Here is a 64,891-nt window from a genome sequence, read left to right as displayed (position 1 = left end):
CGTAAGGCGAGAAGTTTGCAAAGACGCAGATTAATTTCCTGGTGATAAGTAACGGACCGTGTTTTCCAGAATGCGGAACAATGGCGGCCGGCCCGCCTAGGAGGTCATCTTCTTGTAGCAGTCACGACGACGGCGCGCCATCTTCGGAGAAAGTGGAAAAGGTCAAAGTAATAAGCTGTCGACGGGGATCGGGACTCTGCAGCTGCCATTGTCACTGTCAGCAGTAAATTCAAGAATTAATGGAACGGTTCCCACCTCGACGGCAAGATCGCGACGCGGAACAGGAGACGTAACGTCGCAGCGCCGCGGAAGACCGGAAGCCCTGCGATGTTTATAACGCGGAATAGTTACTTAAGCGGATGCAAAAGGGTGCCAACTATATGCAGCTACATCGCTCTTCCGTCAGGGGTTACGAAGTAACCGCGGTACAGCCATGTACCATTATTTATTAACCGCGGTGCCGCGAAGGTTTGCCTCCTCCATTTCGGCTCCTACATTCAGAAAAACATTTGATTAAGTCGAAACAATTTTTATTGGTTTAAGGTGATTTAAAAGTAGGTACTATTCAAAGAATTCTTTATTTGGTTCAATGAAAAGTGTTTCTCAGCGTGGAGGAGTCTAGAGAATGCTAATCGTATCGGCAGCCATGGACCGTGAAACATCTCGCTCGCTCGAGATGAATATTTCTCCGTGCAGATTGCCAAACGAAGGAAAGAAAGTCGGCAGACGTAATTAAGTAATGATTTGGTGGCTCGTGGCCGGCGATACGGTACGATCGACCGAGTCTTTTTCCTCGGGAAAGAAAGTCACCGGGCTTTGTTGCGGATTTCGAAGCCAGGAATCGGCGTTTAGGACAAAGAGCGTCGATCAGAGGATCGGTGCGATTTATCGGAGTCGGGTGAAGTGCAGGTTTATGCTTTTTCCTGGCCACCTGCAGGTCCCTCTTTCAGGGAGCCTTTTTAAAGGTGGCACAGGTATAATAATAAGAAACTGCGATCGCCGATAGATTCTCACGATGAGAAGCGTTGAAAAGCGTCGTCGATGACGAAATACAGAGGCGGCTGCGACAAGCTCGCCTTGTGCATGAATGGTCATCCGGTGGGCATTTTTCTGTTTTTCTAATTTTCTGTGGTTCTTCGGATGACCATCTTGGACGGCGGACATCCTTGCCCACGCGAAGGACCCTGGGGAAAAGAAAGAGCGAGGGTGGGCGAGGATGCGCGCGTGCAGATGCATATCTTGCTAGCATTCGCGAAGGCCATCGTTTCCAACTCTTGAGTCGCGTCACGACCGAGCGATCCGTGACACGGTTTAGTCTTTCGAAAAATTCACTCCTGGTGCACGAATTCTCCTGAGGCACATCCTTAGGTTAGATCGATATTATTGGAAAGTCCCATCGATATGCCACGGCACCTCTGACCTGGGAGCACGTAACACGGCCCGGAAAAGAAACGAGCGGGACCTCAATGGGAGAATTGATCAATCCCGATTAAAAATGATAACCACTTCCTGCACCTCAGGGATAAAGAGAGATTCGAGGAAATATTCATAAACGTGTGTATACGTAGTCACGAAGAGCTGCCACGCGTCGGAAATTATTTTTTTAGGCATCGGTTACGGTCATCCACTCGATTGAGATTTATCATAGTTACAGCTGTTTACTATTTGAGTTCCAAATCGCTTTTAAGAGGCGGAAGCCTAGGCTAAGTGTTTTCGTCGGGAGCCCCGGGGCAATTCGTCATCCGCTCCTCTCCAGCACCTGGTCTTACATTAGCCCACTCCCAGAAAACAAGAGAAAGCGAGCCAATATCGTTTGCTAACACACGAATAGCATTTTTCAGATTACGCATTGTCCTCCTGTCGTCTGTCAAGTACGGAGAGTCGCCTGTCCCTCCCAAACCAGTCCTCGTGAAATGAGACCATACATGAGCATCAGGTAACACTCTTAACCGCATTCGTGAAATCGTCTACAAATTAAATTCATAACACGGTTCATACGATATGTACAAAAAGTCAGATAATTATTGTACCAAGGCCTGAGTAAGCCTTTCAAAACATTCATATAGAATTTCTATTTTCTCATGATATCTTATTTTAACAGTGCGTGTCCGGGAGATGCGCAGTTAATGGCGAAGAAAAGCGTGCGTGAAGTTCTATGTGAGTTCCACTTGAATTCCACTAAAATTCCACCTCGCTCGTAGGTCCTGTAGTAGATTACTCCCCGGTGATGTGTCCTCTTCCAGGTATGTCGTCGTGTGCGAGACCGGCGAAGACGCTCCTCGCCGACGAGAAGGCCTCGTCGCCACGTGAGAAAGTGAAAGCAAAAGCGAGGCCGGCTGGAAGTCGGGATGCGACTTCGAGAGGTGCCTCGTTGGCTTCTTCGAGAGAGACCAACGGCTGCAGCAAGCGGAGCCCTCGATGCAGCGACCGGTCCTGAAAATCTTCTCGATGGATTATCCTCGCGCGGCTCGTTAACGCGGCCCGATTTCGAGATCCCCTCGTCGACTCGGCACGAGCCGGCGAATCGATTCTCCCCAATGACCGGTAAGAATCATCGATTCTCCCGGCTGAATCCTCCTCGGCGAATCGTGCATACACGGCGCAATCGCTCTGCTACGTCCTGAATCAAAGAAATATCGAGCGACTTGTACTCGTACGTAACTACCGATACCGCGGTGAATCGTTACGTTGTACCGCCATAATTCCTCGAGGCAATTGTGCAAGCGAGATGGATGACACTCCTAAGAGAGACACGGAGAGGCGTCTTCGTTAGCTCGTGCCGGCGATAGCGGTGTCGTATATATAATACATATGTATTTGACGCGGAACTCAGCCGAGACTGGGATTTCTTTACGGGGAAGATACCGTCCGGAGGGGTTATTCACTCAGGAAATCATGTGAAATCGATGCGAGATATTAAGCAAAAATCGATGGAAATCATTGGACATTAAACATTGTCACAATTTTAAGACCGAACGTCCATTGTTATCGAACCGCATTGTTTATCATATAAAATGAAAGGCAATTGACTCTCAAAAAAGGAAATAATTTTCACTGAGTTCCAAGTGAATAGCCCCTCGCCCGTAGAAACCGATCGGGGCGAGTGCAGTAATTGCCGGTAATTAATTTACTAGGGAAAAAGATGGTGAAAGGAAAATTGGCGCATATGAAAGGGTACTTCTTCGACTAGTTTATCGACGTCCTCCCCTTAACATCGCATTAAAAACCGCGAAGTTTCGCCGGGGTCGACGTGGAATGGCTTCTGTCTTGCCGCAAGCTGCACGGGAAGCGAAATAATTCCCGATAGCCGATTAATTTCCGTAAGCGAACCTGGTGCTTTCACTTTCCTCGGCGCGGCACTTCGGATCGCGGACCGAGGAAGATTCCACCTACGCGGCACGACCGGAAGAAGAGCGTCGGCTAATTAACGGCAAGAGCGAACGTAAACTCGTCCGATGGGGACTTTCTCGAGACAAGTCGATCGCCTTTGTCTCCTGTAAGAGCGATCTTCTCGAAAGACGTCCCACCGCCCGAATGGGATCGAAGAAACGTTCGGTATCTATCTGTACTCTCGGGGACAACATCGTGAATAGGTCGCGGTCCGAGTTCCGCATTGTTTTCCTCTAATTTACATTTTACATATTATCCATATTTTTCAGGAATTTCCCCGTGGTCGTGGCTGTCTCTTCTTCAATTTCTGCATTATCAGGAGACCAAGTGGGATCGATCAATGATATTTATCTGCACTTTAAAAGACAACGCCATGGAAAGGTCGCGTTTCAATCTATAGGTCGAGTTCCATAGGTTTCTTTCCTGTAATTTCCCTTTTTCATTGTTTTTTTCAGGAATCTCTCCGTATATTCGACCATCTCGTCCTCAGTTTCAACTTCACGTGGAGACCGCAAGTCACATTATATCGGAAATCCGAGTGAACGTGAAGAGGAATCGAAATCTTAAGTCGAGGCATTCCACCTGGAACCGTAGGTCACCGCGAACGGCACGACGCCGCGTCTGCAAGAAGATGGCATAGCTTTCACTCTCGGTGTCTCTCGAGAAACACACGTGCACACGGATGCACGTAATATATTACGCGTGTGTTTAAAAATGTAAATGTATATATGCGGTGTATGTATTTATACCCACATCCGTGTAACATCCGATTTACGGTAACCACGGGTACGTGCGATGACGTACACGTGAATGTATATCCTTGTAAACGTGCGTACGTCGACGCTGCGGAATCCTCGCACATTGCGCGTACCAGCTCTTATGGGCCTACGTCGGTCTCATATTTGTCCGTAATTTGCGGGACTCGAATGGCGGCATGCGCAACTCTCGTGGGAGATTCTCGCACGAGAGTACCGATGTAAGTGAGAGAGAAAGAGTGGAGGCCAGAGCGTTATGCGTTGTACTAATTAGTCGAGCCCAGGAAATAATACTCAGGAGAGAGAATAATACAACTGACCCGGAGAGAGCTCGTTGGGATCGATCGTCGCCGCTATAAAGACGAGCCTGGTGATGATGGATAGATTTTGTTTCCTCTCGACCTTACTCTAGGCCTCTGTCTTCCTTTCCCACACGTGTTAACGTGTTAATGACTCGCCATTTAGACGAAAAAGGCGCGCATACCTTTTTCTAAGGATGGCTGGGCGATCGTTAAGGCGTTATGTATCGCCCTGGGGTATAAGATAGCTCGTAGAGTCGCTAATATATTTTTAGCACATTGCTCATGGCTATAGAGCTCCGAAAAATGTATTAAGTGCCGCGTCGATTCCGTCGAGAATTTTCATGGCCTAAGGGGAGGCTTGAAGCGATGCTAAGAGAGGAAACGCGAGGATGAAAAGTCCCCTTGCAGAGGATTATGTCAGCGCACCGAGAGTAATCGTTTAACCGAGGGGAATACGTTCATTCGACGGGTCTTGCGTAATCAAATGCGGTACTTTGTTTTGGATATCGTAACGCGAATCACGCCGGCATAGAGCCGGGACGTGACATCGCGGAAGCGAATCGATTCACTTGGAAAGATCCAATGATCTCCAGCTCGGCGCTGATAATACGATCTCTTGTAATCGGGGAGCGTATCTCGCGATCCGAAGTGTCGGCGAAAAACTTAACGTCGAATCGAGGTTGGCTTTTATCGTGGGGAAAATTTTCCACGGTCACGGAGCGGTTTCTCGAGCGGAGAGAACACCGGCCAGGCGCGGACACGGAATCCCTTCTTTAAAGGGATTTTTTAATCTCATCATACACATTTCCGTGTAATGAAAATTTGTTAAAATCATGTACAGCGTTGTAACGAACCTCCCTTCCAAAAATTATTATTACTTACACTAAGGTATTGTGAAGGACTCATTTCTATTCATATTCAAACGTCAAAATATTTATAAAACTTTTCTCTAAACTGGATACATCGAATCATATGCAGCTCCAGCACGTGTTTACGGAAGTCCCAAGAAACAACGCGATACTCATGAGATTTTATTAAAAAAAAAATATATTTTTATTTATCCCAGACTAGGACCAAGGATACATATTTTTTATTTGGAAAAATGAAATTTCATGAGCCTCAGCGTTCTTCCTTAGGACTTCCATAATCACGTGTTAAAGTTTCAAATTATTCAGTGCGTCCCGTTTGGGGAAATGTTTTATAAATATTTGGACGTTCTATATGTGACACAGAATGACCCTTTCATATCACTTTAAGGGAGTCATCTCTGCATCTTGCGTTTCGCAGGATTAGCGAATGTAGACTCATCCGGCTCGACCTGGAAGCTTCGGAATCGACTGTCGCGAAATCGAAGCGAATCGCAGCGGCACGGCGAGTTTGTTAGCGAAAGAGAAGTGGTGCAACTTTGACATTCTATGGCACGAGCCCGTGCACGAGAGCACGTGTCCTCAGTTGCAGCTCAAATGCGCCCGTTGCGAACGAGTGCATCACTCTCGATGCACTAGAGCAACTAGTCGAGAGCTGGAGCATCCGAATGCGGATGAGCCTTGCGAAAACCTTGCAAAATTGGAATCCACCAGGCAACTTGTCTCCGGATTCCGAGAGCTTGTTTGCTCCAAGCGTTTTTCTATGGTGCCCTCGGTGGTCTCGCTTCCATCAATTCCATCGTTCCTAGAAAACCATGCATTAAAATCCCTATGTCAAAATGCGCTTCCATTGGTATACTAACTTGTCCCATAAGTTCGATGCCATCATATTGCATTTGAAGAAATTATTTCAAGAAGTAGGATTTAATAATCTCACTCGATAAGCAATTATCCTTCGCTGAGAATAATTTCTCCCTACGGTTAGGGTAGCTCTTTGAGTCCTTTGGACAGAAATATAATATTAGTATGTAATTAATATTTGAACGGCATAAAAATATGGAAAGACCCGATATTAAAGAGGTCTCTAGCGGCGCGATAACGAGGTAACGATTACGCGATCGTAGATTTCGCGGCGACGAGGCTGGGGCGTAATGAGACAATGAAATAATTCGATTGCGTCTGGTGTGAAATTCCCCAGGGTTTCCCACGGCATCTGGAGAGTTCCCTTCCGTTCTCGGAACTCGTTCTCCAGGTCTCATCGATCGATTTCTTCGGGTTCCGGTGACTTCCGGGGACTTCCGGCCGCGCGCCGAAGAGGCGCCATTGTTTCCCTCTTCCCTCTGCGCTTTCGCACGCATAACTCTCAGTAAAACCGCGACTAATCGCTCTACATTCCCGACTTCCCGGGGAATAATAAAGAGGCTCTCTCGAGGCATCTACGCTCGCATAATGTGGGAGAGATCCTGAAGATCGGTTCTCGAATTATGAGCGCCATTTCACCTGGTTTCCGCCAAGATGGCGCAACACTCATCGGGCTTATCGAAACCTAGGGCGCTCGTTAAACGGAGATTAATCATCGCAACACTCCGGATTCTCCGAAATGTTTCTAGATATAAACTATGAGACCTCTAGAGACCTCTGGGAGCCACGAAGCATTTAATTCCGCCATTTGTATCTCGTCTCATTTTCTTGTATCAATGTATATCATGGCGCTGGGGAACAAAGTGCGTAATTGAGCGATGGAATATTCCTTGCTTTCGCAAACGCGGAGATATGTGACCCGATGTTTTTATGGTTTTATATTGGCCAATTATTTGTAATAAATGACTATAAATCGGACAGCTATTCGGCCCTGTGTTGTTGTATTGTCGTTTGTTCGATTAGACGCAGACACCATTGGAAAGGGAAGTTCCATTGCGCGTCGTTAAATGGGACATGAATTTTACATTACTCGGACCAACGGCCGAGGAATCCTCCTGCAACTCGGGAGAGAAAGTCAAATAACGACGTGTAACCGCCGCGATTGAAATTCTCCCATGTGTGTAGGAAAATTATGAAATCGCGAATAACTCCATTGGAGGAATAACTGCAGTTTATCAGCGCGATGCGCTCTGATTGCGGTTGGAATATTTTCAGCCTCATGAATGAGTTCCATTACGTTTACTATTTCCTGATGTGAAATTTAAATTAGGAGTTTCAATGTACTGAGAATGAAATGTGGAACTTCTACGTGTTTATTATTATGCGGAATTAAGAATAGAAATGTGGATATGTAAAACAGCTCTTGACCTGCTCCTGATTGTCACGAATTTTTGGAACTGGTGTACGCGCCATCTAGCAGTGCCTTTGCGACTTATATCCACTTCTTGAATCCGTTTCAGATCTATTTAGTATTGTGTTATCGACATTGAAATATAATTTCAGTGGAGATTATCGAACATCGCTAAATCTTCCAAGAAGATACAGTGGCGCCCTCGATCGAGTTAACAGAACTACGTTCATAAAGCAGTCGATATGTAGTGCGCCAAAATTATTTTTCATACTTTTCCCCAAAATAAGAAATTCTTTTGATTAACGTCCGTTAGTTCAGCAGTGATATTTATTTCGTCAGTAATCGTACAAATTAATTCCGCGCATTAACCGTAATCTGCAGTTTAGTTTGTCGAACCTATTGACGATAATACTTAACTCTTGATCTCTGCAAGTGCAGGAATTAACGAGTGCACTAACAAATTACGAAGTACGGCGATATGCAAAACGTGTTTTTCTATCACAGTAATACAGATTATATTTAAGCAATAACCAATATACATGCACGATCTCGTATCGATAACGCTATTACGTTCTAATTCCAGCTTAACGACTGCATAAATACAATTCCGATGGAATGGACGAGCCGAGTGCATCTTGACATCCTCGAGACACCGACCTAGTATCGAAAGCTCGACAATATGCATACCAGTGGATGCACTATCCCTAATTCGTTACCGTACTCCTAAACGTAACACTTAGGATACATAAATTAATAAGAAATCAGACATTGTAGCTTTTTGAAAGTGTACATCAATGTAACAATCCCTAGCTTAGACTTAGTCTAGACGCGCAGCCTGGTCACACACTTTTCTGGCCTTGCTGGGAGCAATCGTTTACTGCAAGGCAAGAAAATGTCAGGGCCGATTAATAATTAATAATTAATCATTTGTATCGATGTACAGCGACTGTTACAGGTTGGGCTCCACACATCGAGGGAGTATGTGTATCAGTAGTACCCTTTGCACGAAGGTTCCTTTCAGTCGTTCCCATCTACACGGGAGGTAAGTACTGATTAGTTTCGGAAGGTAATTCGCTCTTCTGGCAGTCACAGGGTTGTTGGACATGGCTATGACTTTCGACATGTTGTTCCACCCTGGGCGGCAAATATGGCTCATGAGAGTGTGGAGTGACTTCATTCGAGGGTGGAGAACTCATCATCTTCTTGATCCAGTCGGTGTCGATCAGGGCAAACGTGGCGACCTTTGACAAAAAGATAAACTCAATTCTCTATAATACGTCCATTTTTTAAATTAAATGGTTAATCCAAGTCTTGGTCTCGAAATAGCTGAAATCTATGGTGGTACCTGATTGGTAGGCAAACATCCCGTGTCTTGGCTGTAGACTCCGGTAAGTTCATAGTTTCCATCCCCACGGTCGCATGCCAAAGGTCCACCGACGTCAACCTGGCACATGTTGTTGCTTTGCAGATGGGGTTTTGCACAAACCAGGGTTTCGTCAAAGTCTATGTGAGATTCGGCATTTTGGACGCGTTGACTGCACTCGTCAGACGGCAACAGATCCACATCGATGCCATGCATCAAAGCTCCAGCGACATTGACTGTAAATTGAAGGTTAGAAATTTGTTTATAAGCGAAAAAAACAATAGATTGATATATATTAAAACTTGTGTTTTAGAGATTCACCTTGCAGGACGGTCTTCCCCCATCCAGTAGCTATGCACTTCTTTCCTGGCTGAGGTTGGGGTTGCTCTCCGATGCACAAAGTGTCGACGTGCTGGTCCAACTTCAGGGGATGTTCCAGGAAAAGCATCGCCAAATCGTAGCTAGGACCACCGGAATAATATCCAGGATGTGGCACAATAGAGGCCACGTTTACAATCTCGAAAGGAAGAGGCTCCTCATATTTCAGCTCGTAGCCCAGCTTCCACTCTCCAGATTTGATGGACACTTCATTGGCTCCGAACCTGACCAAAGAATACTTATAAGTATCCCCGAGACATTTCCAAGGAAAAATTAAATTAAAAAGTGCTTACCCTTCCACACAGTGAGCAGCAGTCACTACGACATTTGGGGCCACAATAGCTCCAGAACATAATAATTTTCGATCCCGGTTCGACAGCACCATTGCTTGCCATGGGATCTCACCAAAAGCAACGTCGACGTCGCTTAAGTCACTTGGGCGTTGTACCTTGATTGAGAAGATGACGTTGACAATAAAAATGGAAACATGGCGAGCGACGATGAAGAGGGAAAAAATAACAGCCACAATGAACACGACTTACTACTCATTTCACCCTGAACATATAACATGAATTATGAACACAATGAAATATGCGACATATAGATTTTAATCACTCGGTCCATACGGTGTGCCAATCGATGTCGGTGTCATGAGTCACAAGAATGTACAATATGAATCTAAACTCGAGGTGTAAACAGAACATGAGGCGATTTCGACAAATGTACACGACCAATGCAAGCAAGAGAACAAAGAGCAATTATGGAGAGAAGGCGAGAAGATCCGCAGTCCTGTTTGCGTTTCAATCCGATTCATTAGTACTTGAATTACCGCGATCACGGGACTGGGTCTTTTTTTTAAAGCAAGGAGTCCTCTCTCCACTCTTTTCGCTTTTATTTCTTGTATTCTTATATACTCATATTAACAGATTTGGCACCGACTACTCGACCAGAGACACCACTCTGGAGGTCTACAAGTTGACCCACCGCAATTGGAGGATCTCGCACCACGTCCTGACCTAGACACTACCTACATCAAGTAGTAAATCGCTGATGGCAGCAGAGTGAACATAACGAACTTACTTTGTTCTTCAGTCCACACTGAGACCCAGGGGTATGGGGTGTGATAAAGACAGGGCTCTGGTTGCTGGAGTCCGGATGATAGCTGGTCTTGACCGGGGATTTGCGTCCCGATGACGAATCCGGCAAACTAGGGAAGGGAGCTACGGGTGGTCTGGTCGGGATCTGAAGAAAAGTTGGTGGAGGAGTGTCCGGAATGGGAGCTGGCGATGAGAATTCAGGTGCAGGGGTCGTGACCTGAGGCTTGTGGCTTGGTCTGAGGAAAGGATTAACTGGCAGTTGGGGTAACTGGGGCAGGTTGAAATGCGGCCTGGAAAACGTCTTGGTCGGCTGCAGGGGCTTCGTTTGCTGCGGCGTCTTAGTAGAGGGCTTCTTCGGTGGCCGGGTCTTGGCGATGTTGAGGAAAGTTGGGAAGCCTTGCTCGTCGAACCCGCCCGAGTAGTTGGCCGGAAGATTGCCCGTGGGCCACGGGTCGACGTAATTGGGATCACGGCAGCACTTTCCAATGATTCCGTTATCCGGATTCTTGCATGTCTGCAAGGTACACCTCATGAATGCATGCACCTACCTGTACGTATCTACATGCACGCATGCATTGTTTGTTTTTCTTTTAGCAGTCAATATCGAGAGCGAGGAGATAAGTGGAGGCCCTGTCGCGCACGTGGAAAAAGAATTGACAGCCGTAACAAGAAATTTTACTTGCTCCTACAAACGTGAGCACTTGAAAATGGACCAGAAAAATGTTTGCTAAATCGACAACAGGAAGGATTACTTCACGGGGGCAACACAAATTCTATTCACCGTTGCAATATCATTTTCTAGCAACAACAAATTGCATATCGCTCATTCGTTCGAGTAGTGGCAATGATTTCTACTTGCGATTTCTAGCTGATTTCTACCTGATTTCCAACATAAAATCCACAATTTCTCGAGTAGAAGGATGGGATCACCCAAAGAGGGCTGGATCCTTCCTGAAGGAAGTGGACTTACGCTCAAAGGGACTCGTCTCAGGATCTGCTCGCTGGTGAGCGTAATCGGCTCCGTGCTGATAACTCCCCCCATGGTGCAGAATTTCTCCTCGACGCAAATCAAGGCGGCAGCACATCCGACCTGTGGCGGGACTTCTGGAGCCGGTGGGAAGGCCGCTGGAGGTAGCACTTTCGAATCCGCATCGCTGGCACCACCTGCTTTTGACACACATCTTGAGAAATCGAGGAAGCGTTTTTGCAGAAACGTGAGAGCGAACCATACCGTCGTTTTCCCGGGGTGGTTGAGAAAAGGAAGGAACGTTGCTGGACGAATCGCTACCCAGGGGTGGCAAGTATGGCATATTCTCAGCTCCTGCATTAGGGTACACGTAACCAGGCTCTCCAGTGTTCAGATCTCCTCCAAACTTATCTGCAGTCTGCACGTGTTGGTCGAACACGCTCGTTGCGGTTTGCTTATGGACACCTGGAAAAACCTCCCCTAAGTTAGACTCTGATATATCGACAAATAGCGTCTGGAAATATTTAATATAAATAGTTTATGTTCACCTTGCTCGTAGGTGCTTCCAGACTTATGGCCGAAGAGGTCACTGGTCCCGGAAGTGGTCACATGGATCAGGCCATTTCCGATCGTGGTGGCGGTGGGATTTTTGGTACCCACCACGTGGATTAAGCCATCTCCACTCTGGCTTCCGGAGATCGCTCCATTTCCGAAACTGGTTTTGATCGTGGACTGACCAGTTGGACCCTGAGTCGTATATTGGACGCCATGGCTCGATATGTCAAACTGTCCCTCCTGAGACTGCTCCTGCCCGTGATGGGTGCTTTGATGACTGCCCTCTTCGTGTCCTGCGTACGAAGACGATTCCGCAGAAGAAGTCGAAGAGAAATCGACCCCGTGGACGATCCCAACTTGGGTTGGAACCCCTGAATAGCCTTGAATGGTGCAGCAAACCTGACGGTTGATGTCGCACTGCTGAATCTGCAAACAAAATTATGCGCTTTCATTAGCGGCCGATTTACTACGCGAGGAGTCATTCGCACGTCGAAGGGGAAAGCTTTAATCGCTGGTAATCCTGGTAATCGATGCAAAGTTTCCAGGCCTACAAAATTACGCAACGACGTTATCAGCATTGCACCGGCTTTATTATCTCCCGTCGATATAGCATGTGGTTCCTGAGCATGTGCGGAGTTTCTTCAATTTCTTCACTCTCCTGGGAACCCCTTTCACCCGGCTGATCGAACTCTTTTATATAACGCCTTGAGGAATAATTTTATTCCTCCCTGACTTTTTTCTCGCCACCAGAGCTAATGCCATTAATTGCCAATCAAATATCTGCTCCGAATTATCGACGTTGGAAGGAACGGTGTACCGCTTCGGTTCTCTACCGTTTTGGTCCTTTTTGGATTTCGATTCCGCGTCCTGGATTTTCTCACATTCTTTTTTATTCGACGTCCGCACGTGGTAGAAAGCTAGGGACCCTGTGCCAATTTGCATGTCCAATATCCAAGCTGATTATTTCGGTCTAAAATCCATTCCCTTGGCAACAATAAATCCAACGCGCCGACATTTTCAACGATCTTCTCCTTTAACCTGATCGCCCGATATTCCTATGCATAATGGATAAACAAATTTTGACTTGGACCGGAATTATGCTAATTACTGCTGCGACCGACATAAGACACGTCCGCCAGATTCGGATACCTCTACTAATTTCTACTGAATTTCACAAGACACTCCAAAACATGTCGAATTGCAAGACAAGTTGCGAAACTCGATGATCGGAATTCAATACAAAAAGGGTCACTAGAAACAACGAATTAAAACTGAACAAGCTAGCTGATCGATGATGAGGCTTAAAAACTGACATTTCACCAGGTGCGCTCACATCTCGGATTCTCATTATTCCTCAAGGTAACTGCATGGAAATGTGTGGAACTTCTCGATTGACCGACTGGACAAAAAATCGTCGGGTAAAATTTCAAGTTTCCAGAAAAAAAATCGACCTTTCCCACACCTGCACGACGCTGCTCATAATCATCCAAGGATTAAAAAATGATATCAACTCCATAATTGAGATAAATTACCGGATTATTCCTCAAGGTAACTTCATCTATATCTGAAACTTCTCTATTGACCGACTAGACAGAAAATCATTTAGTCAAATTCCAGGCTTCAAGCAAAAATCGACCTTTCTCAGCAGTCCTACTTGACGTCACTCGTCATCGATCCAAAAATATATAAAAAAAAAAACTGGCGCCAACTACTCCAATTGAGGTGAACTTTTTGAAAAACATTGCCCAATTCTCGAGGTTTCGTAACGTTCCTCGCGAGGCTCGAGGGGCATGGGCAATAAATATAAATCGTCGAAGGTTGTTGGGCGACCTTAGGTGCGATGAACCTACACAAGGTGAACCAGTGTCGCATCGAGAGAGCGAAATCGTCTTTCCGAGGGAACCCGTCGTCCTTAGAGACGAGATCGCTCAATTCGAGAGCTCCAACTTGACATGGACATTCGACGGATTCTGTGGACCTTCGGGCCTACAAGAGTTGAGAAACTACATTGACAAACGCGTCCACCAGGAGCTACCGGTTCTGCCTCGACTAGGGAGCCTCCCAGATACACGCCTAATGGATCCCCATTAAATAGAGATAAAATGTACATTTCGGCCGTTTTCAGACATCGAGGAGATACCCACGCTCCCGGATTTATCTGTTGCACGTGAATGTACATGGACTTATAGGAAAAATAATTCACCCAGTGGCGCACCTCGTGGAACTTCGTAATACTACATGGCACCTCATGGCACCTGCTAAAATGTCTAATCTGAAGCGGATGTTGGAATTAATAGGTACATTTTAATCAAGAAATTTTGGGTATCGGCATACGTGTACCCGTGTTCGTGGTTTGTGCAATTAGTTTTTCATGTAAGATTCTAGAGACACCGACAGGAAACATGATTAACATCTCGCAAGCCGCAGTTGTGGTTAGCGGCGTCCCATTTATCCAATCACCAGCTGGGGTTGGATGCCATTCGAGTGCGCTTTTAAAACGTCGCTGTAAGCTGGACGAAACTGAGTGATTTTACGGGCGTAATTATTTATGCTCGGCCTAAGGGTCAGTGCTAGAAGACGAGGATAAGCAATCGACCGCCCGGCGCTGTTTTATTCGTAATAAAGTCCTAAGTCTTTGCCAGCGGATCATCTTAAGAGGATCCCCGGTGAGTGCCGCGGGAAGAAAAAAAAAATCGGTAACCTTTCCTGGAGCCAATTATGCTAATGTGATTATCATTTCTTTTCAGAACCGGAGGCGTTCAGGTGCATTATTTTCCCGTGCAGTTGCACGGCTCGTCCTGGACGCGAAAGCGGTCTGGACCAAAAAGTATGAAAAGGGGAGAGAGAAAAATCCCGGACACTCTTGTTCGGGCACCTCCGTTGCGAAATTTAGCTCGCTGGTTAAGAAACCATGTCAAGTTCCCCATTAGATACATCACGAATTCGATGTTCCGCCTCGACTAGTGGGGGGTCCTGATGTTGCCCCGTTGTCGCTTGTCACCCGTGAAAAATGCGTGGCGCTTCGCGAATGCGTGGGCGTTAACTCGAGTCTCTCCTGGAATCTGATACCGCGCTTTCCTTTATTTTTAACCCCCGACCCTCCCGCCTTTCTCTCACCTGAGGTACTTGTGCAACGAGCATATTTATTCTCTTCTAATTGACCGTAAAACCCGCGACAACGCGCCTGCGCGACGATCCTTGCTCCACGCCCAAGGATTCTCCCCACGAGGACGGGAGTGTTAAGGATAACACTCCTTGACACGGTCGAGAGATTACGCACTCCTGTCTCGTTATCGCGGGCACCCATTTTGGAAAGACGATGCGATGTACCGAATTCTTTACGATGATTTTGTCATACTCATTTTTATAAGGACGATGCTATATACCGAATTCATTACGATAATTCTGTCATACTTATTTTTATAAAATCGATGTACCAAATTTAATTCTCGGTTATGAAATAAAGAAAAATTAGGGAATTACTGCGTGTACAAGTGTACGTAGAGGTCATAGAAAGTAGTTTTGTTTAGGGAGGTAACGGACACGAAGGTCGGTCTCTCAAGACGATTTCATAATCCTTTACCACAGGGATTCCCCTCTGGCAATAACGCGCGCTCAAGAAGAATCACGATGATGTACGATTCATAATATGTCCTTTATTACGGTACCCATATGGTCACATACGGGTACAAATCTCCATGAGGATAATAAAAGTGGACTAAACGGCGAGCGCGGCATGTCCCTTAATTTATGGATCTTTCTCGTTTAACGCCTACCGTTTTCTCGAATCGCAATCGAGGATTCCTTCTGAAAACACTAATATTCAATAATATCCCATAATATTCGCTCTCCGAGGAAAAGTAAGACCACTTTTAACGGCGCCCGAAATCCTCAAGCCGAAATTTTCACCGTCTCCGATGTTGTTTATTTTTGTTTTTGCGAATTAAACCGGAGGCGCAATAAACAGATGTGAGTTATATTTAGTGCCGGCAATACCCGGAATTTTTACGTGAAACGAATTATGTAATTCAAGGCCCATAATGTGTTCTTTATTACGAGACCCATATAGTTACATATGGGTGCAAAGCCGGCCGAGGATAATAAAAGCGAGTCGGACGAGAATCCTTCTTTAGGTTTATGGTTCTTCCGTTTTATGCCTACACTAAGAAAAACGATTAGTTGACTGAAATAAATATATATATTGTTACCAGAATCATACATAATCGCAAGAAAGAATTATTTCTTCGCGAATAAAAATTGATACAGTCGATTTATACGAATTTTATTTACCCAATCTGACATTTGGACGTACTTGACCGCAGGATTGTTTTTTTTTTCATTGCATATTTCTTTGCCAATCAACTTTTTTTTTCTCAGTGCATCGTTTCATCGAGTCGTATTTATTTCATCCGGGTTTTTCGAGTAGAGGGCCGGTAATAAAAAAATGTCGAAAATGTCAATAGCAATCGAAGAAGTCGAGGTCCTTGACTGACTTTTATGCCGATAAAACGGAACGTGCTTTCGAAAAATCCGTCGAACGATGATTTGTATGCATATCCTGCTTAGCGTACGACCAAAACAGTTATATAACCGCCCCGTAGGAGCAAACGTTTATTTAAACGCCACGAATTCAGACATATTTCACGTTAACGCCTGACAGATTCTTCATATGTGTGTATCGAAGCCTCTCCGAGTGCTCTCCTGCGAGAAATCGTGGCGATGTATGTTAATGTATGCAAATCTGCCCTTTCTCTCTCCCCCTTATTCCCTCAGATGAATATGCGACCATTAAACGTTTAATTAGTAAAACTGCCGGTCATTTGGCTAGGTCTCTCGGGTTCACCATTAACGGGCCCAAAATCGCCGACTTTCCAAACCGAAGAGCGAGTTTCTCGAATTTCTGAGGTCAAAGTTCGCCCAAAATGTAGAAAGAGAAAAAAAAGTAACATCCGGCGAAATAATATTAATATATCGCAAAGGTATTTGTAAAAGTGCCCATGTGAATTAACACAATCATTCGCTATTTCGTCGCCACGATAGATTACAGTAAAAGACATTTAATTCAAGTAGAAATGCCCTAATCGTTCCAATTAATGCGTAGTAAAAATAATTTTCAACACTTGGCAGCGTGACGTTTGTAACTTTGTCCGTTTTCGATTTATCTGCGTGAAAGTTCGGTTACGAATTGTGAGAAAGAAAAAAATAAATAAAAACGATGTGTGTAAAAATGAATGTAAATTTCCATGGATTTTTGTCAGTGTAGCGGATCTTGGTGGGTGATTTTTTTTTCATGTCTTTTGGAGGGTCCTGACGGTTTTAGGATAAATTTAAGAGACCTCGGCGACCTCGTCGTTAATTATTTATCGCAATAGGAGGCGACAATGACGCACGAGGGAGCGAACCCACGGCTCGGGAAATTATCATTACGGACTTTACGATCGAGGAGAGACTTAACGGGCGATATGGCGAATCGGGTTAATCGCGGAAGCATCGGCCCGCCCATAAATTAACTGCTGGAATTCCGTAACGCTTGTATAACACGACCGAGTCCCTTTTTAGGCCCCGAAGATGAATTAAGGTACGCCGGTAATGCGAGAGGCCGCGGCTACTTATTTCGGGGACCGGACGTGACCCTCTGTGCACTCGCCGTTCGAAAGTGATTTTTTAACGTTTTATCAATTTATCTTCGTTTCTGAGGGAACCCGAGTGCGCGGACTTTCAATTATCACTGGATGCGAGTTGTCACCTTCGGGAAATGCCGGACCTCGCGGCTGGAATTTCTGATAATGCAGCCGACTTGCGATGCATGTAAAGCGACATGCAGTGAGATAATCGTGCACTGGTCTTTTCCCATCCTTAAAGTGCTCGCCATTGTTTTCGACGATGACATAATTCTTCACTGAATCACGACTCGACTAGCTAAGACACCTCACTGTTCTTAAAATAAGCTGTAGGATTTTTTTTCCCCCATTAAGCATCACATACCATAAAAGTACCCCGAGAAGAAGAATTCATTGAATAGTCCCAATGAAATATTTTCTCAATTTAAATATTAATTATTTGACTCGAGCAGACTCTAATAATTTGTTCTAATTCTGAAGAAAGGTGAGAACTTCCAGAAAGTGGAACGTTGTTCCTTTTTTATTACTATCGTCATTGAAAAGGGGAGAATAATTTCTTTGGCGAATTATTTTCCACCTAAGGTGTTCCTTTCTTTCAGTTCTCCGTAACTCGTAAGTTTCTCTTCCGCCGATGACAGTGATTTTTTAAATGTTTTCGACTTACCCCAGATCTGACTTGCATGATGCCAGCTCCGTTGGTGTTGACAAAGCCATTATGACAAAGATTCTTGTTGACGCAAATCCTGCCAGCCCCGCTGCAGCTGACAGTGAGTCCACCTTCTGCATCGGGACGTCCTTGTTGGGAATGATCAGGTACCAAATTGGTGCCGAAGAAGTCTGGCGTCTGCGTGATCTGGCTCTGATCTATGGGGATCTGTGCAGGTTGCTGAGAGTGGGCCCCATCATACCCAGGCGAGGTGGGAGTAATCAAGGGGATAACGGGAACCACAACGGAAGATCCTGATCCAGGTCTCAAGAAAGGATTGCCAGGAGCCACGTCAATGCCAGCGGTGCCTGTGGTTCCAGGATAAGTCGGGGTCTGAGGAACGTGAGGAAGCTGGGTGGTCCCGGAACCGGCACCAGGCTGAAGGAACGGATTTTCAAGGCCGATCACATGGGGAACCTGGGCGTTGGAGGATGAACTCGCGAAGGAGGATGCAGATGCAGATGAAGATGCCCCTGCGGACGCAGTGGAGGGTCCAGCAGCAGTTGGAGCCGGCTGGAAGGGTCTGGGAGCAAGACCGACCCCGAAGAAGGGGTTCTGAGACAGGTTGACATGGCCAGACTGGACTCCATGGGTGCTTCCCGAAGAGGCGGTGGTCCCAAAGGAGCTGGACCCTGAGAACTTGCCCCCAGAGGATCCTTGGCTCAGGAAGGGATTGCCTTGGATGTTGATCGCGACGTGGCTTCCTTGAGAAGATCCCTGAGCGGCTCCACTTCCTTTGCCGAGGTCAAAGGTCCCACTGGCAGAACATCCGTTGCTGGAGCATCCTCCAGAGGGCCTGCCATTAGGTCCAAAAGGACTCTCGGGTCCATTCCACCAGTACTGCAGGGAGCCTTGGCTGGGACCAGCATTCCCGTACCCAGTGGACCCAGATTGACCGACAGTTCCGAGAGAAGCCTGACTGGATCCAGCATTCTCATATCCAGAGGACCCAGATTGACCAACAGTTCCCAAAGAAACCTGGCTGGAGCCAGAAGTTCCATAATGTCCAGATATATGGGACTGGTCAAGGACATTTGACGACTCCTGTCCCACTCCCTGGTATTGTCCTGACTGAGTCTGGCCGATGGAGTTGGACAACCCATTCGAAGCATCCAGTCCGTACAGATTTCCGTTGGATCCGACCTGAGCATTGGAGCTTGCCGAGCTGGATGCAGAGCCTTGAGCAAATCCGTTGGACGCCCCGGATGAGGAACTTCCGAAGGAGGTAGCTACTCCTCCTTTAATTCCGTACGTTTCAGCAGGTTGGAAGGATGAGGAGCTGAAGGACCCTGAAGAGGAGCCAACCTCTCCACCCAGACTCAGGTCTCCGGTTCCAGGGTGACCCAATGAGCCGTATCCAACTTCCGATGGAGATGGCTGGCTGGACGCTCCTGAATAGGATTGACTGGAACTTCCCAGCAACCCTATTGGCACGGCACCGTTCAAGGTACCCGAAGAGTAGCTGCTGCTCTGGCTATGACTTCCTCCACTGGTGCTGTAACCAGAATTCTTGACCCCGCTGTAGGTCTGGCCACCCAGCACCCCTGAGACTTCCACGTTATCCTCGTTCGACTGACTGTAGCTGTTGGAATTCGAACTCGAGGAGGACTTCTTATAGTGATATCCGTCGGCCAAGAGGGTACCATCGGCGATCTTCGAGTAGGGATGACCACTGATGCATGCGGCCAACGCCACTGCACCCAGCAGCATCAGCGAGGTCCCTCTCATCTTGGGCGACCTGGAAAAATTCGAAAAAATGATGTCTCCCCTGGATATATACATATATATAGAAGATGTCCTGGCTGACTGAAAAAAATAGTAGAGGAATTTCCGACTCCATTTTCGCTGTATAAACCATGTCCGCTTTTAAAACACTCTTTTTTAAAAATACGAGGGATTATTCCCTCTGATATGCATGAAATTTCGATTGTTTTTAATTTCTTTATAGACATTTAAAAAAATGTATACAACAAATGAAATTTCATGGGGGTTGACCTTCCTTGTAGCCTCCATATTCACGTTGTAAAGTTTGAAACGATTCGGTGAATCCAGATTGGAGAAAAGTTTTATAAATATTTTGACCTTTCGTATATATAGAACGACCCTTTCATACCACCGTAAGGGGATGGAAAGGGGTAGAGCAGAGAATATACATTTCTAATTCTGCTTGCAGATGTCGAGAACGAAGATCTCTTCCCCATTGTGGATAAGACCATGAAATTGGATAAATTGTCGGGTCAAAATGATGTGCATCTCAACGGGACCTATCATCACCAATCGAAAATTCCTCTCCTTGTAGATGCGTCGCCCGGACGTCGGGGATGTCATTCGTTTTAAGATTTATCGTCCGAGACTGAACTCTGATGCTCGTATTGCGAAATAACGCGAATCCCGCGTCGAGGGGGATAATGAGATGCATTTATACAAAATGGCTTTCGATCGCGACGCATCGCCGAGGAGGAGCGGCGAGATCTTGGAATTGATAACGGGGAATCTGGTTGAAGTAACGAGCCATTTCTCATCCAGGCAGTTTCCCTTTTTATGCCCCGACTGGCTCGAGTATGCTTCGTTTATAAATTGAAACGGTTTATTAATAGCGAAGGTATCTAGAGGCGGTTAGACTCGCCATTTAACGGAGACCCTCGCAACTAGCTCGCCGCATAACAGGCTCGTTAGCAAACACTCTCTAGATATTTCTGTCTCGCCGTTGGACCTTCAACTTGAACGTAATTGAACGGCACGAGACTTGCCTCTTATCCCCTGTTAGCATTAAACGTTAGCGAGGCTTGCTCAGTCAGTCAACAGATGCGCAACGGGATACCTCTGTTAGGTAACTCTCGGAAACTCTTCGCGATGTGACGAATTATCGCACTTCCTTTAAGTCAAGATTAAGCAAAAAAAATAAAAGAAAAAAATTTGCTCAAAAGAACTTTTCCCGTCCTGCAAGAAACGTGAGAAGTTCCTACGAGGAAAAGTTCTCCATACAACAACTAATTTCATATCATTTTTTCCTAATTCATCCTAAAATTAGCCATTGAAAATCTTCAGGTTCGCCCTCGAGGTTGAACTTCAAGTGAAAGGCTTAAAGTTCCAATTTTCAAATTCCATAACGCAGCACCGATAAAAGTCTCCTGAAATTTCCCTATATTTTACACGCCTCATAACAGAAGTTTCACGTCGGAAAGCCTTGAACCGTTAAACCTATAAATTAGAAACAATATAAACGCACCCAACAGGGTAAATTCACCATATCAGTGCATTGTTCTTAGAATTAAATGTAACATTACGTTATATATATATATTTTTTTTTTATGAATTAAGACTTGGACCCTGAATGTGCTCTTACGGAGACAATGTAATTCTCCTGCAATTTACAAATAATTCGAAATAACCAACGATTGAGTACGTCAATTTACATGGGGATTCTTTCAGTGTCAGAGAACTTTTCCTTGAGAGCTTTGAAGAGGGTTCTTGCGGCACTGAACACCTTAAACACGATCGTCACAGTGTACTCTAGGTACTCTTGCACAAATCACACCCCGTGGTCGCGGTAGGCTTCGGTGCATCGGTGCATCGGTGCACCGGGGCGCCTCGACGCCGGCGTCCCGAGCACCGGATGCACCCTCGGAGGACACCATCGGAAGCGACGCCTCGTACTCACCTAATGAAGGAGTCCCTTTAAAAAATGCACGCGTGTTGCTCACAGAAAGTCAGTGTGACTGGCGACGCCTCCACATCCCAGGTTCTCTTATACCATACTCGCGCGATGCGAATCCCCACTATGTGTCCACCCTCCTCCGTCCTTCGAGATCCTATCCTGGACACACTATCGTCCGTTTGCTCTTATGTGCTCTCGTGTGCTCTTATGGGCCACGGGAGTGTGGCTGAATTTCTTCGACCGAGTCATCGAGCTCCTGGCCGAACACGGACACGCAGGAGGTGGATGCGACACCGTGACCTTAGCCTTTTAATCCTGACGACTTATCGACGCCCCATTGACGACCCGTTTGGGTTTTATTGCTTCATTTTCCCTAATCTTGTTTAATTTCACTTAATTTTACTTGATTTTCCTTCATTTTTTATACAGGACCTAGCTCGTCCTGTTTTCGGGTGCATTTATTCAGTGCGTTATTCGATTCGTGGGTATTCATTTTACTCAGCCTTGGAGATAAGAATGATTTTGCAGCTTATCTCTTATGATTTAATAAGTCGTGTCGTATCATAAGTCATCGATAAGAAAATATCGAAAGATGCTTTCTTTGCAGGTGACGATTGGACTGGGAGATCCGCATCTGCGGTTTTGCGGACTTCGAAATGGCCGGTGACGAGCGAACACTTTTCGGACGGTTCATACAAGAGGCGAGTAATTCCTCTGGAATGCCCGAAAAGCGAAGTTCTATTTTTGGTGGACGCGCGACGAGAAAGGATCGCCTTTCAGGAAAGTCCTTTTACTCCTTTGGGTTAGGCCCGTCTTCTGAGCCGACCTTGTCTGGTAGGATTAAATGGCGGAGTCGATCGGAAAAAAGGTAGAACACGATTTGCCCGTACAGGATCGCTCTTTTTGGGCGCGCGTTCCAACGTTGAATTCGTCGATTTTCGCAGTTTCAGATTCCCGAAAATGGAAAACCTCGACCGGTACCCACGCCCGTCCATGGCGTCCGCTCTTCTTCGCCGGCGAAGCAGATCCTCGGCCTCTCCTCAAGATATATTAACCTCCGGATCAATTCTTTGGTTTATGACCTTCGAGGGAACCAACGGATACGCCGTAAATCATCCGACAGGTAGGCGCCACGAAGCCGGTCGTAATTTTTCAATTTCTCAATTTTTTCCGTCCGCGTCCTGCGCCGCCATCTTGGTTTCCACCGATTGCAGAAAATTGCGACGCTTCCATTGAAACGGTCGCGGTTTGTTGGGATTTCAGAGCACGTAGTCCACGAATTCTTCGTTCAGTGACTTTCCTATTTACTCCATCGAGAATCCCGTGGAATAAAAACGGAATAAAAAGCTCCAGGACATTTCGCAATGGCTGCTCATTGTCGCGGTTACAATCGACGCGCTGAAAATATCGCCGGGCGGGAATACGATTGGACGCGTCTCTCTGGCGCGGGGTGCCAAAAATAAGTAATGGATTCCACGGAGTCACTATCTAAATAGATTCATCGAGGTAATATTGAAATTCGCGCCGGTAGGCATTACGTTACCGGGCATTATGCGCACCTCGGTGACACAGCGAGGTGTCAAGGTAGTGATGTAGACTCCATCATTGTTTCCGAACGTGACCATGGCCTCCTACGAGCAGGATTCGTGCCAAGTCGAGAATTCGGTCTCAATATATTCCAGGCCCGAATTTTTCGCCGGCAAAATAAGCCCTGACATGCCTAACAATGGATATTAACTGCACTTCGTCACAGGAGATCAAATTGTAAAGCTAACGCACGATATTCATTTCCCATTCGATCCATAAATTAAATAGACTCGAATTAATCCGCTAATAAATACAGAACGATGACGAGAATTTAAATACTTGTAGTATTTACATTTCAATGTATTTTTTGTCCTGAGTTGTAGAAGAAAAAATTAAGGATCTAGAATCTGTTCTCTGCGGCGCCGCGAATTTCGTCAGTGACTTGAACGCACGCATGAGCAATGTGCACAGATTTCGCTTCCAGAAACATAACTAGCGATTAAGAGACAAAAAAATGAAGAATCTAGAATCTGTTCTCTGTGGCGCCGCGAATTTCGTCGGTGACTTGAACGCGCGCATAAGCGATGCTCCTCTCGCAAAAATTTCGCTTCCGGAAACATAATTAGTGATTCGGCAAGTCCTACGTATTTCAGAAGTCGTGCCTTGGACGAGGCGTCATCAATCTTGATTAGCCTCGGTAATCAAAGGATCAGGAGTCTCTCCTGTAAATCGAGGTGGCGCTTTCGCTATCCCGATTTCGCTTAACAGCCGATTGTCTTCGTTTCGACTTTCGATTTCGGTATTGCCACTCGGCGGGCCAAATCAAGACGCCATCTTGATGCGTCGAACGCATTTCTCTCTTCTAGGATAATAAAGACATATCTCCGGGTTCAATCGAGACGAATTAAAAATCGTTTTCTGTTCCTTTTTCAGAGGTCCGCAAATAACTTCCTGACCGTTAGGCCACGAAATGGCTGGGTTCTTGGTAAACCACTGACGCTGCTGGGAATTCCGGATTCATCAGCAACCAGATCCAACGTTTCCAGCTGAACACTCCCATAGATCTACGCGGATTCTACGTCGGAATTTCGAGCCACAATTAGCCAATCGTCCGATGATCCTGCTGGACCACTAAAAGTATACTCTTGCTCATGAGTTTTACCAGAAACTGCTCATCCATCACTCGAACCGTTAATTCAAAGTTCGAGTAGACACACGAACCCGTTGCCTGTGGATTGTATAATTAATCCTGATTTAGGACTGCTTGGAAAGAAATTACCGAAAAGCTGGATTGCGATTGAAATTGAGATTTGTTAATAATCAGGAGCATGGCTGGATTTACCCAAAGCGTCAAAGATGCAATTATCAGATTGCCCAGGGAGCTTTATTCCATCTTCAATTACTTTAAATAAAATAGAAATTAATATCTGAACCACTATTATTGTTCAAATTACCATAAAGATGTAGATGTCTGCGCTTTAAAACGGTATTCATCATGAATATAATGGAAAGGCAATTTTATTTTTAAAAATGAGGCAAATTTTGAACGGCAATTAAATTGCTCTTACTTTTTCGATAATTTTCTAATAAAATCAGTACCAACCATGGGGTTGCAAATGATAAGTGTTAATGTCTAGATAAACAAATTGGTTATTGTAATTACCATCATAATTAATTTGACGGTTCAGTTATTTAGAGTCGAGATCGGATGGACCAACCTGGACCGATCCGTGTCTTGCCTATGACGTCAGGAGACGTCACGAATCGTGAATCACCAGGTCTACCTAAAGTCAGTACGTGGGCCCTCTCAAGGCTCAACCCACGTAGAATTCCAGCATACTGACAATGACAGTTCTCTGTACCCACCTTTACCAGGATAGGCTCCTGTCTTATGCAATAGTGCGCCGCCCGGCGTTACTATCTCCACTGATCTTCGATTCATGGAAAGAGACCTGCCTTCTTTCAAAGCATCCCTTCAAATCGCACATTCAAAAGGTGCACTATTAAAATGATTCGGTAGACATTTTTTATCGCAAATATGATCATGAATTTTCAACCATGTCACATCAAAATTAGTGCACCGTTAGAACAAAACTCCCGAAAAAATGTATATAATTAGAAAATCCTTTTTTAACAGTGCATTAAAAGGAGGAATCGCACGTGTCCTTTCACTGTAGATCGATTGACATTGATCGGAAGTCCTATCGTCATGCCGTTCCAGGATCAAGGATCTCCTTAAGGGAGACCTTTCCCGGAAAATTGATAGATCACCCTCGGATACGGAAGACACCTGACGTCCGGACAAATGCAAGAAACGCCGACGACGATTACAAGGAAGGTACGTCCAATTTAGACCCGATAAAGACGTGGCGATCGTAGTTCATCGATTCTTCCTAAGCTATCGATTTCGATGGTTATTTATGGCAGTGTGTCGATACGGTAGTCCGAAGGTGACGAGTCGCTGAATCACGCTCTTCTCTGGATCTGGATCAGGATCTGAACCTCTGACGAGCTCGTTCGCAATTGCGTTAATTGCGTAAACGATCTTGTGTGGGTTCGTAGAGCCGGATGAAGGGAAATACTTTCTCGATGGGAACAATCAGTCGGATGATAATTGAACCACTTTGCTGCGGAAATCGCGAACCGGGAAAGGGAACCGAAGCTCCACTTTTGGCCGGACGAAAGAAGGACCCACGAGGCGCCGGAGAAAGTGAACCGGTGGTTTTGTGATTTTTAATGACAAAATCGGGTTCCCTCGATTTCTCGATCGGTATTTCGCCCTCGCGTGTCCGACACTGGACCCGACCGTTCGACACCTTTGATTTGCCATTCCTCTGCACTCGATTCGTCAGGCTTCGTTATGTACCGAGAAAAAAAAAGGCCCAAACCAAAGGAGTACATCTTTTAATGGTACCAAAGAAATATTTTGTTAATTCCGAGGATAATTAGCTGACTCAAATAAATTCACATTACTCCGAATAAGTGTTGCCTCCAATTTATTCCAGTTTATTGGAGGGAAATAATTAATCTTGGAATTAACGAAATATTTCTTTGGTACTCTATTCCAAGAAATAATTTCCTAGATACAAAAAATTTGAGGTATACTTAACTAACAATTTAAAATGCCCATACAAATTAAAACGTCGTTAAGGCATTCGAGCTATGATTCAGGCACTCGAAATCGAACTATTCCCGATGGCTTGTGGTATTTCCCGAGAAAGCGAAGAAATTTTCCGGCTTCGATTATCAAGTGATAATACTTATCGCGGGATCCGAAAGATCCGTCGAGGAATTTCGAATTTTCGCGGGATTGTTGAGCAAGATTGTTACGCAACAAAGGTTCGAGTAGGTGAATTGTTCTCTGGCTGAAGAATTGATTTCGCCGATCAAGACCGAATGTCAATGAGTGACTTCCTCCGTGTCGAATGGGCGCCGATAATGGAATCATTAACCAATGATCGACAGAGAGTGATGGCGGGCTAAGGAGAAATTATGATATTAACCCCTGACCCCGTTCGGACGACGAGCGAAATATTTCATCGAAACGTTTCGTGCGTGTGTCAGTACTGTCGCAACATTGCACTTCGGTTCTAGCTACGAGTCATCGGATATTTATATATGGATTCGATCGACGACATAGAACGCGTTGATCGATACGTATCGATTTAATTCGTGGAAGCGCTCGAGAAATCACCGCTCTATTCTCCTCGCTTTATTTATCCTCGTCAAGAAAGGATCGGACGTGTCTCAGGATATCCACCCAGAAACAATTTCTTTCCTTTAAGAAAATTATTCCTTTGAATGGAGCTAAAGAAACTGTAGCATGAAATAAAAGAAATATAGCCTTCGCACAGAAATGCCGAATGTTGAACTCCGATTCACCGCATCGATCTTCATATCTTAAAATGATATACTAAGAAATCGAAATTAAATTCGCAGCATATTATCATTTCTTTGACTGAAGGACAAATGTTTCTTTGGGGTAATTACACGTTCTTCCTATCATGATCCAAATGAGCATTAGTCAAATAAATAATTTCCTTTCGATAGAAGATATTTTTTTCCCCCAGTAGAGGGCGAGTTGGAGAACTAAAGAAATGAATTTTTATCTCCGAAATTTGAACTCTGAGAAAAATTTCCATTCGACAATGTGCATAGGAAATCTTTCGTAGTGTTGGAAGAAAAATATGCGAGAGATGTCGAGCCGGTGTCAGTAGGAGTAATTAGGGGATTTGGTAGTCGCTGTCAAAGGGCTCCAAGGTTCTTGGGGCGACGTAATTCGACTCTGATCATCGTGAATCTTCGAATATGGCTAACACCGGCTTTGAAGAATCATTGGCTTGAATTTTACCGCGAAAACGCATACATTATCGGGTAGAGCTGGTCGCGTGGTCACTTTCTCCACGAATTCCAGCCTCTTCTTCGTTGTCATACCATACACATGTAAATACGACTACGTACTCGCACGGTTGCAGGATACGTAATTCCTGAACACCAGTGAGCATTCGTCAACATCCGCAAACATCCGCGAACAACCCGTGTACACTCGTGTACAAATAAATATATAAAGGGTACAGCGACATTCAGCCTGGTGTACGTACAAGTGCATGTCTCTATAGAAAGTAACGAGGAAATGTTGAAAATCGATGACGCCTCCGGACCGTCATATATTACGCATTCGAGTTCCTCGGTGATTTTCTCACTTTGAAAAAATTCCAGCTTATAGGAACGGGAATTGTTGGCTAACTGGTCAGTTTTGAGCGATAATTCTACGCGAAACTCCGGCCAGAAATTGCGGAACCTGTCGATGGATTTTCGGAATAGCTCGAAATTTCGAATCATCCAAGGATACCTTGCGAAACTCTCACGCGTCATGCTTGACGTGTACAACGTGAGAAAGGAAATACTTGGTGTTACTTATTTTTTAAATCCATTCATTGGAGATTTTTTCAGGATGTAAAAAATAAAAGGGAAAATTCGAAGGGGCTGTTTCGCGCCTACTTGGAATCGCGGTCGATGGTAATTGCTTGTTTTCTGTTTTTTTCCTTGGAAATGCCGAACCGTCCATTATGACACGGAGGTGAAATTTGGACCTACTAATGACCCCCGATTCCACAGTCATTTCAGAACCACGAAGAGAGCCTCCTGTTACTTCCTGGATGAACCAAGTGACGCAACGTCGGTAGAAGAAAAAGTTTGACCCCTCGACGAGTCCTCCGAAGTGGAATGATTTCACGGGATCAGTGCATAGATGAGTCCCCGGATATCAATAATTATTCCGAAAATTCCTCATTTTCTCCAGTCACTCTTACTCGTTGAAAACGCGAATCTCCAGGCGACCAAGTGACGCAACGACGAGCTCGAAAAGCTTGACCCCCCCGGTATCACTTACACCGAGGTTGGATAATTCCACAGCGCCGGCCCCTCGCACCAGCCATTTATATGCCATTTTTATGCTTCATAATTATTCTACTTACGGTTGCCCAAGCAACGGCCGAGCAATCGATTACAAAGGTACCGATTCCCCGACGCCCAAATCCGTCGAGAGAGAAACCGAAAGTGTCACTTTGAGGCATCTCCTCTACCTATCTATAAATAAGATTCTACGTTAATAGTTTATGAATCCCTTTATTAATATCTCCATAAAAGCAGTGACTAATAGCTCTTTAACAGTTCCAGGGAGCCTCGAGGAACCTTGAAGAAGGATGTCCCACCGAGGGACCATTCGTCAGGTCCGGCCACCTGGATTTCAAAATCAAAGATGGCGCCTATACGGGAAGAAAGGAAGAAATCCTACGTGTTAAAAGACACGAGGGATCGTATCTCGACAGAGCGTCTAGAAACGTAAGTGACAACTGCGAGCCTTTGACGATTTCGACGCTGAAAAGAAAACAGCTCGGCTTTATGTAGAGCGAGTGGTCGACGTGAAAACAAGATCGACTTATATGTGTACATATACAGGGTGTCCCAAACCTCGCAAATAATAAACATATCACAAGTATCTCTATCGAATTCTGAAAAAGAATATCCAATGCGAACTGGAAGTCCAAAACGTACACTGAGAAAAAGAAATTCCCCGAACCAAAGAAATAGTTTCTTAATTCAAGGTATAATTCTTTGGCTCGAATAAACTCGAATAAATTGGATGCATGATTTATTCGGAATTATGACAATTTCTTTCAGTCAAATAATTATTCTTGGAATTAACAAAATATTTCTCTGGCTCAATGAATTTTCTTCTCGGTGCAGGACACCCTGTATATGTACACGTGTGCGTACTCTGATTTTATCCTCGTGTATTTAAAGATCTATCCGTGTATGTAGATCGCATTGACTCGATTGACTCTCCTTCCGACGCGTTTACTCCTCCACGTCCGATCGTATCGATTCGCGAGAAATGGACTCGCCTCTGGACTTGCCAATGGATGACTCAATAAGGTATCCAAAATCCCGATTTGCGGGGACAAATTTATTCCGAGTCGACCGACGTAAATCCGTCCAGCTATTGGTCCCGAAATTGGCAAGGCTGTTCGAGGCTGCGACGTTTCTCGCGATTCGCAAATCCTGAAGCAAAAACCAAGACTCAGGTGAAATGGCCTCGCTTTTACTCTCGGCTAATAACACGTGGAGGGTATCGATGTATTATTTATCAATTTGAGGCCCTCGAATTGTGAAAGACTCTCTCGACTCGTCTCGAATCATCCTCTGGGACTCGATTCTCGAGTTCATGCGGATTTTTTTTGTTCACATACGAATAGATTCACATGAAACATTTTGCATTGTTTTACGTCATTTGTCAATATTTCGAAGTCTTGTATGATACTTCTGCAAAACTGTCAAATTCGCATGCGGAAGTTGATCGTATAAACTCGACTTTCATGGAGACCCATCCATCATCGGTGCAAAAACAATATGTTTGTCATATTCTCTCGCATGATATGTAATGAACCCACTGAAATTTGTTAAAAAGTGTCCAGATACTCTGCAACATTGTCAGAAGAAATTTCAATGTCGGCGAGGGCGATGCATGGCGTAAAGAGACGCGGCGTCCAGCTTAGGGCCGTGAACTTGTTCGAGACGCAACCGCGTCTCATGAACAAGCCCAACACATTTCAGACCGTACATCATCAAAGTGCAGTTATATAGTAAGTAATAAATTTTAATTTATTTCACCGTACGAAGTATTTAAGACGATTTGAAAGTCGCGTCCGAGAACCTTTGTTTATGAAGCTTTTATCCAAAATGGGCATACCGAATATATTATTACGCATATATATTGGAATACGTGATTACACGTCCCGTTTCTTTTACCTGGTGGGAATAGTCAAATGTCCCTGGATAGTTAAAAGTGCTCTTACGTGCCTCGGAAATGCGCAGGACGTCTCGTCTCTTTTCGTCGTGCCCCTTTTCCTCGGAAATACGCAGGACGTCTCGTCCCTTTTCGCCGTGCCCCTTTTTACGATCGGCAACGGCGATATCCGCGTGTTACGAGGCTCCTCGTTGCGTTATTCATTCCCCGTGTAATATCAGTTTCGAAATATCGGATGTGTCGAGGAATCGCGTTAGCCCGGGAAAGATTCCGGGGTCTGCAATGAAATATGACGCTCACCTTCGGTTAAGTTGCAACATTTCTGACGAAGCCACCAAATTCCACTCGGTGGGCACCTTTGAACCAGACTTTTACTCCGATCCGCTACGATCCCTACGCGCGTCCACTTTTCTCCACTGCCGGTCTGGTCGGACGACATCTATGGAATTTCACGAGCGGAAGAGAGCCTTTGCGTAATCGCCGAACTGCCGATTGGAAAAAGTTGCCGGCGATAGTTTGGATAAACATCCCGCTGAGCGCGGCGCCGATCGAAAGCCCGGCTCTCGATCGGCCGATCGATCGATCTCCTGGAGGGATCGATTTATAATCCGGCGCCCAGGAAAGCGAGGGGTTATTCACTCAGGAAATCACGGATTTCAATCATCGAAATCACGTGGAAATAAGCTCGAAATCGCAAACAGAAATCACTATAATTCATTGGAAATGACCCGCAGAAAGAAAACATTGGTTCATTTATCAAAATTGACTGCATTTGGTTCAGCCGAATATTTTTCTGCGAGTACCTGCACGTTCTAATTACCTGATCTTACTCTCATAAGTTTCTAAACACTTTATTTATTTAATTGTACTTTTTTTATCCAAAAATAACATTATAAACGCGTTAAGTGAGGTACACGTGCTCCGAGGAAAAATTCCATTGAACCGTAGAAATATTTCGGTAATTCAAAGAATAATTAATTTTACTCGGATAAATTCGAATAAATCGGATGCTACATTTTATTGATAGTATAATGATTTAATTCAGTCAAATAATTATTCTTCAAATCAACGAAATATTTCTTCGGTACCGTTCAAACGGAGAGATCAATGAATTCTTTTTTCGTAGCGTGGATGCTGGGTGGCATTAAACGTTCCCTAAGGAAGAATCGGCTTTCAGGAACCCAGGGAACCGAAAATCCTGAAGATCCTGTGATCCTTCGACCGTCGTCCCCTTGGAGCCTGCCGTTGCGAAATCGCTGCGGCCTCTGCCAAGAATTTCGCCGTTCATCTTGCGTCCGCGTTCTCGCGGCGTCTCTTCGTCGAGGGGAGAAAAAAAGGTCGGAATTTCGAAATCGCGAGCCAAGTCTGGACAATGCGAGAGATCGCGAGTGGCGATCCTTGGGAGCAATCGATCTGGAGGTTTCTTATTTCTCTTTCTTTTTTCTTTTTTTTTCCCCAGGCGCATCCGCGTGGCGCGATGAATCGCTGCCCCGTAAAAAATGGAGTGACGACATGAGAGCGGAGGTCGAGCTGGATGGCCGAGAGGCGAAATTCGAGGGAGTAATGAGGAGTAATAAGGAGTAATAAGGAGGAATAATCGTCGCATGAAGGCCGGGCCCCCCGGACTGCTCGACTATCCTCCAGGACGACTTCTCGGGAGCAACCTGCAATTAAGGACCAAGGCCTCTTCCTTCCATCGAATTTCTGGAGCCTGGTCTTGAACTTTAGGAGATCCTTTCCACCGAGTCGGATTCTACGGACCAATTATGCGTGAGAGGCCGTCCCGCAGGTGTCAAATGCCGATTTACCGCCGCGATGTGCGTAAGGGATCCTACACACTCGCGATTCATGGTGTGTCTTGTGTATAAATAATGTATACGCAACGTCATTGGTTCGATCCAGTTAATACTGCTTCGCCAGATTGGCGAATTTTTACGAATCACGACCTGAATACAAATTTTAACTCTACTTTAAATATTTATACCGTGGGCGTTGTGGGGGTCAAAATCCAAAATTTCGACTCGGGTAGGGTATACTGCTTTCATTGTACGAATTAATGCACCCTAAATTGCAAATCATTAACCACATAGGGTGTAATGCCAGTTAGTTGCATGTAAAACATTTGTACGAATCGGTGCACTGAAAATCACGAATCACGAACCGCACAGAGGGATGCCAATTCGTTGCTTATAGACAAATTTGTACGAATTGGAGAATCACGAATTGCGGATTATATACCACCCATTGTGTGTAGGGATCTTAATATGCGAAGCCTGAAAAAAGACACCGGGATGAGCCGTCGACCTCCCTTTCAGGAAGCGGAGGCGCCGGAGCTCACCTAGAAAGGAGCCCAGGACGGCCTTCGATTTGGGATTCCAGTGATTGAGCATCGAGGTGTGCTCCGAAGTGACAAATTGGCTCGGCCTTGGTCGACTTGAAACACGGCTCGACATTTGACGAGAAGAAGACGTCCCGTGTAATTATAAGTAATTGTTCTCTCAAGGGGTCGACCGAAGGCATTTTCGTCCAAACACGAGCCGGAACGATTAAAATTCTCAGCTGTTCAAAATGGCGACGTCGCAGGGTTCGATTTTATTAACGAGATCCCCGAAGATATTAAATAATTGCACAATGTCAATACTGCACTTTGAAACACGACTCGACATTTGACGAGATAAAAATCGTCCGCGGCCAACCCAAGCAGTTTCAATTAATTTTTGTCTCAAGGGACCAAGGGCAGTTTTTCTCAAAGCCGGAAGACACTCAAAATTCTCAGCTGTTAAAAATGGCGACGTCGCAGGGTCCAATTTGAGAAATCAAGAAAGTCTTGCGGGATGTTTACGAGCAGGGGTAATTATTAACGCGGCTTTCCTTTCGGTATTCGATGAGCTCTCGCGTAAGGTGACGATTTCATTAACGAGATCCCTGAGGAATTTGAATAATTGCGTAATGCCATTGCAATTGCGCCGGGCCTCTCTTTCTCGCCTCCTCCCGGGTATAACAGGTGCTCGTATTGGACATCTTAAGTTTCTAAGAGGCTTTTCAATGCCGTAACGATAGAAAGCGATACCTCGGCAAAAATCGCTCTTTCACCCGGCCGGACGTGGTGACAAATTTATTTCTCTCCGCGGCTTAGAGGAACCGAGGATGATCTACTCGGTGTTAATTCCGCTCGTGGAATTTATCGCCGGAATGTGAAAGACCATCGATAATAACGGACTGTCGGGCCCATTAAACCGTGAGGTAACCTTATCGAAAATAATCCACCGAACATGGTGCTTCCAGAAACGGAAAACGCGAAAGAAACGTCCGGGATCCTCTTCTCGAGAACGCGCATCCGTTCCTCGATGAACGTTAATGTTTTTAATTATATGCTCTCCTGGGTTGCAAATGCAGTGTCTATATTTACGGATTGAACCGGATGTCTCGCGGAATAACCCCGTATGGAAATCGTGATTAAATCATCGAGCGAGGTGTACTTTTATGCTCGCCTACGTACGCTCGCAAAGTCCTGTCTTTTGTAACAGACGACTTCTTATTCTTCTCCTTTTATTTCCAGCCTCCGTTAATGTTAATCTACCTGTTCATCGGCCGCGGAATTTGGAACACGGGTTGCTGAAATCCGGAGAAACGATCCACAGGTGAGAAAAATAATCAAAACGGTTTATGATGAAGTATGTTCTATTAATCGGTATGATTTCATCAAAAGGACGTTCACCTTATGTGAGAGATCGACGTTCCTTTCTGCAATTGCACATCGTTGTGCTTTTTTGAGGGAAAGTCACTGCACCGCATGTCTGTTTATTTGGTGAATTTTTATTTAATTCCGGTAATTATTCACGGGCTCATCTTAAGAATTCTTAGAGGTGTTGATCAGGACTTCCATTCTAATAACTTATCAAGGAGATTTATTTTCCACGGCATTGATGATGAGATCGCCCACAATAGAGCAACGTGCGTGATATGTGTTACCTAAAGAGGGAAACCAGGAAATTATGTGATAATAACGCTTAAAGGATGTCTTCTTCGAGTCAATATCGGGAAAGCTGGGATTACCTTGTTTATGATAAATTTGTAACTTGGAAATGACTGTACCTGAGCAAAGGATCTTCATAAAAAAAATGATCATCCTACCCTGAGAAAAAAAAAGAAGTCCATTGAACCGAATAAAGATTTCTTTTAATAGTACCAAAGAAATGTCTCGTTAATTCCAAGGATAATTATTTGACTCGAATAGATTGTAATAATTCCGAATAAATGTGCATCCAATTTATTCAAGTTAACTCGACTCAAATAATTATTCCTTGAATTAAGAAACTATTTCCTCGGCTCTCTGACATTTCTTTTCTCCGTGTGTGTAAAGGATCTTCGCAGCAAAAATTGTAATTAAAAATTGCAGGACGTATAACACGTCCTCGTGTTAACTCGAGCGAAAACATCTCACTCTTGTAAATTTGGCCCGAGGCTCTGGTACACTTAATAGCCTTGCCATTATGCCCGTGAAAAAAGGAAAAAGAATAGGAGAGAGAAGTAGTTCCCGTCTCTGGCGAACGAGTTAGAAAGCTGCCGATGTGATGAGTTTAATCTCACCAGCTGACCCCAGTTTGGCAACGTAAATTACGAGATCGTTTCACCGTCGAATCGCCGAAAAGAGCGGTCCTTTAGCTTGCAATTCTTAAACATTAAGTAAAATCCTATCATTCGTCCAGGAAGTCTCGACGACTCAATTAGCTCGATGGTCGATTTTGATTTAGCTACAAGCAAACGTAGCTGGCATTTGGAAGTCGAGTCCACCGTTTAGATTTTTACGACTTCAAGTAAAAAACTGAGAATCAGGAAACTCGGCAGAGTTTCGCGCCAAATACATATAAGGATCCATAGATAACGCCGAGTTAAACGCAAGGAGAAAAATAATTAAGTCAGAGCAAAACTCGATCAGCAATGTCATCCTTTTCTAAAAGTGCAAATGTCTGCTTTTCTTCTTCCCGTGGAGGAATTCGTGGATGAATTTCCCGACTATCTTGACTATGGGGGAGCGCAGATTTACGTCGGCCAAGAGCGATAAATAACATTAATAAGTAGACACTAATATAGTCGGGAATAAAAGGCGCCCATCCTATGAAACAGTTTTATCCAAACCATCGACCTTGTCCAACCAAGAGATGGGTCAGTCGTTAGCTCATCGCTCCTTTCCGTTCTGTAACGATAATTTAATGTGACTTCCTCCTGCAGAAACACGTCGAAAGATTAATTAGGACTTGAGGCGACGTTGACGAAAAAATAAAAATAGAAAAAAAAAACTAAGAACTAGACGGATTCACGTCATCTCGTATAATCCTCGACATATTAGGAAACGCGTAATTGAATAATCTTGGAATCTCTCGGGCGTTCGAAATGAATTTTTCTGTAAATGCTAATGTCCTAGATATCCGGATCGGGTACTACCGTTTGCGATATAAGATCTGCTTGGTTTTTTTCCTTTCTATGTTTTCCTATTTCTTTTTTCTTAATTTAATTACGGCCACCACAGGCAGACTTCAAAGCCCTCGGCCGAGACGTGAATATAAATGACGCACTGCCGGTATCTAGTTATCAGGGACCATTAGTTTGGCTCCACCTCCGATCGTAAATGTCGGCGATGATGTTTGGAGTCAGGCCAGAATGATTCGTCGCTGACTTTATATTTTTTGATTCCCACATAAACTAAAAAAAAAAAGGGAAAACATTCTAATTTTATAACATCTCGTGTATATATTTGATAAATTTAGCACTGGTATGAATTTCCCTATTTTTCTCAAAATTATAACATGGTGGCAATAAATTATACATTCAGTCAAAAATCTGTAATAAAGGTGTACCACTTTTAAAACATCAGATTTATAATTTTATCCCAACATTGTACCACAAGTGTATACATTTTAGGAATATTTTTAACAATATGTTGTACATCCGGCTTGAACCAGTTGCTTGTTACCTTCGCTCGTCTTTGGACGAATCATCATCCTTAAAGCCTCAACAGGTTGAGAAATACCAATATTACGGCCAATCGAGGGCCACGATAAAATGATTCCGGTTGGTCTTCCCAGAACGATTTCGACCTCTCGCTCGGAGCGGTAAAAGGGAAGCATCAAGAAGGAATAAAAATGGAAATAAAGGTCAATTTCCAAAACGACCGCAGCCACAAAAGGACCATGCTTGCTAGAAGTAGCAAACTGGTCGGATGACTGTTCCTTTTTTGCGAAAGGGATCCCAGTTTTATGGAGAATTGCTGTCATAAACACGTGGAACCCCCAACCTTTAGACACGGGAGGATGGGAGTGGAAAAGTCATTAACGGCTGACAAACATGCACGAATTCTTGTCGGAATGCTATTTTAGAGTCACGTTCGTGATTCAACCTGAAAAGAATTGTTAATCCCCCAGAGGTTAAGGGGTTTCTATCGTAGATCCGCAATAACCTTAGGTCAAGAGGGGCAAAGAACCTTGGGGGTCTCGAAGAAGGGAATGCTTTCACGGACAAGAAAAATCCTGATATGGGATAAAAAGACCAGGATCTTCTCCACCGAGTTTGAAAGCAAAACCGAGTTAGAGTAGCTGGATGCTAATTTTAGAGTCAGTGTTGCAAACAAGAAACAGTCACGAGGTTGCCCATGAAAGGGGTGGTCGATTTTTATAGAACCAAAAGGGGCTCGACAACTAAAGAAATAAATGTTCATTAGTTCCGAATGGAAGATCAGAAATAAGCTCAAGAGTGTATTTTTCAATGTCTAAATCGGCATTTGCAATGCGCTTTTTGCTCTACAAGGCTTCGCAAGATGCTTCTCTGATTCTTCATGGTTAAATATTTGTATTTCCAACAGTACGAGGATTTAATTTAAGATCCAGTCAATGTACAATAACTTCTGTCAGCTGTTCGTATTGAAAATACTCATGTAGCATCTAGAGTAAATCTGTGAGTAAAGTAAACCTAGCAGATATAAATGGACATATCTACATACATAATACACTGCACTAATTTGGTTATATACATATGCAATGTGGCCTCGATCGAGTTCTTAATACATTAATTATATATCTTCGCAGGAACTATGCATCGACTAGAGGCGGTTTATCGGAAGACTCGTCAAATTGTCCACTAATTGCGGCTTCGTTGATTGATGCTTCAATTGCTGCCCTCGCTTGTATGTCTTTTAAACGTTCGTACCGACATTGAGTCCAATATCCCAATGTAACACAGACAAAGGTACCCATTCCGATATGACAGGACAACTGCCCTCTACTAGTGAACAGGAACGCTGTTAATAATCCACCTAGACCGCTACTGATTCCATAGAGGAAACTGTCTCGGAAGCATGGAATTCTCCTTACGTCTCTTCCAAATAATATAAGCGGCTTCGAATCAGCTTCTTTTATGATTTCCTAAATTATCAATAATCTCCGGTTACTCGAAGTGCTGAAAAAACATGAAGTACTGTAAGTAACCTAAAATGTCTACATACCCGATCCATAATTTTAGAATAATCGAGCAAGGGATTGCACTAATAAAAATCTGGACAATACATTGAGGTTAACCAGTGCCTTTCATTCGCAAATTATTAGTAGAAATTTTGCGACAGAATTATTAACGAAAATGTATGTTCCTTGTACAAGATGTTAGGTTAAGTAAAATATTCCAAGTAATACATAGTTATTTTTCAGTAAATAACTAGGTTTTATGTCACGAGTTGTATGTATATACATACCCGATATAATTTACGTGAATATGGAACTTCATGTTTCTGTAGTTCCTCTGCCTATTTCTGTCGGGTTAATAAGCACAACCTCCTTTACATCGCAATTTAATATAATTTGAAAATTTGTTCTAAATAAAATATTAATAGAGGTGGAAGATTAATTAAATACGTTTACGTGTGCTATTGAAGTTAAGCACTGTGTAAACAATGGTTTACACCGGTTTTCCCACCGACATCAGAAGTTATAAAATCGGTTTAAGGTTTAAATTTAACGTGTAAATGTACCAACTGATAACAACTGCAAAATCCAGCATCGAACTTTTCTGAACACGTCCAACAAAGTGGGAAGATTCAGAACTTCGAAGTTGGGAAAAGGTGTCAAGGTATGGCAAGGATTAAATGATTGAAAAAATTATTTTCTAAAGATCTTGAATATATCAATTGATGCTGTTTTAAAATCGAGAAGTGAATGGACACTGTAAAAATGAGTGAGGGATTAACAAAAAATTTTGCAGCCGAGGATTTCAATCCAGATAAGTGTAAGTTGTGACACATTATAGATATTTGAATTAATTTCATTTAACTTTATTTAATCATTTATTTTAACGTCATGCAGTTGTGAAAGACCTCAGTGCTCAGTGTGTCGGCGCAGACGAGCTCAGACAGCAGAGAGCAAAAATTCAAGAACTCGCTGATGTTACTTCTGCTCAACTGAAACGCAATGTTTACCAAAACTATATGCAATTTATTGAGACTGCAAAGGAGATTTCACATCTTGAAAGTGAAACGTATCAGTTGTCACAATTACTCAGTGAGCAGCGTTCGCTGTTCAGTGCACTTACTGCAACAACCATGACGGGAGTCACATTTGATGACACATTGGATGGTCCTCAAGATAATTCTAATAATTGCATGTCAAAAGAGGAAGAACAAAAGCAGAAATTGGTGCAACTATTAGAAAATGTTGAAGGAGCAATGGTGAGTAAACAATATTATTACAACGATCCGCAACCCTAACTGTTGAATCTAAAGATTATTATTAAATGAAATAATGAAAAATAGTTAAGCAAACGTCTCTTTACACAGAGTTTAGTTGAGACACCTGGACGAGTCTGCATACATGAAGGATCTCTTCTTGAACTAGATCCTTTGGAAGGAACACCTTTAAAGAGAATTCACGCTTACTTGTTAAATGATGTATTAATGATTGCATCGTGGGTGGCTAATGGGAATCGAAGAGGCCCGCCAAGATATAAAATGCAAGCTGTCTACGACCTCAATAGTTTGGCAGTTATAAATGTTAGAGATATAGGGACTTTTAAATTGGCATTCAAACTATTAGCTTTTCCTGATACAAGAGTGTTTCAATGTCCTACTGCTATAAGTAAGGTTTGTAAATACTATTTCTCCAACAATATTTTAAGCAAAATTTAAAAACTTATTCAGACAAAGTAATTATCTGACTTCTAGAAAGAATGGTTAGACAAATGTGAGCAAGCAAAAAAAGTACGACTCGCTGCAGAGAATCAAACCGAAATAGACAGATCGAATGTTTTGAAGGAGGAGATGATGGCACCCTCTCGGTCCATGTCTCTAGATTCGAATACTTTAGGTAAAATATCATTGACCATACACAACAGATATTCTAAATTCAATTTAATTACCAGTATTATTTGTCTGCTCCACATGACTGATTGTTTTAATTAACAGGAATGGATGATATTGATGAGACAGACAGCTATCAGCCTCTACCAGAATGGTTACTAGAAGTAACGGAAGATTTAGATTCATGCATAGCACAACGTCACTTCGAAGAGGCATACAACCTTTTGGAGAGAGCACGGACATACTTAAATGAAACACCGCAAACCCCTTTTCTCGCAGATATAAAAACAAAAGTGAACGATAGAGCACGATCTCTCGTAGATGTTCTGACAAAGGAACTAGAATCTGAGGCAGAGGCTTATCAAGGTGGAAGCTTAAGAAGCGCTCGTCGTGCTGTTAGACTTCTGATACAACTTGACCGAAGTGCCCAAGCGTCTCAATTATATTTACGCTTATGCAGTGCAGCACTAAAAACTCGTTTAAAAAGAGTTAAGCGAGAAGACGCCACAATTCCTTACGTAAAGCAAATTAGTGCAATTGCCTTTAGCAACATCGGGGAAATGGCTCAAGAATTCTTAAAAATGTTTCCTCAGTCTGCGAACTGTACATCTGGTAAGTACAGATTTTTGTTGATTTATACTGGAGAAATATTATATCATTTCCATGTACAGGCTTAGTAGTGTGGTGCAGTCAAGAAGTCAAGCACTTGACATCTCATTTGATTAAGCAAGTATTTATTCCACAAGTGCCTATTAGTACTCTGGTTGAATGTGTTTCTGCGGTTCGAGGATATTGTGACCAGGTACATATCCGATTAATCCTGATCTTGTTCGATCCATTTACCATACTAATGTCACATAATTCTCCCAGTTAACGCAATTAGGTATGGACTTCCGCTATCAGTTGGATGGTCAATTGAGATCACCTTTGGCAAGAGCATTACAAGATGCAGGAGAGAAATATGTCGATGCTGTAAAAGTGCGTGCTGCGGAGGATACTTGGAGACCTTCGAATCTACAAACCCAACAAAATCTTGATAAACTGGTGGCCGAACTGGATGACCTGGGTATTCCTGTACCGCAGTCGTACTTATCAAATGTTAGCTGGATTTTATTAACGAACAATACACTAGCCTTCTCGAAATTGTATATCAGTCTACTGGAGGATTGCTTAAGTGTAACGACTCCTGAACTCTTATCCACTATTGACGGTGTACTGGTCTCTGTGTTGCGAACTCAAATTCAACATTTGACAGCTGCACTGAGTAATTCCAAATTAAAACAAGAGGTAAGTTGGAATGTTAGTATATTCATTATTTAATTATACTTTATTAATAATAACAAATTCTAAATTCTAGAAGAAACTCGTCCAAGACAATGCTATTTATGTTCGTGATGTTGTGATTGCGAAGGCTTTAGAATTCTATAAAAGCGCCACAGGCCAAACATCTGCTAAGCTAACAGCGTTAAAAGACCAAATTATTTTTGAGCCAACTGTCAATGCGAAACCAGTTCCAGCACCAAGAACATCAGTTCCTAAATATTCAACTACAGAGTACCTGTAATATGTTGCGCTGTATAGTATCGTGTACATATTTTTTAAAAAATATTTAAAACTTTTTCCTTTGTCATTCTGTATAATACCATTGTGCAACACTGGACAAATAGTCTATTCATTCTTAAAAATGTATCGATCAATATTATATAAGTTGAGTAATTAAATAATACACGAAGGAAGAATTATTTTTGCAACAAAATTATACGCAGAAGTACTAAATCGTCGTTTTTATTAAATTGTCATGAAAATACAATAATCTCAGCCTGGTGGAAACTAGGCTGATAATACTTAAGTAATTAACGTAAATTCGTATGCTATTAAACGAATTAACAAAGGTTGTTACTGTATTTAAGGGTTACATGATTCCAACTATTTACAGTCCATGAAAGAATAATAAGAGATAAAACATGAGTAACTACATAAAAGACAAGTAATATGTCATTTTGTACTATCACTTTTGGCATTTGTATCAGCAGCTGCAGCTTCAAGTTTCTTCCGTTTTGCTCGAATGTCTGCTAAAGTTTGTTCTATACTTCGCTGATCTTTTTTATTTTCACTGGGAACTATAAGAATAAATTGATAACATTTTCCATAAACTGATATGGTATGACTCCTTTGTTATACTCACCACAGCCATAAGTGCTACTTGCTTCCGTCTTTCTAGCAGCTTCGAGTGCAGCTTCTTTGCCTATCAGATGTTCATACTTATCCTTATAGTTACAGTTTGGTACAAAATCTTGCTTGCGTTTCCTAGATTTAGCATCTTCCTCTTCTTCTTTAGCCCTCCTCACTCGTTCTTCTTGTAACCTTTTTGCTATCTCCTCGTTCCATTCTTCTCCCCTTCGCAAAGCATTCAAATGATCCTCCGATGGTGCATATTCTCTCTTGAAGATCATAATATGTCTATCAATTCCATCTTCTCCGATAGAATAAGCCCACACATTGGCTATTTCGGCAACATCATGTCTATAGAAACAAATACATTTATACGTTATTACAACTTATGAATTTGTTTCATCAATAAATTAGAGAAACAAAAGTGAGTACACTATGCTTCTATAGACTTGCTCCATAGGTGCGAACTTGTACTCCTTTGCGTTGTCATCGCGTAAAAATTGGTTTATCTTTTCCTCAACCTGTACAAATTCAAGTGTCAAACTCTACAACTTTCACACGCCATCCGAGTAGAAAAATAAAAAAATCAACCTTTTCCCTGAATTTATTAAGTCTGTCTGCATCTGCCCTCTGACGCTTTTGTTGTTCTTCGCGCTGTTCTAAATGTAAATTAAATAATATGTCATTTACAAATATAATTGCAACTTCAAGTGTGTACACTTTCAATGACCGAACGGGGTTACATCGATGCTTACTTTTAATCAATGCTTTTTGACTTTCGCTCACTGTTGGAGGCTTATCCATCGAATTAAGAATAGAACCCAATAAATCCATGGTTCTAGATCTATTTTATTTATCTCGAGAACAAAATCGTACTGCTTTAATCGAAATCACTAATCCCTTACGAACAACGGTATACTCTCTATGCCATGATATGACATCTGCGCGCGCATCACATTCAATCGAATGTCAAAGAATTTGAACAGAGAAAAGTAAAGAACAAAGATGAGTTGAGAGACCAACCATCTCGGGTTCGTGGCGCCATCTTTGACTTTAACCTTAACTTATCTTATTTATTTTATGGGAAGGTGAAATTTTATCTGTATTAAATTCTACTCACAGCTGGTTCGAGGGTCGGTGCCATCCCATAAGGATGGTATGTACTAACACGTGATAATCAGTTTTGGCCCGGATACCTGACCCTCAGTGAACACTGTTATATAACTGTTGGGTAAATGTTACGTTTTCGAAACTAACATGTTATGTACCATAAAAGTAACATGGAAGTTGGATATCAGTTATTATTAGATTTTATTATTATAGTTAGATGTTTGTAATAAATGTTATGTTATTTGTTCGTTTTAGGTTACGTAACTGTTAGGTTTGGTGTTCAGTGGGCCACGAGTCTCACGTGTTGCTGTAGGGCAAAGGGTTAAAAGAATTTTGACAAATGATTGAGATCTCGGAGAGATCTCGAGATCAACATGAATTTGAAAATTGGTTGATCGTGAAAAATATCTAATACAAAGTTGATTAATAAATTTTAATAAAATCCTAATCATCATAAAATCCCCAAATTCTAATAATCAATTTTGAAATATATTAATCAACTATGTATTAGCAGATTAGACATTTTTGACGTATGATCGTCAAAACTATCGCTACTCGCTACTCGCTACTCGCTACGTTTACTCGCTATCGCGAGTGCGCGAGCCCCTACCAGAAATTCGTTGCGCCGCACTTGGGGGCAAAAAAACGGTTAAAGCCAACGTACGAAACCAGAGGGAAGCACAGGATGCGATCGCACGATCCTGCCCGTGAGCAATCTCCAAACTCATCTCTGTATTAGGTTAGCTTCGTTTTCATGTTTACTCGTCAGATGGCGCTGCAGATGATCGTAATGCTTTGTTGGTTTAGTGTGATGTATTGCATAATTTCTAATCTCAATGGTTTATTGACTGCATAAGATATTCTGCGAATCAAAGAATACAGAGACTTCTGTATTTTTTTGTTAATGGTTGATTATTGTCCGATAAAGAAAAGGAAAATAACCATATTATTATTCCTAAGAAAAATAAGTAGTGGCAAGCTAACCTGGCCAATGGGCGTCGGGTGAAGATAATTGCTAGTATTAAATGAGCACGGCGTCCTAACCAAATTCAACTGATTGTTGTTAAACCTGTTATTCTCAGTGTATGTATGGGCTATTAAATTTAATTATCCTTTAATACCGCTCTAAGTATTCTATATTCTAATTAAAATTATTCTTACAGTAATTTAGACGATCAAGATGCCGGAAAATACAGACGAAGACATGGGAATGTCAGTGCGGTTGACAAATGATGACTTCCGAAAGCTTTTAATGACGCCGAGGGCATCCGTTCCATCTGCCACTCCAGCATCTGTACCAGGAACCGCTAGAGATGCAGCTGCTAAGACTGCACAAACTCCAACAATTAGTGGTGGTAGTAGAGCAGAATTACGTCGCAAGAAAAAAAGCTTTTATGCGAAGCTCAAAAAACAAGAAGAGGATAAGATGGCAGAATTGGCAGAAAAATATAGGGACCGTGCTAGAGAGCGTAGAGATGGAACTAATCAAGATTATCAAGCTGAAGATCCTATGAATAGCGCTAGTGCATACCGTGCAGTTGCGCCTGATTTAAAGTCAGGCATGGACGCAGCTGAACGTAGAAGGCAAATGATTCAACAATCTAAATTCTTGGGAGGTGACATGGAGCACACTCACTTAGTAAAGGGACTGGATTATGCACTTCTGCAAAAGGTATCATTTAGATCTTTTCTTTTTTAATGACAAAATTGTTTCATGTCATCCTTTTTCTCACCTCGTCCTCACAGGTTCGCAGTGAGATCGAAGCTAAGGAACACGAACAGGAACAGGAAATGGAGAAGCTAGTAAAACCAAAGGAAAAGGTCAAAGAAAAAAAAGAACCTGAGAAGAAAGAGGATGAGATGCAATTCAAGACAAAGATTGGCCGTAATATCCATAAAACTATCATGATTATGAAGTCGAAGCAAATCGAAAGGAACGAGCTTTTTACTCCAGGCCGCATGGCTTACGTTATTGAGTTAGATGACGAGAATGCAGAAGTAGACATACCTACGACGTTAATCAGAAGCAAGGCAGATGTGCCAACTGTTGACACAACACCAACGTTAACGACAAATGATATCGTAATTAATAAATTAGCCCAAATTCTAACGTATTTGCGACAAGGCAGTAGGCATGGAAAGAAGGGAAAGAAGAACAAAGAAGGACGTGCTAGATTAGAAGAAATGAATGACATGGACATTCCTCCTAGACCGCAAGATGACAGCATCTATGGCGATATAGGTGACTATGTCCCGACAGTCAGCAAAAAGGACAACACCAATCATCAAAAGGATAAGAAAAAGGGATCCTACTTCGACAAACCTGACGAACCTCGTGCAGATGTCGAAGACAAATCCAATGCTCCACAACTACCTAACGTTTCTGCATTACCATCGAATATAGATATAAATGCTCCAAAGAAGGGAGCGCTGCTCAATAAACTGGCAGCAGAACCCGAAGGTTATGCTGAGTGCTACCCAGGACTGGATGAGATGCAAGACGCGATTGATGATTCGGACGACGAAGTGGACTATACCAAAATGGATCTAGGTAATAAGAAGGGGCCGATCGGTAGATGGGACTTTGACACCCCCGAAGAGTACAGCGAATACATGAACAATAAGGAGGCGCTGCCGAAGGCAGCGTTCCAGTATGGTGTCAAAATGGCAGATGGTCGTAGAACAAGGAAGTATAACAAAGAGAAGAACGAGAAGGCAGAATTGGACCGTGAGTGGCAGAAGATTCAGAATATAATGAACAAAAGGAAACCAGTGACAGGTCTAGACGGTGGGCCAGAGTTTAAAGTCCCCAGGTATTAAGGTGATCCGTAGTAATTTGTGATCGATGACTAGTGTCCACTGAGTTGCCTTCGCCAGAAGGCACCGTCGAAGGAATCAAAGCCCACAACTTCAATGAACTCTCATAAATTATTGATATCGTATACACGTACACGTAACATGTATATGTACATATATATACATATATATTTCAGCTGTCTGCGTGTGTAAGATTCTAAGTATATCTCACGCTATACTATACAAAATATAATAACGCTTCTCGCTCGTTGTTTTCTATAACTTCGCTCTCGTTTACTTTTTCTTATCACATCCCCGCAGCATTCCGCTTCCACTGGACAATTACGATGTAATATCAGATACGCCTAATTTGAGATCAGAGAAACTAGTCAAGACTCGGCAGACTTCGACGCCCGATATACCTCGCCGGCGCGAAGTCTCCCGTTAACGTGAAGACGATTGAGGCGGGGAGAAGAACGTCTATGGTTCAACGCGCGGCACCGATCGCTAAAAAGGTATCTCCGGTAAGTCTACGGCAGGAAGAGATCGCTCGGAGACGAATCGAAGCTTCGACCTGGCACGCGAAGGGGACCGTCTCCTTGGAAAGGACGCACGCTGGGCGCAAATACCTTAATAAGACTATGACAGTAGCGTTTAAGTGAACGGATTATATCCGCACAATTCCTGAAAACAGCAAAGTAAGATTAATCAGGATCAACGCGAGCTGGTCCAGCAGGATCACCATGGAGGCCCCTGAGGTAATGTCTTTCCCATCCGCGGCGAAGTTCCTCCCGTAGACGGCGAACGTCATGAGTCGCTTCTGGGGACGAACCAGACTAAAGGCGACGTTGGCGTGGGTGTCATTGGCATCCTTCGACGCGAAGGAAAAGTCACTGATGTTGAGGGGCACCACGTCGGTCGTCAGAGTGATGGGCAGCCGCAACACGTCCGGTCCCGTGGAGAAGTTTCCGGAAACCACAACCGACTCGAAGGTAACGGGATGGACCACGGTGGCGTTCTTGGTGAAGGTGAACCGACAGCTGTCCTGGGTATCGTTTGTACAGGAGATGATGCCGCACACCTCCACTCCCGCAGACGTGAAGCCCGTCAGCTTCCTCACACCGTTGAAGACTGCAAAGCGGTACCTACGAACCGGACAAAACTAGATAGCCAGGAAATCTGGATGATAACTTAATGTGATATCAAAGTGACGTCTGAGGCATCTCTTTTATCAAACTTTTCCCCGAAATCCTGAACCAAGTCGTTTTAAACTTTACAATGTGAATATGGAAACAGTAAGGAAGGTCCTGACACCCATGGAATTTCATTTTCTTATTAAAATAGTGTAAATATATCTATAAAGTCTTTAGCGAACCTAAGCTAGGTCAGTACCTGTAATAATTGACATTGGGTTTTCGGATGACCTCGGAGTTGTAGTTCACCCTGACGAAGAAATCGCAGCAGAGGCCACGGTTGCAGAGAGTCTGGTTGTAGGTCTCGTTTCCTGGTACCATGGCGCGGGTGGTGTACTGAGACAAGTCCTCTCTGACGAGTCCTTGCCACCGGATCTCCTCGATTTTCACCGTGGTGGAGATCTCGGAGGTCTTGAAGACGTAGGTCTCCACGTGGCTGCCGTAGTCCTTGACGGCGGGGCTTCTGATATCCTTGGAAATCTTGGCCACCAGGAGGATGTTGCGCGGGGCATCGGAACGAGTTATCGCCAGGATGCCTCCTCGTTTTCCTGCGTAGATTCCGCTTCCTCCACTGCCACTGGGTCTTAGACTAACTGGAAGATTGTACCCAGCACTGAGTAGGTTGACGTCGTTCACGTAGGACCAGGCCAGCTGGGTCGGGATGGTGGCCAGGAATGGTAATTCTGTGTATCGGTGGGTCGGCACTAAAACGTTGGTGACTTTCAGATCCCTGACCAGACGCAATGCAGGATCCTGCATGGAAAGAAAAGAGATTTGCACTTTTAGCAAACAGCACTGCCCACAAAGTTCCGCTCTTACTGCAAGAATAATCGCACCAACACCAAAAATGTATCAAATTGTAAATGTAACTATTGGAGAGCTTTCCTTAGAAAAAGCTTGCTATATTAGCAAATGAATTTCTTGCTACAGCCAACAGATATTGTTCGGTCCTACTCAAACGAATGAGCAATATACAACTTGTCGCTAGAAAAAAATGTCGCAACTACCGATAGTATTTGTGTTGCCCCAGTGAGGAGAATTTGAAAACTACCTGGAAGAGGATGTCGAGGCAGGAGAGCTGGCCGAAGGTAACGTTGAAGTCCGTCAGGAAGGTTGAAATCTCCGGCTTGGGCGGTCTGTCGAATCCTGGCTCCGCGTAGAGGTCGTATTTCCTATAGCGAGCCACTATGGCGCCCTGTCTGTTAAATGCGATGTTGGTATTGTAGAAGAAGTACCCGTCGTATGGGCAATTCTCTATCCCCGTGCAATTCTGTTTCTCTGGGATGTTCATCACGACGTAGATGGAGTACCGCTTAGCGGCGCACGAGATCGTTTTCACCGCCTAGAAGAGATATCACCAAATATACATACATATAGGCGCGAAACACTGACCTAGTCATTATCTGCGATATTTCATTACCTCCATGACGTTCGACGTGGAATTTTCACAAGGAGTCACCGAGTCCTTCGGGTCGGGAAGGAAGGACGAGAACTCTGGATAGTGACTCCTGTTGGTAAAGGAGAAGACGAATCCCGCTAGCAGGGAGTTCTCCGGAAACACGATGATGTCCACCGCCTGGGGGATAACGTTAGAGAAAGGGAATTAGTTCATAGTTTTTCATGTACTTTTAACGAGGACGACGACTGCAAGCGGTCTTACGTATTCGGTCGCCTTCTTCAGGATGGTCTCGAAGTTCTTCGCATTTTCGTTCGCGATCCTTGTCCCCGAGTCAGTTTCTTTGAACTGCCCACGGACCGGATAATACTCGACGACGGCTCCTGTGTAATGCGACGAGGTCGCCGAGGATGCCTGCCAAAGGATGAACAGAAAGTGGAGAACACGGAAACACGCGAATTATTCATTCGGGACACTCGTTGGGAGATACGCGCTCCCGAGGGAATCGGGAGTAAAACGGATATTCCCATCTCCCTGCTGGAAGAATGTCGCAAACTGGTACGGACATTTTCTAAAGGAAGAAAAGATTCACAAGTAAAATCCCGATTTTTAATTTCTGAAGGAATAAAATATTCACGAGTAAAAATATGACCTCAAATTTCTAAAGGAATAAAATATTCACGAGTAAAATCCTGATTAGGAAACGCGGTAGAGTTTTGCGCCAAAAATATATAGGCATGAAACACTGACCTAGTCATTATTTGCGATGTTTAGTCTGGTGCGTCAAACTGGATTATAAATTTCTGATGGAATAAAATATTCACGAGTAAAGTCCTGATTTTAAATTACTAAAGGAAAGAAAATATTCCCGCGAAAAAGTTCTGATTAAAATTTTTTAACGATTTTATTTGGCCACTACGTTATTCCATGCTCGGTACCGAAATCCGCGCATTCCAACAGAAATCTGAAAGAGTGTAACGACCAGTCAAAGCTAATAAATTTTTCTCAACATCCAATCGCGATCGAATTCTCCCTTCCATTCAGGTCGCAGTTCCAAACCAGCTGCATACGTTTAGCGATTAATCGATGAGAGAAAAAGGTGTACATATCAATCGACACGGCGAGTCCTGCGTACTCGGTACTCAAAGGTGAACTAGTTTCGCGATGGAATTCACTGTCACGTTCCACAAGTAGAGAAAGATCTGCGAATAAAGTCCTACTTTATCAGGGACCGCAGGCGAATCTCGACGACCTGGATCAGGTGGCAGGTGGTTTACCTGAAGCGTGATGCGAACGAGCATCAGAAGCCCCAGTGACACCTGCAGGAGGCTGGACTGCATCTCTCGGAAGGGTCCAAAGAAGATGGCTAATTAAAAATTAAATCCCCCGGTGGACAGCGACGTCGTCTTCTGGGGTCTTCGAGAAGTTCTTCTTAGGATCTTCGGATGTCCCCGTTACGGCGTTCTCTCTTATCTCCTGTACTCGGAGGCTGGTTCTTCTCGAAGAAGCTCCTTTAATCTCGCCAGGGCGAAGGGTCCAGGACAGGTCGACTCAGCGTCTCTTACGTGGCGGAGCCTGAGTTTCAGGAAATTTCGCGAAGTCGAGCCTCCAGGGCACGGATTCGGTATGGTTGACCTCGACGAGGTCGAGCCGCGAGAGGGATTGACTGGGACGCATCTTCGCGCATGTGTCTCGGGTCGCCATGACGACGCCGCTCTGGCTGACCCGCGCCGACGTCGACGACGCGGGACGTCGACTGCGTCGAGCTCCCGGTCGAAGCTGCGACGTCCTCGTGACGCACTTCGTCCTCCTCCAAGGGGTGGGCCTCCAAGAAATCTTTTATAAAATTCTTACAGGGTACCGACTTCGCCCATGACGCTGGCGACGTCTTCGTCATCCCTCGAGTCCGGGTTTTCCTGTAACGTTAACTCACGTTAAACCCACATCAGCGATAATATTAAATCCACGGAATGTACGTGGACAGAAACTTGAGAATTACGGTCGACAAATTCCCATTCTTCATGAAAAATATAATGAATGATACGGAAGTATCTCATCTGCCTGAATCCAAGTTTTTCTTGGATTCGCGTAGAAGATAACTACGCAGTGTTTTCGGTTATGCTCAAAATATAGCGAATTAGGTAAAAGCGTACTTTCTCCGTCCTTAGACTTGAAAATCTGTTCACTCGATGCAAGGGACCTCGGAAATCCTTCTCGGGCGAGTGAGTTGATTCGGCCGATTAAACATTGTTATGCGGGGCGACGCAAAGCGTAATCGCTGTCGCTGCTCGTATCGATGCCTTCCCGAAGCGTCCCGCTAGCCTGCTTTCCTTTTCGCCTCGTGCTAATGATAAAACCAAGGAGAGTTATTACAAGATAAAAGACAATTGGCTATAATTAAATGAACAATAACTTAGATCCCTCAGTTAATAATATTAAGCAGTCGCAAAGAAACTCATCGCTACATCGCCGTAGTGACGAGTTATAATTACATTGTTTCGCTTACAAGAATAAAATAATAAACCGCTAGTGAAATAATATACGGTAGTATCGATGCGTTCTACCAGCTCTATTTGCTGATGATAACGGCGAAGAAAATCGGGAAGAGATAAATGGCACTTTGTAACGGTCAAATTGTTGCAGCAAATCTTGTCGTCGATGCACGTGGCAAGGTCGTGTTTATTTCACGAAAACACTCCCAGATAACTTCGTCATGATGCGGAAAAATCGTCTGTTTATTCCGTCCGGATTATCTGAAGAGAATAATTAATATAGAGCACGCTGACGAATTAGGTTAAAGACCTTTCAACTTGGGAATAAAAAGGAAGGAGGAAAGAGTACCGAATTGCTGACTTCGAGCTGATTAGGACTCCGGTTTGAGACGGATTTATCCAGGGATATCACGCGAGGAAAGAAAGTCGCAGAAAAAAGTCCCCTTGTAACCAGGAAACGAGGCGAAAGCATTTTATTCCTGGCAAGGGATCAATTCCTTGCGAGCAACAAGTCCTGGCTTTCCTTTATTATTGAGCCTGGTTTCGGCTAAGTTAACAGGTACACTCTCCTTCTGCATGGAACGTATAAAATATGTATATTGGACGTATCAACCGGATAAACGAAATGTTTTACGCAACAGTTCTCAACTAAGTCGAAATAATTTATATCGTATAGTCGTTTGACGTCGTCATCGCCATTCCAAGATAGATGACTGAGCGATTGTGCCAAAAAATTCCCCGTAGAAGAATAAAAATGTGCAAGTACATCCAGCTTACGCAAATCGGTATCGCGGCGTACTGTCATTGCCTGCTCTTAATGTAGATATGACCCGAGGTTCGCCCTCAAACTGACGAGATCTGGTTCTATGGTTTCGAGTAAACAACATGTAGATAATCTTCGACCCCATCATTGATGATAAGTCTCCTCGAAACCGGTGTACACCAGTCCAGGCGATGTCTAAATCCGAAACGCCGGGGCACTGAATTTTTCAAAGAATTTCTGCGAAGCACGCATAATGTTTACATAACAGTATTGGATCAGAGTGCCGTTCAAATTATTAACACAAATCGCTTGACCCAAAGAAATATGCATTGCGATAACAAAATCCTGCGATCAAATACATCCAAATGAATGTCAGACTGAGTAAACAAAATTCGTTTAAATTAACAATATCTATTTTTCTTCTCGACAAAATAATTGTTACTTGCAATTGTATATGATTCAGGCAACAACATATATATATATATATATATTTGTTTCAATCTTTTTTCTCAGGGTATAACGCGATTGAACGCTAATTCATTGATCTTCTGTACTTAAAAAAAATGAGTTCTTTGGAAATTGAAGCATTTTCGGGTGCTCTATTCTGACAATGGGCATGGTGAGGTCATAGTGTTACTTGTAGTGCAAGTGCACCGCGTTAAATGCATTAATTTTATACGCATTAATGGAGAATCGCGCGTTAATATGAAGCTAAAGGTCCTGACCCAATGGTCGCAGATAGTAGTCGGTTATATATAAGGCGAGCTCCTTCTCTGGTGGTTCAGTCAACTCGAGTCAACTTTGTTGGAGTGCTGAAGAGAGGAAATCGCCGAGCCGGTTACCAGACTGCATCTTGGCCCCGGTCACCAATTACTTCTCCTGCCTCTCGCAAGTGCAGCCAGCCGACCGGTTTCCTAGATTTCCTTGGCTAGTCGTTGGCTGCTCTCCTTGCATCTATCCAGAAGACCGCAGACTCGATCCTTCGTTAGTTCTGATAGTGAAAGTGCAAACCGCATCAGATGCTGATACCTAAGAGTCTGGGCTATCGTTTTACCAAACGTAGCTTTGCAGTCGCCTCCGTAAGTCCTCTTCTTACATCGATTGAATATTTCCCAGCCGTCCAAAACTTCTCACCTGTAAAATTAATTTTACGATATAACGTTGGAAATATTTTTCCCTGTTAAGCTATTAGAAACAGAAAGAAAAGGGGGAAGAGTTTGAATTATCGGAACGTTAATGTTACTTTCCGGGGTTGTATGTGGTGAATACTACTAATACGTGGAGTAATAGTAGAATCCTTTAGAATTTAACTGCTTACTGTGCAACACTGTTGTTCCACAGACGAGTAGCCTCCGTTGAAACGACATCGACTGACTGTTTTCACTTATTCGAGTGTTCGACATTCTTTTACAGCTTCTTTAAGGTCTTTTGGAGGTTTTCGGTAGCTTCTCCTTTAGTTCTAATTAGGTACGTATTTGTTACAGCTACAGCAAGAGCGCTTGCGTCACAGAAAAATCGCTCCTTTACCTTGCACGTTAATCCGCTTAAACGACCCCAATCAATAAATCCTTTTTCATGCTGCTAATATAAATTGTACGGGCTAACCATTGTTCCCCTGCGAGCCTGCACTTCGTGTGATGAAAATGCAAAAATAAATGAAACTGACCAAATCCCTAATTACCGCATGCGCAATTAATCCAGTATTCGGCGTGAAGTATTAATTACTCGACTCATCGATTCATGCAGCATTGAATTACCGTTGCATTAAATACACCATTGTACATATCTAGGCGGTGATGGCCCAGTTAAAAGTTGCCATAATCGGCCAGAGCAACTTCGCAGCAGAAGTTTACAAGCTGCTGCGACAAGAGGGACATCGAATCACCGGAGTATTTACAATTCCTGACAAAGGGGATCGGGAAGATCCTCTGGGTGAGTAAAAATGAACGCACTCCTTAATTAAATTATGTGAAGGTGATGTGAAAGTGGCGTCAAAGAGGTCTCGTTTATGAAACTTTTCTTCGACTGACCCCTCAGATGCCTCTTTCACATCCTCTTAACTCCTGTAAGTCGTTAAAAAGAAAATTATCATTGAGTTGCATCGATTGCAGCTACAACGGCAAAGATCGACGGTACACCTGTCTTCAAGATCAAGGCTTGGAGAAGTAAAGGAGTTGCCCTGCAAGAGGTCCTCGATCTCTACAATGGAATCGCAGTCGACCTCAATATTCTCCCTTTTTGCACGCAATTTATCCCCATGGAAGTGATCGACCGACCTCGCCATGGAAGCATATGTTATCATCCTTCCCTTCTGCCTAAGCATCGCGGAGCCAGCGCCATAAGTTGGTAAGTCCATTCTCGATCCCATTCCTGAAACCAGATGAGATAAAAATAAACCATACAATAAATATTTCCAAATAAACCATAAAAATGCCTTCAATTGAAAATAATTCTTTTTAAAATTACCTACTACGTATTTTCAATTTTCTTAGCTTGATAGAATTCAAGAAACGATGGATAAGTGGACGAAGTGAAACGCAAGTGTGTGTAACGGTTGCCCTGCTGCCCGTGAGCTCGGCTGTTAAGTTATCGTAAAACGCCAAACGACATTGCGCGAGTATGGGTCGCCTGGGGCCTTTTAACTGGTTAAAGTCGGTTTTCTTTCACGCTCCATAAGCCAAGCCGGTAGACTTTCTTTCTTCCGGTTCTGAGGCAATCCGCTCTCTGGAATCCCAAAAAGCTGAATTAAACACGACTCGTCAATTTCCGTCGATTGAAGGTTCCATTAATTTTGATAAAATCTACTTTCCAAACAGATTCTTTCCTTCCCTAGTTAATACGCGACACTTTGGCGTTCCAGAAGTGTCTCGAGGGTTTAACGTCTTCTAACGGCGCCTGTTTCAGGACATTGATCCAAGGCGACAAGACCGCAGGGTTCTCCGTCTTCTGGGCGGACGACGGGCTGGATACAGGTCCGATATTGCTGCAGAGATCCTGCCCAGTGGAGCCGAACGACACCTTGGACAGCCTTTACAACAGATTCCTGTATCCAGAAGGGATCAAAGCCATCGGCGAGGCCGTAAATCTCGTGGCGCAGGGAACGGCCCCGAAGATCCCCCAGCCAAAGGATGGTGCCACGTACGACCCCATGGTCAACAAGAAGGAAATCCAGCGCGTAGACTGGAACAAATCGGCTCAAGAAGTCCACAACTTCGTCAGAGCTCTGGACAGCACACCAGGTGCTTGGACTCTTCTTAACGGAGAAGAAGTGCGGCTGTATGGCTCGAAAATTTGGACCACTCCTTTGCCAGGAGGTGACCAGGTCGATGTGGACGGACGACCAGGTGTGGTCCACGAATCAGGACTCGTCGTCGTCGCAGCCGATGATAACCTAGTGAACATCGAAACATTGAAAGTAGGGAACAGGACGATACGAGCGAGCATGTACGGGAAGTCTACAAATGGGACTCAAACCCTTGAATTCAGCGAAGACGAGATCAAGCACCGGGAGACGATCCGCAGGATCTGGTCCAGCATCCTCAAGGTGGAGGACGTTGACGACGATACCGACTTCTTCGCTTCTGGCAAGTATAATATTTGCTGTCTATTGATGCCTCGCTGGTATTTAGTTTTCTTTTCCTACAATTTTTAAGGTGTTATGAGAGGATCATTATATATTTATCAAAAGATCAAAATATTTATAAAGCTTTTCTCCAAACTGGATGCACCGAATAATTTGAAACTTTAACACGTGATTATGGAGATCCTAATGAAGGTCTTGAAACTCGCGAAATTTAGTTTTTCAAACAAAAAAATGTTGACAAGAATCAAAAAGTAATGTTTCTTTTTTCTGCGCTCAGTTCGAGGATAAGTTGTATAAATATCTTAATTATTTCATATTAGCACTTACATAACACCTTAAATATTTCTGATCGCGATTCAGGTGCAGGCAGCATGGACGTCGTGCGCCTCGTCGAGGAAGTTAAGGACAATATCGGAGTTAGCTTGCAGAACACGGACGTCTTCATGGCTCCGGTGTTCCTGGAGTTCGTGAACTCGGTAGTGTTGGCAGCTCGAGGTGCCAAAGCGGCGACCGAGGTGACGTACGAAGCAGTGGAGATCCACGTGAATAATCTGGACCTCAAGTTCCCCAGGCAGCTCTTCATCGACGGGGAGTTCGTAAACGGCACGGCGAAGCCCATCGACTCGATCAATCCCCACGACGAGAGCATCATCTGCTCGGTCGAAAGCGCTTCCGTCGAGGACGTCGATAAGGCCGTCCGGGCCGCGAAAATCGCCTTCGAGCAGGGAGAGTGGAGCAAGATCAGCGCCAGAGAACGAGGAGCTTTGCTCTTCAAGTACGTAGCTTCACACCTCGCCACACTCCCCGGAACTCCGGAGAACTCTGTACAGAGACAAAACGAGCCTATTGTACTCGCACCTTGTACAATGCACGGTTGAAAATTGTCCCTCGCGAGACGTCTGCTCTACGGTAGAAGTACCGATTGTCAAATCGGAGTAGTTTGTGATACTACTCTGTAAAACGTGCAATGTGCAAGGTACGAAACATATCCAAAATAAAAACGGATATGTTTAAATGAAAATGATAGGTAGAATGATACCTTAAGGTGTTATCATATATAACCAATAATACCAAAAATTCAAAATGTTTATAAAACCTTCCTCCAAACTGGGTGCACCGAATCGTTTCAACATTTGTAAAATAAATATGAATCCCAGTTTGGAGAAGTTTTATGAATATTTTGACATTTTATATTTATGGAACGACCATTTCATATAATCTTGAGGTTTGTCAAAGCTTATGAAATATTTTTTATCTAGATTGGCCGACCTGATGGAGCTCCACAAGGAGGAGTTGGCGACGATCGAGAGCATAGACTCTGGGGCTGTGTACACCTTGGCCTTGAAGACGCACATAGGGATGTCTATCGAGACCTGGAGGTACTTTGCAGGCTGGTGCGATAAGATCCAAGGGTCTACCATCCCGATATCTCATGCAAGGCCGAATCGCAACCTAACGTTCACCCGTAAGGAGCCAATCGGTGTTTGCGGTCTGGTAACACCCTGGAATTATCCGCTGATGATGCTCTCCTGGAAGATGGCGGCCTGCCTGGCAGCAGGGAACACAGTAGTGATAAAACCTGCCCAAGTTTCTCCTCTAACGGCCTTGAAATTCGCGGAGCTTTCGGTGCTGGCAGGAATCCCACGCGGGGTCATCAACGTGATCCCTGGGACCGGGTCCGGAACAGGGAACGCGTTGGTATCTCATCCTTCGGTACGAAAATTGGGCTTCACCGGGTCCACCGAAGTCGGCCAGCTGATCATGAGGTCCTGCGCCGACAGCAACCTGAAAAAAGTGTCCTTAGAATTGGGAGGCAAAAGTCCTCTGGTCATATTCGAAGACGCGGACCTGCAACAGGCGATCAGGATCGCCATGGGAAGCGTCTTCTTCAACAAGGGAGAAAACTGCATCGCCGCTGGTATCGATCAAATTATAAATTTCTACGAATAATGAGAACATTACGGATAGGTGAGGGAAAGATATTCACCTTCTTCTTTCACTTCCAGGTCGGCTCTTCGTGGAGGAAGGTATCCACGATGAATTCGTCAGGAGAGTGATAACGGAGACGAAGAAGATATCGGTTGGAGATCCCCTGGACAGGAGTACGGCTCACGGGCCCCAGAATCATAAAGCGCATCTGGAGAAGCTCCTGGAGTTCGTTAAGCGCGGAGTCGAGGACGGTGCCAAACTTGAATACGGAGGTCGACGAGTCGACAGGCCAGGATGGTACTTCGAGCCGGCGATATTCACAAATGTCCAGGACCAAATGTTCATCGCGAAGGAGGAGTCCTTCGGGCCCATCATGGTCATCTCCAAATTCAGCTCCTCGGACATGGACCAAGTGATCGCCAGGGCGAATGACACGGAATATGGATTGGCCTCTGGAGTGCTGACCAAGGACATCGGAAGAGCTCTGAGATTCGCCGAGAAAATAGAGGCGGGAACCGTCTTCGTCAACACGTACAATAAAACTGACGTCGCAGCTCCATTCGGAGGGTTCAAAAGGTCCGGCTTCGGCAAAGACCTGGGGCAGGAAGCGCTTAATGAGTACCTAAAAACGAAAACGGTTACCATCGAGTACTAAATATCGGCAAATGCGAGAACTTTACAGGTTCTAAGTTTCTACTTAACTCGTTGCTCGGAAAAAGACCTCAGAAGACGACATAAACTGGCCCCGTTCTGGCTGGCTTCGCTTCGGTCCGGGACCACTTATTCCTCTCTATCTACGACAGAGATCCAGCGATTATAAATTTTTCTACGTATTATTTATCAATAAATATATACACATTCTTGTAAATATCTACTCGTTCTTTTACATCATTTTTAGTTACTTACCCATCGTCGTTTCAAACATTCGCTCAAGTTCGCGCTGAAAAGTTTGTCGGTAAGCTTCATCGATTTACCGCTACGAGTTTGGGGGAGTCGCGCGTAGATGGCGCCACGCTCAACTAGCGTGGTTATTCAAGCTTCAGATGCACCTAGAATTGATATAAGTCATTCTATACATATCAAAACGTGAAAATATTTATAAAACTTTTCTCCAAACTTGGTGCACCAAATAATTTGCATTGGGAGGTCTCGAAACTCATGAAATTTCATGAGTTTTAAGACCTCTATAATCACGTGTTAAAGTTCCAAATTCATTTTGAAAAATTAACGATTCGTTGAATTGGAGATAGTTAAGAGACATGCCAAGGCGATGAGCTGGGGTGAATTGAAAAGTTTCCGAGTATCACTGCGAAAAATCTCAAGATCTCTGGACGGTATCTCGGCGGGGAGATCGTCGGAAAAAAAAAGATGCTCCCACGCACCCAGGGTGTATAAACACTTTTTGTGACCTCCAGGGACCCCGAGCTGGCCCTTCCGAGGCCCCAGATGCTCCACCGCCGTTTTTTTCCTCACACTCGAGGATGCCCCGCCTTCTGCAAGTTTCTTTCCTAGTCCGCTCGAAAGCAGAAATAACTCTCGCTTTTGAGCGAGTTCAGAATCCGCTTTTTAAATCATTTCTTCCCGACGTCGTTATATGCCTCGATGCCGACGTTCGATGCAAAACTCCATCCACGTCCCTGATACCACGCGTTTCGCGTATCTGGAGTGCTTACTCGACCAAGGTCGAATCAAGAGAGATTTCCTTTAACGTCCGAATGAATGATCCCTCTCCTTCCCTGTTGCGGTGTTTCTGCGAACGGACGTTAAATGGCAATTTTTACTCGACGTTAACGCGTACGAGGGCGAACAAGGCAGTCGAGCAGCGACGCGCATACCTTCGGCATTAGTGCTTCCATTGAAAAGTCAACAGAATTCCTTAGAATTGGCCGCCAGATTGAAAGCTGGAGCGCTGGGGTGAAGCGTTTCTCGAGGCCTCTGCGACCCCCGGACTAAGCCTGGAAGAGAAAACGTGTGCACGGCCCTTAAGCATCGAATTCAGCCCAAGGTTTCCTTTGTGTACAACGTGGGACGCACGTGTTCGTACCTGAAGGGCCACCATCGAACCGTCAAAAGTCCAATACAACCGGCAGACTGAAGGAGCACTGAAAAATAATACATCGATTACAAATATGATATTACAATAAATAGTATATCAATTACACCCCACCTTCTAAATATTACAAATACAGAAAAATTCCTTCAGAGTGTTAAATCATTTCCGTGTCGGTCCCACTGGTCATTTCGGAGGAAGAAATGATAATGCGACAACTTTTACCAATTAGAAATGATTCAGATAATTATCTAGATTAGGTAGCGCCGTTGGGTTAGACACATCTCGGAATCTGGTCGGAGACAGCTCGGACACAGCTCGGAGACTGGTCATTTCGGAGGAAGAAATGATAATGCGACAACTTTTACCAATTAGAAATGATTCAGATAATTATCTAGATTAGGTAGCGCCGTTGGGTTAGACACATCTCGGAATCCGAGGCAACGGATTCTCGAAAGTTGAGTCAGGATACTTATTGCTACGCAGGGAGTCCTTAGTGCGTACACAGAAACGCGAGTCACCGACTGGTGTTCTCTCGCAAGCAGGCCGACAGCTGTTCTCATAATCGGCCCCTTATTCGTAGAGGTGTACCGCCGTTGCCTCCTGTTGCGACTCGTCGCTCGGCGAGTACTTCTGCACCTCGGAAATTACGAACTTGACCTCTTCGTCATCAAGACACGCTGACTCCGCATCTCGTTCGCGCGGAATCTCTCGCTTGGTTTTTTTTACCGCCCTGTTCCTGAAAGGTAACGTAAATAGGAATAAGATAATCAAACGTATACAGCGAAGGGCATGAATGCGTCGTTTCTTACCCTACCTTCGTCACGTCTGCAGGGCAAGGATACAAGTTTCTTAATAAGAAAAATCGTGGCTTTTATGCCTCGAACTCACGTGGAAATCAGGAAACCGCAACTAGAAATCAGAACGAATCATTGTAAATTATTGAAACATCATTACAATTTTAAGGCCGAACGTCACTTGTTACCGAATCGCATTGTTTATGATATGAAATCAAAGGCAATCGGTTCTCAAAGAAGGAAATCGTTTTCACTGATTTCCAAATCAGTGTACACCCATAATTAGCCTTCTCGGTGCGACTCTCCACGTCTGAGGAGAGTCCCGCTCGTCTGCGGCGCGAAGCGTCTTTCGCTTAGCATTATTCATCGTGAACAAGGAATGCAAATTCGACGACTGGCCCGGGACACTGCTCTCTGACCCCTACGGTTACCCGGGCCCCTATGGTAATCCCGAGAAAAGCCGGCTCCGAGGTTTTTCTCGCCCAGTGTTGTCCTCTTCTCGAAGCCGCCGAGTCAGGAAACAATCACGTGCTCTGGCCGGCACAATGCGGTACCTGTAAATACAATAATCGGTATTTATACGTGCTCGCACAATATCGGAGAAACTAGATACGGTAACAATTATTGAAGCACCTTCGGGCGCGGGGATTATCTAAAGGTGGTTACACTCGTAACAATAAATCGCTTCAATAAACCTGGAGGTGGATGTTATGAAAGACCTCTATTTAAAGTGTAACAGTGCAAAGTGCAAAATATTTATAAAACTGTTCTCCAAACGGGACGCGGTGAATAATTTGAAACTTTAACCCGTGATTATTGAGATCCCAATGAAGGTCTTGAAACTCGCGAAATTTAATTTTTGGAGAAAAAATATGGGTTTATCCTTCTTCAATTTCCACCTAGTTTACTGCCGTCGAGTTCACATAGACCCGTGATAATAAAATACAAACGTAATACCACGGTACATTTGTTTATATGATTAATATTTATGTAATTCAAAGAATTGCAAAGAAGTAAAAGAGAAAATGGAAAATCGGCTCGGCTTTTAATTGGGCCCGTAGACGGTAGGGAGGTTAACTGCGCAGATTAGATTGCCACAATTTGGAGGTTGCCCGTGGCTACGTTAATTAATAACAAATATTATCAATAGTTATGTCGATCTCGAAACGAGCAGCAACGATCGAACGGAAAGCACGGGACATCGAGGAGGGTTTCCGATCCGGAGTCCCGCCGCGCGTCCATGTGCGAGTTTCCTGGGCCGCCGTGTGAGTGGGAGCGAGACCGCGCTAGGCCGCGACCCGCGGGTGCGAGAGAGACGAACGAGGGGCCCAGAGTCGGACGGCGAAACGCGTGCAACGGGAGAAGCGGGGCACCGCGTGCGGACCGTTTGGCTTCCCTTCCCTCCTCGGCGACCCTTCTTTCATGGATGCGATTCAGTTTCATTCCGGACGTCGTTCCACGTCGAGCCGTGGTTCGGCGGTGTTTTCCAGTACCCGCGTACTAATAAAATTCCTTCATCGGCGAGAATTCTGGAATTGTGACGACGGGATCTCAATCCGCCATCTTGCCTAGCGTCGGTTCCGGTTCCTCTTCCGACGTCTTCTCTCTAAAAATGTATACAAAATGTCGGGAAAAATCGCAAAACACGACGGTAATACGCGAAAAACAGTGTAAAACTCTATTTCCTTGATCGCGGTGCGGGGTGTTTTCAGATTTTGAAGAATTTATCGCGTAAAGGGCATCGCGATGTCGAGATGAAAAAGTAAACTCAAGAATAACATGTCGACCTAACCGATTCTTCCGCGTGGTCGCAAACGTTCGAGCTTTGATCGGCAGTCCATTCTGACAATGACTTCGGTGCTCGATCGATTATCCGTAAGTATGTTTGAACGATAATAGCGTTCTATCGATACTCTTAGCTATTTCTATCGATTCAACGTAGCCTCGCACTGTCGAGTCGCTTCGACTAGATTCCAGTAATTTCTAACGTATCCATATAATTCCCAGGAATTGTTGACACTCTGAAGGTCGATAAATATTTATATCACTGCTTGAAACGAATTTTGAAATCGTTCTCGCGATGATGGGCAGGAATTTACGGATGCTACCATCTATCAGGGGCCGCGGGAAACTGCGCCATCTTGGGTTTGACTCTGTTGGTCAATTCGATAAAACGGTCACGTGACTCGACCAACAGTCGCGCGGGTGATTTGAAATTCTCTCGTCGTCACGTTTAATCGACCCAAAAATTATTTATAAAGGATAGATATCGATGTATGGCTTGTAAACGGAGCTTGAACTTTTTCATGCACATAAACTGAGCTCCTAATTCAGGTCTTCATAAAGTAGCAGTTAATATCTGGTACACGAAATTGCAGATATCTTACAGGTATGTCCAAACCTGGAGAAGAGATTTTCTACCGAGGAAACCGAACGGAGAGATGAAAAGTGCCGGCGTGGCCAATGACTCTCTTCGTCCGAGAGATAGGGTTATCGCCGTTATCCAGGGCTGTCGGATGCCGGGGAAAAATGAATAAATAGAATCCTTATCCTCGCGGCTTTGTGAGCCAGAAATCAGGAGACTGTCGGTCGCCCCATTCGAGATCTCTTAAAAGGCATTCGCGGGAAAGTTCGATAATTTGAAAGCGTCAGGAAAAACCTAGTTTACATTTTTACGCGACGCTTAAAGCTTCATTCCGCTTATCCCGAAAGTTTAGAACTAAATCTCCAAGCTGAACAAACGTGGCATAACGATCTTTCAAGACAAGTTCGATTTTTGTAGATATATCTTTCTTTCCAATCGCCAGTTATCCTCGAATGAAACATTCTAATAACATTTTAATTGGATTTAAGTGGATCTAGGGAGCTGAGAGGCCACTTCGCCACTCCGGGTCAAGGGATGCGACCTGGTGCGCAGGTGACTCGGAAATCTCGGAGATTTTTTGCAAGTATGTCAAGAGAGACGAAACCTCTCGTCGCGGGGACACGGCGGAGGTCGTAACGTCTGGTGAAGATCGAAGTAAAGCCACCTTCGCGTTTAAAGCGAATCATTTGAGCACGCTCTCATTTTTCCCCAATCTTAACTCTGAGTCACAACTACGAATAAAATATTCTTGAAATTGAAATCTTCATATTAAAATGAAAACATTAAATCCGTAGGTATTCCGACAGGACGCCCACGGTATGCTTATCGTGCAGCGCCGGAAGGGACTTGGAAAAATGGACAGGAAAGGAAAACAGCCTATCACAGTTCTCCGAATTCTCGACTTCTAGTCACTACTACGAACGAAATATTCTTGATATTAAAATCTTCATATTAAATTCATAGATCTCCCGCCAGGACACCCACGGTAGGCTTATCGTGCAGCGCCGGAAGGGACTTGAAAAAATGGGCAGGATAGGAAGACAGCCTGTCACAGGGCCCTTTTCATCTAGTCAGCAAAACAGGAAAGAGCGTTTCGAGTCCAGTATCGCGACAGTGCATTGCCAGGGAGTATCTCGGTTAGCGTGATTTCCCTGTCGTAGGCAGTGCAGTGGTCGTTGTCAGCCGCCCCTTCCTGTTTCCTCAAACGGTTCGCGGTTAATCTCGGACCGCGCAGCTTCCTGTGGGTGGAGCGTGGCTTGCTTCTATAAAATTTCTCCTTATCCTCCGAAAATGCAGACTTTCGTGCAGCCTCGAGCAAGCAGCATCGCGTACCCTCGTTGCGTCGACAGTCGTCCACCTCTCGCCGAAGACGACATCTCTCAGACCGGTATAATATCACTTCTCGTGCAGTAAAAACGTGACGAGTTCCGGATCTACATAAAGTGCATTTCAAGTACCTGCAAGAACAAGGATAATTATTCGCGCGTTGTAAAAATATTAATGGACCTCGTGGATAAATTCTCTGATTACTGGGGGATTTTGTAGGGTGGACTAGGAGGCTGATCTTACCGCAAGGATTTAAACTACACCCTGAGGACACTTTACAGCTGGTTACGGTGCAGCTCATCATCGGGCACTTTGCTGTATTTCGAAATGCGAGCTGCCCCCTGAAGGGCGATTCCGTAACCGGCGGGCATCCAGATCCAGTTAAGGAGAGGCGAAGTGTTTCCCACATTTTTACCCATTACCGGAGGCCTTCCATCACGCTGTTAATGTAACTGAAAACCGAGTGAAGAAAGGTAACAAATTGCACCTCGAGTAATATCTCACTGTTACTCGTACGAGGGTGAATAGGAAAATTTTCTTTGCCATTTTTTTTTTTACCTCGGTGTAAATCTCCAAGATTGTGACTTTTTCAGATTGAATTCGGAGGTTCGCCGGGTGTCAACGGAGAGACGCGCGTGGCGTTGCCCAAAGGACGTGAATTTTATTAACATTTTTGGTACAAGCGCTCCGACGATGTCAATCACCGCCGGTCGCAATGGAATTTCTCATTCGCTCCGTCGACCTCCATTCGCCGTTTCGATCCGCACGCGGAGGAACGAGTCTTGCGGACGTGCCTCTTATTCGAAGCCATCTCCA

General features: G+C 44.2%; 7 protein-coding genes across 7 annotated transcripts; 3 read left to right on the top strand and 4 right to left on the bottom strand.

Annotated features, from left to right (window-relative positions):
• Nucleotides 1-8,075: 8,075 nt before the first annotated feature.
• On the bottom strand, nt 8,076-22,045 carry LOC105704176 (hornerin). The gene is made up of 10 exons (XM_012433185.1): nt 21,934-22,045; nt 18,231-20,010; nt 11,939-12,371; nt 11,655-11,855; nt 11,394-11,587; nt 10,407-10,937; nt 9,620-9,774; nt 9,270-9,550; nt 8,931-9,184; nt 8,076-8,826 (listed from the first exon to the last, which is right to left on the bottom strand). Exons 2-10 carry the CDS (start codon nt 19,998-20,000, stop codon nt 8,617-8,619), a joined length of 4,029 nt encoding a protein of 1,342 aa, XP_012288608.1. The 5' UTR covers nt 20,001-20,010; nt 21,934-22,045; the 3' UTR covers nt 8,076-8,616.
• Nucleotides 22,046-37,595: 15,550 nt separating this feature from the next.
• Nucleotides 37,596-38,452, bottom strand: LOC105704215 (cytochrome c oxidase protein 20 homolog). The gene is made up of 2 exons (XM_012433260.2): nt 38,265-38,452; nt 37,596-38,184 (listed from the first exon to the last, which is right to left on the bottom strand). Exons 1-2 carry the CDS (start codon nt 38,271-38,273, stop codon nt 37,852-37,854), a joined length of 342 nt encoding a protein of 113 aa, XP_012288683.1. The 5' UTR covers nt 38,274-38,452; the 3' UTR covers nt 37,596-37,851.
• Nucleotides 38,157-41,766, top strand: LOC105704212 (exocyst complex component 8). Its single transcript, XM_012433257.2, has 9 exons — nt 38,157-38,238; nt 38,759-39,037; nt 39,115-39,476; nt 39,585-39,887; nt 39,969-40,110; nt 40,209-40,715; nt 40,775-40,905; nt 40,974-41,390; nt 41,461-41,766. The coding sequence occupies exons 2-9, from the start codon at nt 38,968-38,970 to the stop codon at nt 41,665-41,667; spliced, it is 2,139 nt and encodes a 712-aa protein (XP_012288680.1). The 5' UTR covers nt 38,157-38,238; nt 38,759-38,967; the 3' UTR covers nt 41,668-41,766.
• Nucleotides 41,767-41,872: 106 nt separating this feature from the next.
• Nucleotides 41,873-43,203, bottom strand: LOC105704214 (sperm-associated antigen 7 homolog). The gene is made up of 5 exons (XM_012433259.2): nt 43,031-43,203; nt 42,867-42,934; nt 42,708-42,796; nt 42,289-42,626; nt 41,873-42,223 (listed from the first exon to the last, which is right to left on the bottom strand). The coding sequence occupies exons 1-5, from the start codon at nt 43,107-43,109 to the stop codon at nt 42,099-42,101; spliced, it is 699 nt and encodes a 232-aa protein (XP_012288682.1). The 5' UTR covers nt 43,110-43,203; the 3' UTR covers nt 41,873-42,098.
• A 1,012-nt stretch (nt 43,204-44,215) lies between these two features.
• LOC105704166 (protein Red) lies at nt 44,216-46,220 on the top strand. Its single transcript, XM_012433171.1, has 3 exons — nt 44,216-44,468; nt 44,549-45,057; nt 45,132-46,220. Exons 2-3 carry the CDS (start codon nt 44,566-44,568, stop codon nt 46,203-46,205), a joined length of 1,566 nt encoding a protein of 521 aa, XP_012288594.1. The 5' UTR covers nt 44,216-44,468; nt 44,549-44,565; the 3' UTR covers nt 46,206-46,220.
• A 621-nt stretch (nt 46,221-46,841) lies between these two features.
• LOC105704165 (vanin-like protein 2) lies at nt 46,842-50,402 on the bottom strand. The gene is made up of 6 exons (XM_012433170.1): nt 50,048-50,402; nt 49,035-49,184; nt 48,795-48,950; nt 48,426-48,716; nt 47,574-48,127; nt 46,842-47,326 (listed from the first exon to the last, which is right to left on the bottom strand). Exons 1-6 carry the CDS (start codon nt 50,108-50,110, stop codon nt 46,849-46,851), a joined length of 1,692 nt encoding a protein of 563 aa, XP_012288593.1. The 5' UTR covers nt 50,111-50,402; the 3' UTR covers nt 46,842-46,848.
• A 2,264-nt stretch (nt 50,403-52,666) lies between these two features.
• LOC105704164 (mitochondrial 10-formyltetrahydrofolate dehydrogenase) lies at nt 52,667-58,411 on the top strand. Its single transcript, XM_012433169.2, has 8 exons — nt 52,667-53,104; nt 53,439-53,492; nt 53,816-53,957; nt 54,137-54,371; nt 54,930-55,609; nt 55,969-56,383; nt 56,868-57,526; nt 57,615-58,411. The coding sequence occupies exons 3-8, from the start codon at nt 53,822-53,824 to the stop codon at nt 58,190-58,192; spliced, it is 2,703 nt and encodes a 900-aa protein (XP_012288592.1). The 5' UTR covers nt 52,667-53,104; nt 53,439-53,492; nt 53,816-53,821; the 3' UTR covers nt 58,193-58,411.
• The last annotated feature ends 6,480 nt before the right edge of the window (nt 58,412-64,891 follow it).

Source organism: Orussus abietinus, unplaced genomic scaffold, assembly GCF_000612105.2.
Source record: "Orussus abietinus isolate OABI.00-Male unplaced genomic scaffold, Oabi_2.0 scaffold7, whole genome shotgun sequence".
Classification (NCBI taxonomy): Eukaryota; Metazoa; Arthropoda; class Insecta; order Hymenoptera; family Orussidae; genus Orussus; species Orussus abietinus.
This window is presented reverse-complemented; position numbering and strand designations above follow the sequence as displayed.

What these genes read in the sequence shown, in the direction of transcription:
- LOC105704164 (XM_012433169.2), top strand. Translation starts at nt 53,822, where the DNA reads ATGGCCCAGTTAAAAGTTGCCATAATCGGCCAGAGCAACTTCGCAGCA. An exon ending in GGAGCCAGCGCCATAAGTTG is followed by an intron (nt 54,372 to 54,929) that starts GTAAGTCCATTC and finishes CGCCTGTTTCAG; the next exon opens with GACATTGATCCAAGGCGACA. An exon ending in TACCGACTTCTTCGCTTCTG is followed by an intron (nt 55,610 to 55,968) that starts GCAAGTATAATA and finishes ATCGCGATTCAG; the next exon opens with GTGCAGGCAGCATGGACGTC.
- LOC105704214 (XM_012433259.2), bottom strand. Translation starts at nt 43,109, where the DNA reads ATGGATTTATTGGGTTCTATTCTTAATTCGATGGATAAGCCTCCAACA. An exon ending in TCAAAAAGCATTGATTAAAA is followed by an intron (nt 42,935 to 43,030) that starts GTAAGCATCGAT and finishes ATTTACATTTAG; the next exon opens with AACAGCGCGAAGAACAACAA. An exon ending in CAAGTCTATAGAAGCATAGT is followed by an intron (nt 42,627 to 42,707) that starts GTACTCACTTTT and finishes TTGTTTCTATAG; the next exon opens with ACATGATGTTGCCGAAATAG.
- LOC105704212 (XM_012433257.2), top strand. Translation starts at nt 38,968, where the DNA reads ATGGACACTGTAAAAATGAGTGAGGGATTAACAAAAAATTTTGCAGCC. An exon ending in AAAATGTTGAAGGAGCAATG is followed by an intron (nt 39,477 to 39,584) that starts GTGAGTAAACAA and finishes CTCTTTACACAG; the next exon opens with AGTTTAGTTGAGACACCTGG. An exon ending in TCTAGATTCGAATACTTTAG is followed by an intron (nt 40,111 to 40,208) that starts GTAAAATATCAT and finishes TTTAATTAACAG; the next exon opens with GAATGGATGATATTGATGAG.
- LOC105704176 (XM_012433185.1), bottom strand. Translation starts at nt 20,000, where the DNA reads ATGAGAGGGACCTCGCTGATGCTGCTGGGTGCAGTGGCGTTGGCCGCA. An exon ending in GGGGAAGACCGTCCTGCAAG is followed by an intron (nt 9,185 to 9,269) that starts GTGAATCTCTAA and finishes TTCAATTTACAG; the next exon opens with TCAATGTCGCTGGAGCTTTG. An exon ending in GATGTTTGCCTACCAATCAG is followed by an intron (nt 8,827 to 8,930) that starts GTACCACCATAG and finishes TTTTTGTCAAAG; the next exon opens with GTCGCCACGTTTGCCCTGAT.
- LOC105704165 (XM_012433170.1), bottom strand. Translation starts at nt 50,110, where the DNA reads ATGCAGTCCAGCCTCCTGCAGGTGTCACTGGGGCTTCTGATGCTCGTT. An exon ending in TGAAGAAGGCGACCGAATAC is followed by an intron (nt 48,951 to 49,034) that starts GTAAGACCGCTT and finishes GTTATCCCCCAG; the next exon opens with GCGGTGGACATCATCGTGTT. An exon ending in CCACGTCGAACGTCATGGAG is followed by an intron (nt 48,717 to 48,794) that starts GTAATGAAATAT and finishes TATCTCTTCTAG; the next exon opens with GCGGTGAAAACGATCTCGTG.
- LOC105704166 (XM_012433171.1), top strand. Translation starts at nt 44,566, where the DNA reads ATGCCGGAAAATACAGACGAAGACATGGGAATGTCAGTGCGGTTGACA. An exon ending in ATTATGCACTTCTGCAAAAG is followed by an intron (nt 45,058 to 45,131) that starts GTATCATTTAGA and finishes TCGTCCTCACAG; the next exon opens with GTTCGCAGTGAGATCGAAGC.